This window comes from Gymnodraco acuticeps, unplaced genomic scaffold (assembly GCF_902827175.1).
Source record: "Gymnodraco acuticeps unplaced genomic scaffold, fGymAcu1.1, whole genome shotgun sequence".
Taxonomy (NCBI): domain Eukaryota; kingdom Metazoa; phylum Chordata; class Actinopteri; order Perciformes; family Bathydraconidae; genus Gymnodraco; species Gymnodraco acuticeps.
The window spans coordinates 17763-89851 of NW_022990772.1; the positions used below are offsets into that span (position 1 = coordinate 17763).

The 72089-nt window shown below is 42.0% G+C and overlaps 4 protein-coding genes across 4 annotated transcripts; 1 reads left to right on the forward strand and 3 right to left on the reverse strand.

The window, feature by feature from the left end:
* Nucleotides 1-1601: 1601 nt before the first annotated feature.
* On the reverse strand, nucleotides 1602-11006 carry si:ch211-153b23.4 (uncharacterized protein LOC335392 homolog). The gene is given in 17 exon segments (XM_034232635.1): nucleotides 1602-2461; nucleotides 2555-2677; nucleotides 2762-2851; nucleotides 2933-2962; nucleotides 2964-3031; nucleotides 3034-3045; nucleotides 3137-3285; nucleotides 3367-3466; nucleotides 3989-4255; nucleotides 4258-4419; nucleotides 4422-4451; nucleotides 4454-4760; nucleotides 4762-4815; nucleotides 4817-5032; nucleotides 5034-5662; nucleotides 5758-5871; nucleotides 10880-11006. Coding segments are annotated over 17 exon segments (2583 nt in total). The 5' UTR covers nucleotides 10935-11006; the 3' UTR covers nucleotides 1602-2284.
* A 523-nt stretch (nucleotides 11007-11529) lies between these two features.
* Nucleotides 11530-13271, forward strand: si:ch211-153b23.5 (glutamine amidotransferase-like class 1 domain-containing protein 3A, mitochondrial). Its single transcript, XM_034232634.1, is given in 6 exon segments — nucleotides 11530-11639; nucleotides 12072-12184; nucleotides 12371-12440; nucleotides 12443-12544; nucleotides 12638-12839; nucleotides 12931-13271. Coding segments are annotated over 5 exon segments (675 nt in total). The 5' UTR covers nucleotides 11530-11639; nucleotides 12072-12076; the 3' UTR covers nucleotides 13124-13271.
* Nucleotides 13272-14116: 845 nt separating this feature from the next.
* Nucleotides 14117-22764, reverse strand: zgc:174917 (uncharacterized protein LOC565650 homolog). Its single transcript, XM_034232526.1, has 6 exons — nucleotides 22635-22764; nucleotides 22036-22270; nucleotides 21860-21951; nucleotides 14648-14787; nucleotides 14466-14570; nucleotides 14117-14372 (listed from the first exon to the last, which is right to left on the reverse strand). Exons 1-6 carry the CDS (start codon nucleotides 22762-22764, stop codon nucleotides 14286-14288), a joined length of 789 nt encoding a protein of 262 aa, XP_034088417.1. The 3' UTR covers nucleotides 14117-14285.
* Nucleotides 22765-24994: 2230 nt separating this feature from the next.
* Nucleotides 24995-35628, reverse strand: si:ch211-153b23.7. Its single transcript, XM_034232547.1, has 7 exons — nucleotides 35359-35628; nucleotides 27566-27716; nucleotides 27031-27174; nucleotides 26809-26937; nucleotides 26500-26727; nucleotides 26133-26258; nucleotides 24995-25703 (listed from the first exon to the last, which is right to left on the reverse strand). Exons 1-7 carry the CDS (start codon nucleotides 35499-35501, stop codon nucleotides 25488-25490), a joined length of 1137 nt encoding a protein of 378 aa, XP_034088438.1. The 5' UTR covers nucleotides 35502-35628; the 3' UTR covers nucleotides 24995-25487.
* Nucleotides 35629-72089: the final 36461 nt, after the last annotated feature.

A 72089-nucleotide genomic window follows, 5' to 3' on the forward strand; every position in this document is an offset into this window, starting at 1 on the left:
ATGTTGTCTGTGGATGATCTTCCCTTAATGAATCCTACCTGGTCTGAGTGTATTAAGTGTGGCAGAATGCTTCCCAGCCTCCTAGCAAGAACCTTCGTCAGAATTTTGCAATCCACATTAACTCAGGACAATAAATGTTGGAAATGTAATATAGAGAAATGGGCACATTTCTTCATGCTCTAGTCTAGAGAGTCTATGGGATTGCCCAAGGGTACTGCCTTTTTGGAAGGTGGTATTAAAAAACATTGAAGGGTGGCTCAGAAGACCTCTACCAGTTCTCTTTGCTGGGGGACAAATCTCTTGTGCCACCAGGCCTTACTAAAGCAGAACTTAGACTGACTTTAACAGGTGTTATTGTAGCTGCCAGGCTTATCCTGCACAACTGGAAGAGCCCCACATCAGCCAGAGTTTACAGAATGGCTTAAAGTCATGACAGAGACTGCAGCCTTTGAAATTATGATCGCCAGGGTAAATAATGTCCCAAGCAAATCTAATGGAGCGTGGCACATCTTCTTGGTCCTATATCAAAGGGGCACTGTCCGAGGGAGGGACAGGAAGTATATTTGTATATGTGTACATGTGCGTGTATATGATGTATTTGTTGTAAATGTATATCTACATGCTTTACGTTGATGTATATATGAATGTGTGCGCAGGCGTATGTAGGCATGTGCGTGTGAGAGAATAATTGGAGTGCCACGGGGGGCGGGGTCTGCTGCCTGTATGTTTGTTCTGCATTTATGTATCAAATGTGAAAATGTAATAAAAATCTTAATGACAAAAAAGAAAGAAATAGACTGCTGCGGCTGCTTCATCCTACTTTGTCCTGATCAAGGAAGCACAATATTTTGGGGAAAAGCGTAATGCTTAGACTGAACTTTGGTCTTGTCAAACAAAGTAAATGTAAACCCCTGTGTGGGTTTACCTTGGGTCAGTGTTGGCTTTAAAGGTCCTGTTTCAAAAGTGCTGATTCTCTGTCTGCTACTTTAGATGAAAATAAGGAGCCCCTCCCCCACGCCCCTCTGAGAGATATTTGGTTAAAAAAAACACACTGGTGCTCTAGGAGGAGATTCAGGTGATAAGGTGGGGGGGGGGAGGGGAGTCAGCTCATTTTCAGACAGGTTTTTATATAATGGATCAGGACAAAAAGTGAGTTTTTTTTCCTGAAACTTTCAGAATCTCTGAATGTGAGGGGACACATGTTTATGTATAAAATACATGAAAAAGTGGTTTTGTGATTTTCAAATGATGGGTATTATAGATTGTATTGTATTGCATTGATCTATCCATACTAATCCCTTTTCAACTGAAGGCATGATCTGACTTTTTCAGATAAACATTCATCATTGAGTCGTCCAACATATTGCTACTATGAACAAATATGTGTTGTCTTTGGATTGGTTTAACCTAATTTTGGAACAAAGCTCATTTTAATTGACTGATTAGATAAATAATATGTTTGTATATTTATGTGATTTTGTTTATTATGTATTTATATTTCATATTGCCCATAATGAGCTGTTGTAATGCAGTCAGGAGACTTTAATATTCAACAGAGAAAACACAAATCAATATTCTATTAAAAATATGAAAAATAAAACTTCTTTGAAATAATTTAATGAAGCCTATAATTTATCATGAAAGTGAATATACAAACATTTGGACTACCTATGTTGTAAATGTATTATCTTTTCAATTTACACACGGCATCTATTGCACGTCTGTCCGTCCTGGGAGAGGGATCCCTCCTCTGTTGCTCTCCCTGAGGTTTCTCCCATGTTTCCCTTTTAAACTGTGGGTTTTCTCCGGAAGTGTTTCCTTGTACGATGTGAGGGTCTAAGGACAGAGGGTGTCGAATTGTCATACTGATATTCTGTACAAACTGTGAAGTCCACTGAGACAAATGTAACATTTGTGATATTGGGCTATATAAATAAACATTGATTGATTGATATACACAGTACATTCATCTTCAAATTTGTGAAAAAATGTAAAAAAAATTATAATACATACAAAACACAAATTTATGTTACCCAGCTAGATAAGTGACATTAGTGTCTGTGTGCATACCACTATAGAAATGACACACCAATATGCATCATTCAGATAAACAGACCAGCATAATACAGACATCAGAAGATCAATCAAACAACACCATAGCAACTATTGCATGTCCATCCCTGCATGGATTTTACATTTAAATACATCTGAATAAAAATGTCATTTGGCAACATTTGTTATAGTGCATTGGTGCTATGACTAATTTCTGAGGACTGGACTTTGTTCAGGTGCAACTGTGGATGGTTGTAGAGTTTCCGCTTCCTCTTCCTGACTCTGCTGCGTCTTCCATTACGAAACTTTTGTCCCTTTGTATATCAGACGGTTGTACGTCATCTTCGAAAGCAGGGTTTGTCTGCCCATGTCTGTGCCGCATCTGAACCTCCTCGAAGATTTGAAGAACCTTTGAAGCACAACCACAAGCCGCAGGTATTAGAATATGCATACACTAAATTGAAATTGTGTATTAGAACTAAATGCATAGAACCAACATTACCTTAGATTTAGGAATGAGACCCACTCTGAAGAAACCAATATGTCCTGTCTCGATCTTAGTGCAGTCGACCACAGTGGAGGCAATGTTCTCTGGGGAGGGTCCGTCACACAGCACTCCATCAACCTAACCATGCAAAAAGCACATGTAGTTTACTGGAAATAAAATAACGTACCCAGGCCTCTTATATTAATATAATATTGTCTTGACCTTTTTTCCCAACTTGGCGTAAACTTGGTTGTGGTGAGTCGTGTCTGCCTCGCCTGTAGGGTTGGCTGAGGTTACAGCGATGGGCCCCACCTGCCAAGAAAAAAGTTGTTATTTTAAACAAAAGGCCTGCTGACTAGTTTCACACACATTTTGAATGATTCATGCCCTTACCATATTAATGAGGTGTGTGGCCACAGAGCAAGTCTGGGTTTCTGATGGCAATGCTTTGTGGAGTCCCTATGTGTTTGGCAGCATCCCCTAAACCAAAGTGTCCATCCACGGGCCTGTGTGAGCCGAAAAAACCAACGTAAACCCCCGTCATGAGGCACCAACATAGGCACACACACTAATATGCATACATGAAGGCACACTTACCTCTGAGTATGACCATGCTGATCGAGGAGGGCCAGGCAGCCTCCATGAAGTCCAGCAGCAGAGGGCTCAGCAGGTGTCGCACCGGCTCCAGCTGCTTGATGGAGGAGATCCACAGAGACATGGGCCGGTCCTCCGCCTGCTTCTTCACCCTGGAGTCAAACACAGCAATTAAAGAGTAATGAAATCAAATCAATAAATGAATGTAGATCAAATCTAAAAGGGAAACTCACTTATAAGCTTTGATAACTGCGTCTGGCCTGTTGCAAGCTGCCACCAGCACATAGACGGTGTCAGTAGGCATTCCACATATGCCCCCATTTTTCATGATTTCTACAGATGGTAAAAGACGAAAAGTAACGGCAAGTATGTAAACACTTTTTTTTTAACTCAAAGAACGGCCATTTGTATATCAAATACGCTCACTGTGTTACCTTGTATTGTAGATTTTTTTTTAACTCATTTATCAAGTTTTTTGTTTACTACTTTTTTAACTAAAACCTTACTATTTCTGCATAAAGACTCTTGCACTGATGCAGTACTCGACTCATCATTCCAAACTGTTTTAACTATAGTACACAGTATTAATGCCTGTGTTTGAGAATCATAGGACTGGATACATGAGAGTTTAACTATACTGCACAAGTTGTGTTAAAGAACTTATGCTGTGATATCGTTTTCCTGAGGTTGAACCTCTATTTACTTGAATTCACGACAGTTTTTCTCCATTTATTGATTCTTCGTTCACCATGAAGGCATGCAAGAAAAGCAAAATCTTCAAGTTTCAAGGTTTAATAATAATTGATACACAAATGCTAATCTTTATGGAGAAGTATCACTTTTGAAGATTCTCACCAGCAATCTGCTGGACGGATGAGGCCTTGCGGGCCGGTACATGCGGACAGACATCTGCGCCTCCTCCAACCCCGCTCAGCTTCACTAAAGGTTTTCCTAAGGGCATCTGGGGGGACTGGAAGGTGCTGTTGAAAATGTGTGCCAGGAAACAATAAAAACTGACCAGACCAAAGATGATGGTGACTCCAATGTCATAACCATAAGGCAGTGAGCCTACGGCATCCAGCAAGAAGCTTATAAGGATGAGCTGGAAGGTGAGGGCATAACAAACCAGGCGACATTTAGAAACAACGCCGCAACCGTCACTAAACAGTTAAACAGCATGAAGCTTATGATCCCGACAGCCACATGGAAGCCTCTGGTTTCACCGTACAGGCCGCCGTATCGGGTCAACCCCCACACTGCCCACATCACCCCGTACAGAGTAAAACTGTGCTCTCAAAGGTTTTACCTCGAGCAAAGCTACTGAGCCGCAGAGCAGCTGGAGCCCGCCGCCAGCCACCACCACCCAGGGCAGAACCAGCACAGACAGAGGGTTTCTGTCCCCAACTGTGGCTGTGACAGCAAAAGCAGCCAGCACACTGCAGGCGTGGCCCAACACCTCTGCATCAGCATACTTGGAGTAGCCCAGGTGAGGAGCATGTAGCTCTTTATCATGGGCTCTGAGAGTGAGGCCCTGAATCCTGGCTACTAAGGCCTTGAAACAGCCCTGGCCTGTGGGAATCATTGTAGTCGAGACCATATTGAATGTGGTAATTAAAAGCATGCCGGCCAGAGAGTACAAATATAGCTCCCTGTACACCCTGTGTGCCTCCTTGGAAGAAGCCCTTGAGGCTGGGCTGCGATGGCGATACAATAAGCTGCAAAGAATAACTGGTAGAGCCCCTCCACCAGGCTCTTCTGACAGCTGAACACAGCCAGGATGGAGAAGAGCACGGAGAAGACAGCAGGGAAGGGAACAGGGGAGAAAGGCTGAATTGAGTAGAATGATAGAAGAGCACTGTAGCCCTCTGCAAATCTCAGAATAGCAGTGAAGCCGTTAAAAAGTGGCAGCAAGTGTGTCCATGGCTCTGTAGAAGAGGACACACATGCCAAGCTGAAAGACTCCAGCCGTCCACAGCCAGGGGACATGACCGACGGAGAGCCGGGGGACCACGCCCAACAGAGGACAGGCTAACACTGAGGCGGAGAGCAGGTTCATCACCAGACACACTGACACTGCATCACTACACTGATTCTGCTCAGTTTCCAGCTCAGATTTTTTCTTCAGGCCTGTTCCCGGAGGCTCCACCTTACCATGAGTGATGATGGACAGCAGACGTCCAAATCCAAAGTAAACACCAACCAGACAGACAAGAAGGTAGTTGGCAGCTGTAGCAGACTGACCAAAACCTACAGCTGACAAACCAGCGATTTGATGGGCACATGCTAAGCTAATGCAGAAAGCTATGAGGAAAAGCATTGCTTTCTTCACTGCTATTGCCACGACACCTATGACGAGCAGAGCTAAGGTGAATGCTGCCAGGCCCGGGACCAGAGAGGCTCTCAGCTCTGAGGGCTGCAGCACCCCCTGCCCCACCAGGATATGCACCAGACCGGACCCACACCACAGGGCAGAGACAGTCAGACACACAGAGGAAAACAGCTGGGCGTGGGACAGGCTGCGACAGATCCCTTAGAGAGGAAGAGTAAACAGAGGAGAGGAAGACCATGAGCTTACCCAATAACAAGTTAACCATTGATTCAGTTATGTAATAAACAAAACCAACCTGCATAGGCTAAGAGGACTGCAATGATGAGGAGCAGAATCCCCAGTGCAGTATGGGGGATGAAGTCTTTAACAGGCGAGCTGGCATAGTCGTTCACCAAAAGCAGGAGAGAACCTGTAAGTCATTAGATGAAAACATGATCCTTCTTACTCTGACATATTTTCAATTTTTTTATTAAAATACACTTGATGCACTGTGAAAAAAGTAATAAATTAGAGTCAGAGATACTATATGTGTGTACCATATGACTGTAAACGAAAGAATAACACAAATATTGCCATGTTTTAATTTGCAAACACGATTAAATAAAACAAATGCCAAACTTGTATATTCAATTCAAGTGTCTTTATATAGCCCAATATCACAAATCATATTTGTCTCAGAGGGCTTCACAAATCAACAAACACGATTAACATTGTAAAAGCAATGTAAAAACAGCAAATTAATCTTACAAGATAAATGTGAAAATACCAATTAAAAGAGGTACTTAACACAATGACACAAATACAGTTAGAGTACAATAATTTAAATTCCATAAAACGAAGGGTCCATGAGAATGTTTCTTTCTTTCTTTCAGTCTTTATTTCGAACAGATTACAAAATAACAAATAACAAATGTGAAAAACAGAATACCGTTTTGTTATAATACAGTATTTATCCATATTCATGGTAATATTTGTATATTCAACAAAAAACTAAAAATGTCTTCATATTAATAATAAATCATATGTGTCCGAAAGGGAGTAGGAGGAAGCAAATGCTTATTAATTCCCACCCCTTACTTGATCAATGATTGTCCTTTAAATCATTATGCAAGTTATTCCTACATACATTTACATTTATACATACATATACAATCATTTCTCATCTTCAATCACCTTCTTCATTCTCATAGTTTTCCCAAAAAGTGTTTCTGTACATCCTTTTAAACTGAATTATGCTTGTGCTTTGTTTGAACTCCAGCTCCAAACCATTCCATAAAATCACCACACAGATTGTTAAACTCATACTTCTCAGAGTTGTTCTGACCTTGAGTTGTTTAAAATGTAGATTTCCTCTCAAATTATACCCACCCTCTCTGTCTACGAACAATGTTTTTAATTTCCTAGGAAGTAGATTATGTCTTTAAAAGGGGGTTTAAAACCAGTCCGAACTGTAAACTGTAAGCTACCAAAGTTTCACTTTAAAGTTTTTGTTTTAGCAAAGATTACCGTTTAAAGTAATTGCATTTATGTATTAAAAACAACGGATTGGTTTCTGATATAAATATTTGGCTACTCGTTTTTCCCCCCTAACTTTTCAAAACTTAAAAATGTTTTACAAAAGGATTTCACTGAATTAAATCCAACAATTCATGATTAGTAATGATAAATAACAGTAGACAAGCAGCAAGTACAACTACCGCAATAAAAACATCGTTACTAACAGTGCTTGAATTGGAATGAAAAAGGTGCCAGTACTCTAAAATCAGCAACTTTTTCAAGTCAATTTTATATATACAGCCCACAAACAAGAATTTGGCTACTATAATGCTGGTGGGTTTGTCTCTTTACTACTGTATATTTTAGAAAGGTTCACTGTACTTAACATTTTTTATGATAGGCAGCGGATATGGCTAAAGCTCAGTAAGGTCAATATTAACTGAAAATATAGCAATCAAAGTCTAGATCTTCTGCTGAAGACACATGAAGCAGAGACCTTTCAGGTGAGAGCCCCTCTGGTGGTGTTCAACATTAATGACAAGGAAACAAAGCTCTGGTCAGAAAGCATTTTTTATAAAAAGCTTTAACAAAATTAAGTATTTCTGTACATTTTGAATGCAATCTAACTTTCCAACTCAGAAAACGAAAACGAAAAAGTGCCAAAAGTCTTCTCACATGGCTGAGCTGCTTTGCAATATACTTCACCACTGAAGAATACAAATATGTATAAAGTAAACTATGATGCAATCTAACTTTCCAACTCAGAAAAATGATAAAGAGCATGAACAAAGAACATGTAAAAACAAATGCAAAATTTGCACAATCTAAAATGAGAAAACTGTAACTGCAAGTAACAAAGTCTGAGCCATGGTAAAGAGTTACATTGAACACCAAGCTGATCAGATAAACTCCCTGGTTGGTCTGAAGTCCTTCTATCTCCAGGATCTGTACAAATCGGCACATTATGCCAAAAGTCTTCTCACTGGGTGAGCTGCTTTGCAATATACTTCACATTGTTAGAAAAGGCTCCAGAAGGCCTTGGGGACATCAGTATCAGGGGGCTGGAGCTGGACAGGCTCTTTCATCAGCACTTCTCCTTCCCTTTTCCAGCCAGGACCTCACATACTGTTCCGGATTGAACTGTCCTAGTGATGGTCCATTACATTTAATGAAAACCAGGCTGGACAGTCGGCTGACAGAGAGAGCATTCCTTTTTGCAGTAAGGATATCGTTCATGCAGCTGAATGCCCGCTCACACTCACTAGTGGAGACAGCGATGGTTCGGACTGCTTTCAGTAGAGGCTCCATGGCAGCAGGTGTACGGGATGCCCTGGTTTCCTTGTATTCGCGAAAGCCCTGAACAGTCTCTCTTCTGTCCACTTTCAGCACTTCGCACAAACGTAGCACCTCTACGTCCCCATACTGTACGTCTAACTCCTCTTCAGGCCAACTTCCAGGATGGATAACTTTCATGTCCTGGATTAGCTGATTGTCCCGGGCCTCCCAGCCATGTAATGGGATTTCTCTTGTGCTGACATGAGAGGAGGTTGTGGGAAGTCATTCTGTGTCTCAGATTCTCTACCATACTGCGGAAAAACTGACCTGCATGAATCTGTACAAGCCTGCCATTCTCACGCAGGGCAACACCCTTGAAGGACTTCTCAGCTAGAGCTGTATGAACTGTAGTCATGTGTGGGCCAGGCATGGTGACCATGGATTCAAAAAACTCGTATTTCTCGAGTTAAGAGCCTATCTGCTGTAGGCAGTGTCATCTCTCTTTTTTGGAGTTGCCGAGAGAGGTCGCTGAGCTCTGTGAGCGCATCGTACATCAGTCCCAGATTGCTGACAAACGTTGCAGATGTGAGCACATCATCCAGGCCCTTGTACTTTGCTCTGTCTCTGGAATCCCTGCTCGTGTCGTTTGCAGCATTTGTGAAGTGATCATGAAGCACTCGGTAGTTTTCCCAGACTGCTCTGACGCTCCTTTCACTTGAAGCCACCCAGCGGATGGACAAAACACGCCCTATCACCAGGAGACGCTGTCCGACTGCTTGCGCACACTGCGCTAACTGCCTCTGATTTTTGGGGGAGGCATGGAACAAGGAATAGAGTTTGTCAAAAAAGATCTGGAAATGATTGAGCCCTGAGACCTCCTTGACCACATCCCCAACTGCCAGCTCTAGACGATGATTGGAGCAGTGCCACACAAACAGGCTTGGGAATTTACTACACAACTGGGTAGCAACGCCTGTTCTCTTCCCTAGCATGACTGAAGCCCCATCACATGCAAAAGAAACGAAACACTGACCTAAAAGTCCTCGTTAAAATCTCTTCCAAGACACTCCATTAACGCCTTTGTGATGTCATCAGCCGTTGTTCCATCCAACTCGATCAGCTCCCAAAAAAACGTTTCGGGCTCAGCATCAGCTAATGCTGAGCGTAGACACAACAACAAGCACCGTTTTACCACTAATAGTGGTAGATTCATCGACCCAAAACACAGAGTTTTCTTTGGTTTTCTGTAATGTCTTTTGCCATTTTTTTCTTCAGCTCATGAGCTATGTGGTCGATGATTTCGCCACAGGTTTTATTGGAGTGCAAAACCCTGCCCACGTTCAGCCCATTCAGTTTCTGTACATTCAAATCAATTGGCATGTCTGTGAATGGGCTGGCTATGTTTGCCAATTTTATATGCCTTTCGAAAAACTCTGATAGTGGTGTCTAATTCAGATTTATGCATAGACTGCACTTGATGTTGAATAGTTTCACCGTGAAGCAGATGTAAGGATGTCAGCAGCTTTTACATGGGCTTGTGATTCTTTATGTTCTTTGATTTTTTTTTCTCAGGCTAGCTTGTTGTTTGCCCTTGTCAACACCGAAATGAGACACTGCACACTCACCCCCATTCAGTTGACAGTTTCAGTCCTTGTCCAGTGTGTATTCCCAAAGATTTGACATCTCTGCATATCCGACATCCTAGCTTCTTATCTTTAAGAAGGAGCCATGCAAAAATATTGCACCTTGTCCGTTGTCCAGCAGTCAGGTGCATCGCTTTGCCCGGTGTTGGTGGTGGCAGTTGCGCCAGCAGCAGCTAACGTTAGAGGCTCTGGAGGAGGCGGCGGAGCTAGTGCTAATGCTAATGCACTAGAACTTGGAGCAGGAGGATCAACCAAAGAAAGCTCCCCATCAGACACAATTTCCAACACAGGCACAGCATTCTCTGTATTTGAAGTTTCTTCCGGCGACAACCGCTGTCTTTTTGCACTTTTATTAATCCACGCTAACATTTTAGAAATGCTAATTTGTGACGTGACTTGCTTTCCTTCTCTCGCGGGCGTGCCTGCTCTGTTCTATCACGCTACATAGCCACCCACTGGGTGGGAGTTGCACTGCATAAACACAACACACGTGCATCTAGGTATGTAAATTGTAAAGCATTAAAACATGGTTTTACTAACAGTTTTCAGTATGTTGTTACTTCGGCATTATTATTATTATTATTTTGAAACGTGTATTACTATTAAATCACGGTCTAAATAGGTTAATTTTGACATAGTCGTTTCCACCACAGTATTTACATGGAGAAGATAAGCCCCCGCCCCCTCTCCAGCACGTTCTGTTTGAATGACAGGAGTAAACAGCTGACAGCCGCTGTGAAACTCCAGCGGTTAGAGCGATGAGAATGTCCGTTCGGCACCTCATGACGCATCTACTGAGTACCGGGCGGCTGTATATATATATATGGATGTATAATAAGAACGGCGGGAGAGTGTTGAGTACTGGCACGGTGCATGAGTACCGGAGTACCGCCAGCATGCCGGTACTGAGCAAGAAGTGCCTGGTACTCCATGGGTCAGAACCAGAAGTGCCGGTACTGCGTACCGGTGAGTACCGGCCCAATTCCAGCACTGGTTACTAACCTCCAGAGATGCCCAGTATGCCGACGGACTCATGCAGAGAGTGGGGGTGAGCCATAGCGGAGTACAGCTGAGCTCTGAGCACGTGAAGCTGCTTTATACAGCTGCGTGTGACGTCAGCACGCAAACTCCTGATCTTCCCCTCACCGGGAAATGCCGAGACAGGTGCGTCACAGACAGTCAAAGAAGAAAAATAGGCTACTCAAATGAATCATCCCGTTTGAAAATACGTCTTAAAAAACATCTTTATATTCTTCTATATATTCATTTCAAACTCATGTTAATATTAACAACAAATAGGTGATTTTTGTTTTGCTTAATATGTTTTAGGCTAATATATTTCTTCCAACTGTCACACAAAATGTCCAAACATTCATATTATACTAAAAGCACCTGTTATTTGCTCTGTATTTATTAAGCCTAGAAATACAGTAAATTACCTAATACATCTTTATCCATCAAATAATTATCACATTTGTATTGTAGTGTATGCAAACCAGTCAAAATCGTTTCATATAGTAATTTAAATGTTCCTACATTTTCCCCATTGTTGTGCATTGAAATCTGAGAGGGATGACTCAGCATGTTACCTTAAAAGGTAACTGAGTCAATCCATCAGGTTCCTGGTTACCTTAATCCCACCCTTTTGGACAGCAGTGTGGGAGGAGACAGGCACGATATAAAGACTCTGCTTCAGATTACAGCCTCACACCTCTCTGCTGAACTGCTCCATTACACACAGCCTAACCTGCACGTATACAAGGTGAGATATATCTACACTGTCTTCTCTTCTGCTATCTAAACTTAACCTTAAGCTTATTCCTTATATTTTTTAGGAACCAACACATGTTGATTTTAGACTATATTTGTATACATTAATGTAAAGTAGCACTGCAAAATGCATTGAGAGATGTTGAAATGCTTAAAAAGTGTCTTAGACATATTCATTTTACAGTGCTGCTCATTAATTCAGACTCTTCCTGTATCTCGTGCCCACTGGTGTCAACAACAGTGTAACCTGGCAGCAGTAGCAGCTCTCCTGGGTCCCTCTGTCCCCGTGCATTTTTTATGTCAACAAGTGTAACAGGTGGCACTGCAGCAGAGCTCTGCATGTGTGATAGGGAAACAAACAGCAATGTTTAAACAAGGGTAAGACCCATTTGATAAATGTATGTGCTTTATGTGTGTTTCACAGGAACCATGGCAAAGCGTGTTGCAGTTATTCTCTCAGGCTGCGGAGTCTATGACGGCACAGAGGTCCACGAGGCCTCTGCTGTCCTCGTACATCTGAGTCGAGCTGGGGCTAAAGTAAGGGCAAGAAAAGAAGAGAAGTAAATGTACTAAAGTGTATTCATCTGTTTTTGGTCCTATTAAGAAGGACTGCAGTTTTCAGTTTGACGTTTCTCTTCTTTTAGTAAGTGGTTAATGTATTATAACAACCCTAAAGAGATTCCACAGTCCTCAGAGTCTACATTTTGACATTCTTCATTTCAGGTGAAGATGTTTGCTCCAAACACAGAGCAGATGCATGTTGTCAACCACTGTGAGGGGGAAACCCACAGAGGAGGAAAAGAAACATCCTGCAGGAAAGTGCTCGCATTGCCAGAGGTGACGTGACTGATCTGGCCAAGTTGGAAGTTTCAGACTTCGATGCCGTCATCATCCCAGGTTAGGCTGCAATAAATAAATGCTGCAAAGAACAATATCTCATATTTCTCTCTGTTTTATTTAATTATTCGTTTTTGTTCTGTTGTCTTCCAGGGGGCTTTGGTGTGGCAAAGAACCTGAGTGACTGGGCAGTGAAGAACAAGGACTGCACCGTGCAGCCACATCTGGAGAAGCTCCTCAAGGCTTTCCACAAGGCTGGAAAGCCGATGGGCATGTGCTGCATCTCCCCCGTCCTCGCTGCCAAAATCCTGCCCGGCTGTGAGCTCACTGTGGGACAGGACAAGGAGTGTGAAAAGTGTGTGACACAGTTTGGCTTTATCAAATGTCTTTGCATATAAAGAGAAAATTATCTACATTTCTAACTTTTCTTTCTCAATTATCTCCAGGTGGCCGTACGCTCAGACCGCAGGCGCTATGAAGGAAATGGGCTGCAAACACGTCAACACAGATGTGGAGAAAGCTCACGTTGATGTTAAAAACAAGCTGGTCACCACCGCTGCATTCATGTGCAATGCTCCTATTCATAATGTTTTTGATGGAATAGGGGTCATGGTTAAAGAGACACTGAAGCTGGCCTAGGAGGTCACTGATTACACACTGCATGGTTGTGATTAAAAACCTATTGTGATTTTCTATACAAACACGGTGTTCAATATAAAGTTATAGCAGTGATGTCTATGTTGTGTTGTTTTGAGATTTTCAATAAAATACACTCTTGGAATTACAATTTTGAGTTTTTTCTTCTTTTAAAGCAATGAACATTTGGTACACTCCACAATATTTTCATATAGCACAATATACTGTGAATAGTGGTTGTACTTCACATTTTTCTTTTCATAGTCAGATGAATTTTAAGCCCACATATAGGCCAGAGATACCTGTGGTTTTTCCCTTTTTAACACGTTCAAAATCAGCATTGAGCTGCATGAAAAGGGGCAATAAAAAAATGTTACACACCAAAAATGTAAATAGTAAGTTAATCTATGAATGTAATTTTGGCACTGGTAAACCTTTATTTTAGTATGTAGTAGAACCAGAAAAAAAACACTAAAGATAAATGACTGTGCAATGCTATATTCTGAATATCAGTGTGTAACATTGTGTCTACTTTCGTGTTTTATAAAGAAAACCTTGAAGTGCATGGAACAGTTATTTGGGTGAGAGATAACACGTTCATTGAGTCCAGTCCGGTTTAAGGACAATCTCTAGGGAATCTAATTCACCTGAATCAAATGTAAAGTATTGAATCACTGAAGGTGCCTGATTTTATTTATAGATGTTTTACAGATTTCCCCCTAAAACAAGCTGAGTATATACTGTATAGAGGAAGTGCTGGATTAAAAAAAGAAAAAAGAAATACCTCCATTTTGGATAATATTTCAATACTCCATTGATGAGCCTTTACTAATGATGTCTTTCATATCTTTCATTGGGTTGAACTGAGATGTAATGAGTGACCAGTGAAAGTGTTTTCTAATGTTTCTTTTTAATCATTTAAAAACAGTACAAGTAAATGAATATCATTGCAAATTACACAGATTCTGAACATTTAAGCAATCAAGGCACACTATTCACAATCCAGACATAAATAAATACTTCTGAAATGTAGAATAAACTACCATAAAGACCTGTCCTTCTTCTGTTAAACTACATTATTAATCAACATAGGAGACACTTGGTTTGAGTTGAAAACATATTTCAGTAAAGTGACTGTAGCACGTAGGATGAATCTAGGAAGGATTCATGTGGTTTTGTCGGAGAAATGATTGAAGCGATCCGATCCACAGGCCAACATTGTTGCAGCAAATTTCCTGGGACGATCAGGATCCTATCAGCAACATAAAAAAACAAGATCAACACACAGAACAAGTCTGTGAAATTATGATGAAATATAACAATACATCTACCATGTTGATCTCACCTGGGTGGGATGTGCACAGGTGGGAACATAACGGATCACAAGCCCACAGCGCCTTCTCTGGGATGTGTTGGCATCACTGGCATGGACCAGGAGTCCATCATGAATCTGTGAAAACAAAGCCTAATTAATTCACCTTCTTTAATTCAAGCCTATTAAAAGCACTGCACAATAAATACACTCACAGACATCTGGCCAGCTAACAGAGGGCAGAACACAGCCTCATCAGTCTGCAGCAGCTCCTCTGGGATCTCCTGGTTGACTGACAGCATGTTTCCAGGACGGGTGGCCTGGCGGTGGGGTAACATGTCGGCGCAGTGGCTACCTGCAGGGCACCGAGAGAAAAAGTTACACCCTTTTTACAGAGGTGGGAAGTAATGGAGTACAAATACTTCGTTACTGTACTTAAGTAAATTTTTCTGGTATCAGTACTTTACTCCACTACTTATTTTTCTGACAACTTTTTACTTTGACATTTTAACACAGGCTCGTTAATTTAGATTTGATCTGTGTTTGGTGGCGTGATCATTATTATTTAGAGTCATTCCGTGCCTATTGAGTTTAACACGATCCATGTATCCATCATTTCCTTTTCTTCTCTAAAGAAGAGGGACCAATGAGAACTTTGTCATTTTTCCATTGTTCAGCATCGAAACATTCATTAGCTAAAAATTACATGATTGTTCCATTATTATAAAGGGAGGTCAGTTACTCTTTAAAACAGTTGGTAGTTATGGGTACTTTTTACTTAAGTCCATTTCGAAGCCCATACTTCTTTACTTTTACTTGAGTAAAGAAGTTTACTCAGTACTTCTACTTTTACCAGAGTATTTTTAAACCCGAGTTTCTGTATTTCTACTTGAGTATGGATGTGTGTACTTTTGGTATTTATTGTTTGTAATGGGAGTCAATAAAAACTTTATGTGGCTTTTGTCTAGCTAAGGTCCAACCAGCACAGCAGCTTAAGGAACTACAAAATGCGTGTGAATGCTGTAAAATGTGTATGTGTGTGTGTGTGTGTGCATGTGTTTGTATGTGTGTCCCTGTCTGACTGTGTGTGTGTGTGTGTGTGTGTGTGTGAACATATAGTATAAACATCCAGTGTTTGTGTGTGCATGTACCAGTCTGTCTGTGGGCGTGTCTGCTCTGATTAGATGATGTCACTCAGGTGTGTGGCCCCAATCTGCCCAGCAACACCATGGTTACCAACTGCAGCACTTAGTCCCATTAAGAATGCCAGAAAGTGAGCATCAGGGAACCCCAATGAACTGATTTTTTTTTTTTGGGGGGTTTTGTTTGTAAAATGTGAAGATGGGAGCAGTTTATCTAAAGTTTACTTCTCTCTGTTCTGAAGAAAGTTCCGGACACATTTAAAAGACACCTATCATGCTATATTTAAATGATATATTGTAGAGCCATACCTATATAAGGTATATTTATACGTTTCTGTTTTCAAAATACCAAACAGATCATGCATTTTAGCCATGCCTCATTTCACTCTATTTGCTGTTCTCCAGCCCTGTTTTTGCAGGGGGCTGATTCTGTGAGCTGCAGCTGACCACGCCCCCTGCAGGAGAGGGGGAGAAAAATAGATCTCCGTCCTCCGTGTTTTATTATATTATTATATAGAGTCGTTATTCATTTGTTTTAAAGGTCAATAAATAACAAAGAAGACCTTTGACCGGCACTTTTCTAATTTTGTCCGGAAGATTTAAACTTTAACGGACATCTGAAAACTGAAAACTCTGCCGCACGGTCCCCTCGTTCCTTGGAAGAGGCGGAGAGGTGGGTGTTTGTCATCTGCTGGTGGACTAACCGGAGAGATGTACAGTGCTTGCCTCGACGGGGAGGGATTGCATTGAATTACAGCAGCGGGAGCAAACGCTTGCCTCGGGGAGGGAGAAAAAGAGCCACAGCGGAGAATAAACCGAAGGGCAACCATGGCAACCATGCTCGGGAAGTCTTCTTCGCTGCTTTTGTGGCAGACATCAGCGCCACTTACAGGCCTGGCATATGTACTACAGCGTCTCCAGCGCTTTCGAGCGGCAATGGAACGGTGGGTCCGTTTGATATGATGAAGGCAATTGAGCAGGCCAGACTAATTATGCTCCTGAAATCTTTTGAAATTATTAGAGTGTATATTTTGGCTCTGAGAGCAGTTTTAAAATATGTTTTCCGAAGATTTTTAAGACCCTCTACACCAGGGATGGGCAACTTTGATGGTGGTGGGGGCCACATCATTGATGTACTGGCCACCAGGGGGCCGCAGATTCACTTGGAACACACACACACAAAAATTCCATGTGTTGTATGTAATTATTAACAAATATACTAAGTCTGACATCTTCATTGACATTTTACAATCAAAGGGAACATCCCCCAAAAATGGGAACATCCTCTAATAAGCTCACTAAACAAATATCAGTTCACAGAAATATTATTTCATTTTTACAAGTGGCATGTTTGTATTGAACAGGTTATTAAACAGTGGAATAAAACTATTTTAAACTATTGGAAAGCACGGAAAATATGTGTGTATTGAGATTAACCATTAGATGACATACACATGAAGTCATGAAGACTAACCCAGACATTAGTTGTCTAACTTGAACCTAAAACCAGTGCTGGAATTGGGCCGGTACTCACCGGTACGCAGTACCGGCACTTCTGGTTCTGACCCATGGAGTACCGGCACTTCTTGCTCAGTACCGGCATGCTGGCGGTACTCCGGTACTCATGCACCGTGCCAGTACTCAACACTCTCCCGCCGTTCTTATTATACATCCATATATATATATATATACAGCCGCCCGGTACTCAGTAGATGCGTCATGAGGTGCCGAACGGACATTCTCATCGCTCTAACCGCTGGAGTTTCACAGCGGCTGTCAGCTGTTTACTCCTGTCATTCAAACAGAACGTGCTGGAGAGGGGGCGGGGCTTATCTTCTCCATGTAAATACTGTGGTGGAAACGACTATGTCAAAATTAACCTATTTGACCGTGATTTAATAGTAATACACGTTTCAAAATAATAATAATAATAATGCCGAAGTAACAACATACTGAAAACTGTTAGTAAAACCATGTTTTAATGCTTTACAATTTACATAGCTAGATGCACGTGTGTTGTGTTTATGCAGTGCAACTCCCACCCAGTGGGTGGCTATGTAGAGTGATAGAACAGAGCAGGCACGCCCCCGAGAGAAGGAAAGCAAGTCACGTCACAAATTAGCATTTCTAAAATGTTAGCGTGGATTAATAAAAGTGCAAAAAGACAGCGGTTGTCGCCGGAAGAAACTTCAAATACAGAGAATGCTGTGCCTGTGTTGGAAATTGTGTCTGATGGGGAGCTTTCTTTGGTTGATCCTCCTGCTCCAAGTTCTAGTGCATTAGCATTAGCACTAGCTCCGCCGCCTCCTCCAGAGCCTCTAACGTTAGCTGCTGCTGGCGCAACTGCCACCACCAACACCGGGCAAAGCGATGCACCTGACTGCTGGACAACGGACCAGGTGCAATATTTTTGCAAGACCAATGCATGGCTCCTTCTTAAAGATAAGAAGCTAGGATGTCGGATATGCAGAGATGTCAAATCTTTGGGAATATACACTGGACAAGGACTGAAACTGTCAACTGAATGGGGTGAGTGTGCAGTGTCTCATTTCGGTGTTGACAAGGGCAAACAACAAGCTAGCCTGAGAAAAAAAAATCAAAGAACATAAAGAATCACAAGCCCATGTAAAAGCTGCTGACATCCTTACATCTGCTTCACGTGAAACTATTCAACATCAAGTGCAGTCTATGCATAAATCTGAATTAGACACCACTATCAGAGTTTTTCGAACGGCATATAAAATTGGCAAACATAGCCGGCCATTCACAGACATGCCAATTGATTTGAATGTACAGAAACTGATACGGGCTGAACGTGGGCAGGGTTTTGCACTCCAATAAAACCTGTGGCGAAATCATCGACCACATAGCTCATGAGCTGAAGAAAAAAATGGCAAAAGACATTACAGAAAACAAAGAAAACTCTGTGTTTTGGTCGATGAATCTACCACTATTAGTGGTAAAACGGTGCTTGTTGTGTGTCTACGCTCAGCATTAGCTGATGCTGAGCCCGAAACGTTTTTTTGGGAGCTGATCGAGTTGGATGGAACAACGGCTGATGACATCACAAAGGCGTTAATGGAGTGTCTTGGAAGAGATTTTAACGAGGACTTTTTAGGTCAGTGTTTCGTTTCTTTTGCATGTGATGGGGCTTCAGTCATGCTAGGGAAGAGAACAGGCGTTGCTACCCAGTTGTGTAGTAAATTCCGAAGCCTGTTTGTGTGGCACTGCTCCAATCATCGTCTAGAGCTGGCAGTTGGGGATGTGGTCAAGGAGGTCTCAGGGCTCAATCATTTCCAGATCTTTTTTGACAAACTCTATTCCTTGTTCCATGCCTCCCCCAAAAATCAGAGGCAGTTAGCGCAGTGTGCGCAAGCAGTCGGACAGCGTCTCCTGGTGATAGGGCGTGTTTTGTCCATCCGCTGGGTGGCTTCAAGTGAAAGGAGCGTCAGAGCAGTCTGGGAAAACTACCGAGTGCTTCATGATCACTTCACAAATGCTGCAAACGACACGAGCAGGGATTCCAGAGACAGAGCAAAGTACAAGGGCCTGGATGATGTGCTCACATCTGCAACGTTTGTCAGCAATCTGGGACTGATGTACGATGCGCTCACAGAGCTCAGCGACCTCTCTCGGCAACTCCAAAAAAGAGAGATGACACTGCCTACAGCAGATAGGCTCTTAACTCGAGAAATACGAGTTTTTTAATCCATGGTCACCATGCCTGGCCCACACATGACTACAGTTCATACAGCTCTAGCTGAGAAGTCCTTCAAGGGTGTTGCCCTGCGTGAGAATGGCAGGCTTGTACAGATTCATGCAGGTCAGTTTTTCCGCAGTATGGTAGATAATCTGAGACACAGAATGACTTCCACAACCTCCTCTCATGTCAGCACAAGAGAAATCCCATTACATGGCCGGGAGGCCCGGGACAATCAGCTAATCCAGGACATGAAAGTTATCCATCCTGGAAGTTGGCCTGAAGAGGAGTTAGACGTACAGTATGGGGACGTAGAGGTGCTACGTTTGTGCGAAGTGCTGAAAGTGGACAGAAGAGAGACTGTTCAGGGCTTTCGCGAATACAAGGAAACCAGGGCATCCCGTACACCTGCTGCCATGGAGCCTCTACTGAAAGCAGTCCGAACCATCGCTGTCTCCACTAGTGAGTGTGAGCGGGCATTCAGCTGCATGAACGATATCCTTACTGCAAAAAGGAATGCTCTCTCTGTCAGCCGACTGTCCAGCCTGGTTTTCATTAAATGTAATGGACCATCACTAGGACAGTTCAATCCGGAACAGTATGTGAGGTCCTGGCTGGCAAAGGGAAGGAGAAGTGCTGATGAAAGAGCCTGTCCAGCTTCAGCCCCTGATACTGATGTCCCCAAGGCCTTCTGGAGCCTTTTCTAACAATGTGAAGTATATTGCAAAGCAGCTCACCCAGTGAGAAGACTTTTGGCATAATGTGCCGATTTGTACAGATCCTGGAGATAGAAGGACTTCAGACCAACCAGGGAGTTATCTGATCAGCTTGGTGTTCAATGTAACTCTTTACCATGGCTCAGACTTTGTTACTTGCAGTTACAGTTTCTCATTTTAGATTGTGCAAATTTTGCATTTGTTTTTACATGTTCTTTGTTCATGCTCTTTATCATTTTTCTGAGTTGGAAAGTTAGATTGCATCATAGTTTACTTTATACATATTTGTATTCTTCAGTGGTGAAGTATATTGCAAAGCAGCTCAGCCATGTGAGAAGACTTTTGGCACTTTTTCGTTTTTCGTTTTCTGAGTTGGAAAGTTAGATTGCATTCAAAATGTACAGAAATACTTAATTTTGTTAAAGCTTTTTATAAAAAATGCTTCTGACCAGAGCTTTGTTTCCTTGTCATTAATGTTGAACACCACCAGAGGGGCTCTCACCTGAAAGGTCTCTGCTTCATGTGTCTTCAGCAGAAGATCTAGACTTTGATTGCTATATTTTCAGTTAATATTGACCTTACTGAGCTTTAGCCATATCCGCTGCCTATCATAAAAAATGTTAAGTACAGTGAACCTTTCTAAAATATACAGTAGTAAAGAGACAAACCCACCAGCATTATAGTAGCCAAATTCTTGTTTGTGGGCTGTATATATAAAATTGACTTGAAAAAGTTGCTGATTTTAGAGTACTGGCACCTTTTTCATTCCAATTCAAGCACTGCCTAAAACACTTGTAGCCAGTCACTGCATTCCCCTTATTCCACAATAAGGGGAATGTCAACACAGACACCTGTCAGCCCGCACTCTGCTGTTCCTCAGCACCACTCCCCCTCCCTCCCGCTGAAATTATGAATGAAAAGCGTAGTAATCATAGATAACACGGCAGGGTCCGTGACAGTTTGTTTTCATCTGATTTCAAATAAACAAAGTCTTGGTTTTAAGAATATTAAACTTGTTTCGCCAAATTTAGATGATAAAAACAACTTTTAAGCTTGTAAAGGCATAATTACAAGAGGTAACTTAACGTCACAGCAGGCATAACAACAGCCGGTGTTTCTTGTGAGTGTTTCCCCGGGAAACAAACACAATACACACAAATGCGTCACAGATTATTTCGCGGTATTTGAAATCATCTACGCAGCTCGCGACGTAACTAGGAGTCTAGTGGACGGTATCAGTACTACAAGTAAAAATGTTTTATTTTTTATTTATTTTTTTATTAATTACGTTGTTTATAAATTAATCTGAGGGCCGCAAAAAGAGGAGGTGGGGGCCGCCATTTGCCCATCCCTGCTCTACACTCTAAGTGATGATGTCACACACGCCCTGAAGAGTCCCTCCCATAGACAACCATTATAAAATCTAAAACAGCCTGAAAATGTACCAAAACTTAAACGTTGATAAGTCAAAAACCTTAAAAGATATCAAAAATCAGACAAATAAGTTTTATAGCTGAAGGTCTTGTGATCAGTTGGAATGAAGTCTCTAGCTGAAAGTATGTGGAAGAGTAGCATTTGGCGCAAGGTGTAGGTAAAAGAGGATTTGAAGGTTCCTCCCATGTTAAAAAAAGAGTTTAAAAAGCTGAATATTTCAAAAAGTATAAAATATTTTGAAAAAGTTGAAAGTTTCCCATCATGTGCTGAAAAGGCTGAACAGTTTGATATTTGAATGGCTTCTGTAGCTGAAAGTATGCTGAAGTTATTGAGAGCCAAACTATTTGGTGAAATAATAATAATAATAAGAAGATGATTAAAGAATCGAAGAACTATAGTGGAATGCTGTAAACACACTAATAACAGCTGAGGTACCTGGGATGAGCTGGAGGGCGCCGTTCTCCTGCAGTGAGTCATCTAAAGCCAGCCACACAGAGAGGACCGGGCCGCCAGCAATACCCCAATACCTGAAGATAACACATCAACTGTGAGACGAAACGAAGCAGAACAAAACCTCTCAGTGTTTTTTTCTGTAGTTTGTGAATATCCACCTCATGTCCTGATGCCAGGCCACATATGGAAGTTCATCGTTTCTTCCTCCTTCATTCTCCTGGGCGTCAGGTTTGAGTGTCGGGTATTTGCAGATGAAGCGGGAGTCCAGCAGGATAACGTCAGGGCCCAGGATGGCTTTGACCACTTGTATGATTTGAGGGTGTTGGGTCAGGTCCCTCACCCAGGGATATTGAAGGTGAACATTGTGGAGGCTGTACTGAGTGTACTCTTCACCTGGAAACACAAACATATACTCAATCACTGATAACAAGTGCAAAACTACCTATAATCCTATTTCATACATTTTGGGGATTTCTTTACTGTGAATATTTGAACGTCCCCCTGAGTATATTCTGAATTCTCCGAGCCTAACTTCACTTTACTAACACTACTTTTCCAATTTTATATTTATGTTTATTGAAAACCTACTTGCAATAAACAAGATTCTGATTCATAAAAAAACTACAGACAAATCAGACCCACTTATAATACTAGCCTACATTTCAACATTTGGTTCATTACTAGATTTTTACTTATTTCTGTATTACTTTTAATGCTTTTTCTTCCCTTCCCTCCTTCACCTTCCAGTGCTACTTACCAAATTCCTCCTCCAGCTCAGAAAAGGCGCGCTTGGCCTCCCTCAGCTGAGTCTCATTCAGCACAGGCAGCGCGGAGAGGAAGCCCAGCTGGTTGTAGACCTCCTGCAGTTTATTCGTGCATGAAGTCATCTCTAGTGGACAGTTTTCCTGCTGATGCCTCCTGCTTGCAATATTTAAAAGGCAGGGATTGTTTGTGGTGGAGTAGCTGAAGATAGAAAAGTGTAAATACTGTTAGTACTCTGTCAAACATTGTGTTTTCCATCTAGTTTGAATTTAAGCTACTGTAATGCAGACATAAATAGAAAGATGACCCTGCCCAGCAAAGGAAAAACATTTAACTACATTTAATTTGGTCACACTGAGCACCACCTTGTTCTGTAACCAAAATTACCTCGCTGACTGCACAGTCCAAAGGCAGTGCTGAATTAAATTATTTTGCCTCTCTGCAAAGGTACTCTATCTCTCAAAACAATTGAACTTTTGCTCTAAGTGTTGTACTGTACTGTCTGCTGTTCAGTCTCCTCTCTCTGACTCTGAGTACTGTGGCATTAAATACTGCACAGTACCCCTATCTGGAAACTCCTCTTCACATGTCAACATCACAACATTTATAAAATATCATCACATGTGATTTGACACCGGAAGGAAAACTTAATTAAAGGGAAACTCGAACCTTGAACACACCCCTTGTTAATGTTGACTAAAGTAACATAAAACCTTTTCTTACCAGGAACTACAGGGCTTGTGACGTCCTTTGAATGGAAGAAAACACATTTCATCAGGAAATAATTTCTCAGTAATTTTTAGAACCAAAGGCAATTTTTTGGAGCTGTATTTTACTTTGATGTTGTTCCAGACTTTAATGACTGATATCAGGAACTCATTACATTTCCAGTCATCGCCCCCTTATTTTCAACTTTTCTCTTCCTTGTCAGAAGTTAGAGAATGGTTACTGCTCACAGTACAAAGGCACATTGCATTTTCAGTGTATTATTTAATGAGTGTGTGGGAAGGGGAAATCCTTTCTTTTCACATTAGTGAACAACATTTTAGCCAGCATCGTTTTTGTATTTGTGATAATTATTATTCTTACAATTGTTATGGATACACTTAATTCATAGTTTTATTTCAGTTTTTCCCTTATTTCATATTTTTTATTTACCATTTATATGTATTGCTTCATATCAGTAGACTTAGGTGTGTCTCATTCTGCATCAAACTGATTTTGTTCAAAAAAAGGAGGAGAAGGGGGGAATTTAACATTTAATTTGGTGAAAAAGTGAGGCCCTCCACTGCATTTTTAACTGTTTTCTTCTTCATAACCTATCCCTAAAAAATTGCAACAACCTCAAAATCAAATTATAGAAAGCACAAGAAAATAAAGAAAAACACACCCACTCTCTAAATTAAGTGAGGCGAGCTCCAGGCCTAAACGCTATTGAAGAGTTAAGAAAATAAATGACTGTTACCTGTCTGTCTTTCCCTCTTATTGCTTTAATACAGTCCCTTATTTGTTCACGAGGCAATCATATTTGGATATTTCAAATAGGGAAGGAGGAAGAAAGAGGAAATCAATGTCTTTCGTTTCTTAAAAACTGTGGGAGATCAATGTTTAAGAACACATATTGTTGTCTGTGTGGTCAAGAAACAGCAGCATCATCACATCCCTCACAGTGAGTAGAGAGTCATAATTTGTCCTTGTGGGGTTTTTTCAGTCTCCAAGCAGATGACGCATGATGTCATTGACCTTTTAAAGTGATAAAATGCTCACACACAAACATACACAATGTTTGTGTGTGAGCATTTTATCACTCCTTACTTCAATGTCTAAATAACCCCTTGATAGATTACTTGTTATAAACTGTTCCGCAAAACTAACTTCATGTTTAGGGCCGTGATACAGAAAACATGTTGAGGAATGTTTCAGTCTCTCAGAGGAAAATGACAAGGCTGCTGAGTAAATAATACACAGAGGAAAACCCCCAGTGTGACGATATGTGTCAGTATTTTCAGTTCAGTAGAGGACCGGTGACCATGCAGCAGTAAAGCGCTCAGCTTCCTTCAGAGTCAGGAGAAACATTAACTCAGCAGCACACTCCAGGGGCAGGGATCCTCAGCATCTGTTCGGGGAGCGTCCCAACACTGAGCAGTTTACTGTTCTGACATTCCAGTGTCATTGACTTTTATTGTGTCTTTGTGGCTGCATTCATGAGCATAGACACTTCAGGGGAAACAATTTTACAGACTCAAAAGTGATGCAGCATATAAAGAAGAGACAATATAACCTTTAGACGTAAGCTGGGTAACTATTATTACGCTGAGACGTTTAAATAAGTAACAAACTACCAGCACCCTTATATCAAGTATATCTTTTTTATTATTTTGGGAAATTATATATATATTATATTTACTTTAAAATGTGTCAAATTCTGAGTAAACAAAAACATTACCTTTAGAGAAACAGCTAGGGAATATTGAGATGTATCAACAAATATTTGTATTAGATATATTAATTAAATATACGTAACAAACTGAGAACCTGTTCTGATATGGTCAGTAATATACAGGAAGTCCCTGTTGAAAATAAACTTCAATTTAACTATAACCTTCTTTATTATGAGGGGTAGCAGAACAAACCCTAAAGAACAGAAATGTATCTAACCAATGATATGCTCATATTCGACTATTTTCCATAAACAACAACATTCATTTGTCTTCATTAATCAGATTGAAGTGCTGTGAGGAAGGTGAAGGATAAGTGAAGATTGAGTGCTAACATTTAGCAGGGTCATTAATTTAAAACTTAATTTGACTGTGTTGTATGATGATGTTCCTCCCCCCCACCCTGACTCCTAGTCCCTGTCGGGGTGTTTGGGGCAGAGTGGGTGGTGCTGTTTTCTCTTCTCTCCACTCTGTGTCCTCGTGTCGCCTCCTGCTGGCTGCTGCTCATTATTGCAGCGGTGGACGAGCACGGAGTCCTTGTTCGGAGGCGTTTTCTTCAGCAACAGCCGCTGCAGCATCTGTTTGTCAGACCGCTCCCGTCGGAAGTCATCCTCATAGACCTTGAGCTGGATCAATGTCAGAACCACAGACAGTGAAGTCAGGAAAACATTCTGAGATGACAGTGAGAAACCCATCTTTTAGAGCATCAGCTAAAAGTGGATTAATCAGAATATATAACAGGTTATCTTAAACCATTAGGGGAGATGTGGAGCTGTGAAAATACGAGCTGTGAGTTAGTTATATATCGTATGGTTATTAGAGTATGTTAAAACTGTTGTTGCACGACTACCCTACCCTTCATATGTAACTATACCTTTTACCTTACATTTTTTCCCAATCCAACATTTGATGCGATAGACAAAAACACCAAATAATTGTTTTTGTTTTGGACCAAGATTATGCAACAGATAATTGTTTGTTCTTTAATCATTTAAGTGTGGATCCACATGTGGGAGTGTGCGTATGTGTATATAAGCAGACAATCACAACAATACCTGCTCCTGCAGCAGTGCCACCTGTTGGCGCGTCTCCTCCCTCTTCCTCCTCAGCCTGCGGTTCTCTTGCAGTGTGTGTTTGTGGTCATTATGCTCTGTCTGATATTCTTCTTCATAAATCTGGGTCTGTTGACACAGGACATCAATAGGGCTGTGAGCCAATATCAAAGCTTGTGATGTGCAGACGCTTCATCATACTCTGTGAGAAACAGCACACAGCCACCACTTGGTGGAGCAGTTCACCGTCTAATTCAGGTTCAAACATTAAGCAAATCTTTCCCCGGCAACAGTGGGTTGACATCAGGTTCTTCTCAACACATCAAAAAAGGGAACACATATTGAAGCTGTGCTGAAGAGAACATCCCACCTGACATTGCAGTGCCTCCAGCTGCTCTTTTAGAGCCTTCACTTCTCCCAGTGGGGTAGCACTTTCCTGGCTTTTTCCTTGCTGCCCTGCCTCTGGGCTGGAAGAAGGGTGTGAAAAGGTGGATGAGGGGCTGTACCCAGAGACGTGACTGGGCGACAGTTCGGGACATCCAGGAGGATCAGTGATGGGGCCCGACACGGGACCGCGTATCACAGCACTGAAGCTGCCCTTAAATAGACACATAAGACAAATTGATTAACTTATACTTAAGTCATGGAGCAGAGAATATCCCACTGACAGGTGTAATACCTGTTGGGCAGGAGGTCTGTCTCTGTCCGGCTGGTGCATTCTGTTTTCCAACAATGTGATGTATTCATGCAGCTCCTGGTTCTTTCTCAGCTCCTGCATCAACGCCTGCTCATAGTACTCCTTTGCACTCTGCAATCCCAAGCAGCTGTACAGCTCACACATATATCCACCATGTATACATCTATACCTGCATCTACATTGGGAGTGTTGATGTGTATTTACCTGCTGGTGGTCGACTTTGAGCAGCAGTCTGCCGTTGAAATGTTTGATGGCAGTGTTATCAAGCTCCAACGCCTCCAGTCTGCTCTGTAGACCCAGCGTGGCACTGCGGTACACCTGGTCCCAGTCCTCATTGAGCTTCATCAGCTGTAACACAGCACCATCACATAATCACTGGTGTTATGGCCTCCACTGCAGCCATGGAGAGCACGGTTCATTACAACACTACTGCAGTGTTTCTCAGTCTGTCCTCGCACCAACTCGGGCCACAGGAAATGAATTTAGGTCAGTGAGGTGAGACGCTATACTTTTAGAAAATACATGTCCCTTGTTACTTTTTATCGAACAGCCTTTAATTAAATTCATAAGCAAAAGTTGTATGGTTTTAATGGTGATACTTCACAGCCTAGCAGCAGTTTTCACACAACGCCCACAGTCCTCCTCTGGTTTTCAGAGAGAACTAAATGTATTTGCCAACATCAGCAGTACAAAATGTGAACATGCAGAGACGCAGCACTGGTTTCAGGTGAAGTTGTACCTCTTTGTTGACTCTGCGGAGCTCAGTGTTCTTGTTGAGCAGCTGCAGTTTCTCCTGGTCAGTGGAGGTGACGATCATGCTCTCAGTGATCAGACTGACCTGCTCCTTAGTGGACAGCAGCCGGCCTCCCACTGGACCCACATCCCCCGTCCTGCACACATATACAGATGAAATGTTCCATAAATAAAGTCATGATGAAGAACATTAGCAGAGGATTTCCATTAATAAGCAAACACGTGTGCACACAAAAGAACGTCAGAGTACTTTTGAACACCCACTCGCATAGAGTGCACTTACAGAAAATCGAATCGGAGCTATTATGCACACCCACGTACACACATGCATGCAGTCACATTAGCAACTGAAGAGACTCACACACACACACACACACACACACACACACACACACACACACACACACACACACACACACACACACACACACACACACACACACACACACAGCTGTTCAGATGCACAGCCCAGGGCAGACGCATGGCACAGACAGAAGCATGAGAAACAAGCTATGTTATCCTCTGCATCCAGGGTCCAAGCCAATCGTAATCTTTGTTCACAATCAGTAGCGTTTGCATATGTAAAGACTGTGGAAGCAAAATGTGTGACTGTTTGCAAACATTAACTAGTTTTCTTTCCACCAGCTGTAATGTGAGGTCTTGTCTGAAAGTAATAGCTGACAGGGAGGAGGTTGAGATCTGAAGCCCGGGGGAAATCTGCTCATGGAAGAACACACAACTCTGCATGTTGCCTCCGGGGCTTCTTCACACGATCGTACTGTACAACTGCTCTGACCTCAGAGAGCTAAGTACTACAAAGAATCACAAACTGCGATCACCTCTCATCCCCCTTAAGGCTAAAACTCCCTCGCAAACATGCACTTTCATCCACTTATGTACAGTGTCCCGCTTTGTGAAAATATTGTTACACATTTTTAGAGAGTTGGCAGTTCACATGGAAAGATACAGGTCTATTTATAAACAAATGAAAAATAATAAGGCAAAAAAATGGTCCTTACAAGATATTGAGATTGTATAAAAATGTTGTATTGTCAGGTTTTACTGTATAATACACGTATGCCATTGATGACATCAAACTGTGAGAACTGAGCAATCAGGCGTCCATTTTGGGTAGCTCTTTCCTGGAGCGTCAGCTTCAGCGTCAGACAGCCGAAGACTGACAAAGACATTGGAGTCCTGCGGGAGTAAGACTGACAAAGACATTGGAGTCCTGCGGGAGTCACGAGGGAGGCAAAGAGGAGGCAAATCCTACTCTGATTGAGCTGGTGTCTTATTTATCTTTTCTTTAGTTTTCTAGCCCCTCATGCTATAATCATGTGTATTTTCTCCATTCCTGTTCATATGTCTTCTCGCAGTTATCACTGGCCCCCAGTGTCGGCTCTAGAACAAATCGAATGGGGGGGAAATCATTTACCAAGGGGGGGCACACACTGCCGTCAACAACCAACACACAAACACCAACGCAACTTCAATTTCAAAAAACATGCTGTAAAGTCTATTGTCTTTCACACACATTGCAGGGGTGTAGTGCTATTGTATAGCGCACCTATGACTTGTGCATACATGCACGGTTGTGGCTGGCACGACCACCAAAACAGAAACATATAAGGACAGAGGGTGTCGTTTTCTCATACTGATATTCTGCACAAACTGTGCTGTTGTATTTGCTGTAAAGTGTCTTTACTGTAGGTTATTTTTTATTATATGTACAGCACTTTGGCTCGACCAAAAATCGTTGAAAAATGTGCTTTATAAATAAAACTTGATTTGATTTGATATGGACATAGGCCACCATAGAAAAGTGTGCAAATGTATTTAGTATCCTATCCATGTGAACATGTTTTAGGTGGGGGTGGACCTAACCTCCTCTAGGAGGGTCTGGGGGCATGCTCCCCCGGGAAGATTATTTTTTTAAATATTGAAGTTAAATGCATCTGGTGCACTTTGAGAGCAAAATGAAGAGATCTATGGATAGCCTACATCTCTCAGCATCCATATGAAACAGAACTGTACACAGATTTACTTTTTCTTTATGGATATTTTACTAATCACTCCCCTTTTAAACTGTATTCTTGTGTTACTGTCCTATAGTATTTCATACCCGTTTTTCATTTATTCTCTCTTTAATAACTATAGGCTAATGATCATATAAAGGTATTCCTCGAAAATACTTACATAAATGGTGACCAAACCGTTTGAGACCCACTAAGATAACTTACACTAAAGTGAACTATCTAAACACTGAGAGAGTCCTTACCTCACTGAGCTGACGTTATAAGATCCTCTCAGTCTGACAGGAGAGGACTCTCCTCCACCTTGGTGTAGAAACAGCCCTTTATATCCGTTAGCATAGCTAGCTAACCAGATGCTAACAACATTCCACGTTACCGCTCGCAAACTCACAAAATGCGCTCGTGCCACACACACACAGAGCCGAGCTTGAATGAAACACAGAGACCCATGTACTTGTACTGTACTGTATATCATATTATTTTCGGTGGCTTTACTGTATAATCAGTATAACAGATGAACAGATCGCCACTGGGCTTTCATCTAAACACACAGCCACGTAATGATAACCAAAAAAAGGTCGGGGGTCATTGGTCAAACAACACACCAATCAGAGAGCAGCAGTGAGCACACCTCAGGGTGTGTTTTATATTTGTATTCTTTATTTCTGATGTATTTCACACAAAAAAACCTTTAGTGGAAACGTTTTCACTTATATGATTAGAAAAAGAAAAAAACGGCAAAGTGGCAAGGCTTGCCAACCCTGCGTTGGGGGGGCAGTGACTCATTTGGGGGGGCATGGCCCGCGAATGACCCCCCATGACGCCGACCCTGCTGGCCCCGTGTATCTCCTAATCGATATAACCGGCCTGCTCTCGTCTATCCCACGTGCTCCACTGAGATCCAACATCTAGTTTCTGGTGGCCTGTGGAATTGCCAGTCAGCTGTTCCTAAGGCTGACTTCATCTCTGGCTACGCCTCCCTGCAGTCTCTGGATTTCCTTGCTCTCACTGAGACCTGGATTACTCCATCCAACACATACACCCCAGCAGCTCTCTCCACTGCATATTCCTTCTCCCATACACCCAGACCCACTGGCAGAGGAGGTGGCACTGGTCTCCTGCTCTCTCCCAAATGGAGCTTTTCCCTCTTCAAGCTACCTAACTTCACTCCTTCCACCTTTGAATTCCATGCCGTCACAGTAACCCATCCTATACAGTTAACCATTGTTGTTCTCTACCGTCCACCAGGCACCTTGGGGGACTTATTGGAGGAATTAGATAATCTCCTCTCACTCATCCCTGAAACTGGCCCTCCCGCTGTACTTCTCGGAGACTTCAACCTCCAGACGGGGAAGATAGACGAACTAACATCTCTGTTAACCGCCTTTGCTTTCTCACTGTCTCCGTCCCCACCGACTCATAAAGCTGGCAATGTCCTTGATCTCATATTCTCAAGGAACTGCGCTACTTCTAACCTCTCTGTAAACCCGCTCCACACATCCGATCACTTCTTCTTTTAATTCTCTCTATCCCTTTCCAAACATAACAAACTAATCTCTTCCCATCCTGCACTTGTCCGCCGTAACCTTCGCTCCCTCTCCCCCCTCTACCTTTGCCTCGTCGGTGCTCTCAGCCCTCCCTTCCTCTGATTCGTTCCAACTCCTGCCTCCAAACTCTGCTGCAGAAACTCTCCTCTCTACTCTCTCATCCACTCTGGACTCGCTCTGTCCTTTCACATCTCGGCAGGCTCGTCAGTCCCCTCCTGCTCCCTGGCTAAATGATGCGCTGCGTGCTAATAGAACCGTCCTTAGGGCAGCAGAGCGGAAATGGTGGAAATCCAAACACCGTGACGTCCTCCTAACCTATCAAGCTCTCCTCTCCTCTTTCTCTGCTTCTCTCAGGCAAAAAGCACTTTCTTTCAAGATAAGATCCAATCTTGCTATTCCAATCCTAAAAAACTATTTTCCATCTTCTCCACCCTCTTGGACCCTCCCAAAGCCCCTTCCCCCTCCTCACTTCTGTCAAGCGACTTTGTTACCCACTTTGAAAAAAAGGTTGATGATATTCGCTCTTCTTTTTCTGACTCACCTTTACTCACCGCTGGGTCACCAGACCCTCCTTCCACCAACACACTTACCTCCTTTTCCCCTCTCTCTCCAAGTGAGGTTCTTACCCTCATTAGCTCTGCCCGCCCTACCACCTGTCCTCTGGACCCTATCCCTTCAAACCTCCTTCAGACTATTACTCCTGATATTCTACCGTTTCTCACCCATTTCATCAACACTTCTCTAACTTCTGGTCACTTTCCAAACAGTCTCAAGGAGGCAAGAGTAAACCCTCTCCTAAAGAAACCCACTCTCAACCCGTCTGATGTTATAAACTACAGGCCTGTCTCTCTCCTCCCGTTCCTGTCTAAATCACTTGAACGCGCTGTCTTTAAACAACTCTCCTGTTATCTCAATCAGAACAACCTTCTGGATCCGCACCAGTCTGGTTTCAAGGCAGGTCACTCCACAGAAACTGCTCTCATTGCTGGCACGGAGGAACTGCACACTGCCAAAACTGCATCCCTCTCCTCTGTCATCATCCTGTTGGACCTGCCTGCTGCATTCGACACGGTGAATCATCAGATCCTCCTTCGCACTCTCCAAAAACTTGGAGTTTCAGGCTCTGCACTTTCCCTCCTCACCTCATACCTGAAAGACCGTACCTACAGGGTGACTTGGAGAGGGTCTGAGTCCGACCCTTGTCAATTAACTACGGGGGTCCCTCAGGGCTCTGTTCTTGGTCCCCTCCTCTTCTCCCTGTACACAAACTCGCTCGGATCAGTCATTAGTCCGCATGGTTTTTCTTACCACTGCTACGCTGATGACACCCAATTAATTCTGTCCTTTCCCCGCTCAGAGACCCAGGTCGTTGCACGCATCTCTGCTTGTCTAGCTGACATCTCTCAGTGGATGTCTGCTCACCACCTCAAGCTCAACCTTGACAAGACTGAGCTGCTCTTCCTCCCGGGAAAAGATTGTCCCACTCTTGACCTAACAATCAACATCGGCACCTCAGTTGTTTCCCCCGACTCAGACTGCAAGGAATCTGGGTGTGACCCTAGATAACAACCTGTCCTTCACTGCAAACATCGCTGCTACAACCCGTTGCTGCAGATACACGCTTTACAACATCAGGAAGATACGTCCCCAGCTGACTCAGAAAGCGACTCAGGTTCTGGTCCAGGCTCTCGTCATCTCACGCCTAGACTACTGCAACTCCCTCCTGGCTGGTCTACCTGCATGTGCCATCCGACCTCTGCAGCTCATCCAGAATGCAGCGGCTCGTCTGGTCTTCAACCTTCCTAAATTCTCCCACACCACTCCGCTCCTCCGCTCCCTTCACTGGCTTCCGGTAACTGCTAGAATCCACTTCAAGACATTGGTACTTGCTTACCATGCTGCGAATGGATCTGGCCCTTCCTACATCCAGGACATGGTTAAACCGTACACCCCAGCGCGTGCACTACGCTCTGCATCAGCCAAACGACTCGTTGCGCCCTCGCTGCGAGGGGGACCCAAGTTCCCATCGGCGAAAACACGTGGGTTTGCTGTCCTGGCTCCAAGATGGTGGAATGAGCTCCCCATTGACATCAGGACGGCAGATAGCTTGCACATCTTCCGGCGCAAACTGAAAACTCATCTCTTTCGACTCCACTTCGAGCGTTAGAACTATTAACGAAGCACTTTTATACTAATAAAGGACTGGCTTACCTAAAGCCAGTTGAGTAGCACTTGAAATGTTTGGCTCTATGAAACCTGATATACTTATATGATTCTGTTTTCTTCAAGGTTGTGTCTTCCTGGTCGAATGTACTTATTGTAAGTCGCTTTGGATAAAAGCGTCAGCTAAATGCAATGTAATGTAATGTAATGTAATGTAATGACAATATGAGATAAGAATAATTATTTGGCTTCTCAAGTTTACAGGCATGGTTTTAGGAAAGATTTTACTCTCTAGTTAAATGAGGGGATTATGTGCGGGACTATTTCTTAGCCTGGAGCAGCGAGTTTTCCCTTGCCTGCTGGCAACAAACCATACAATTGCGTTTGGATAATTTCACATAATTTCACAAACATGCTAAAAAGTGGTGATTAGATAGTTTTAAAAGTGCGGGTGTTTATAGATTGTTACCTTTGACCTTTGGACAGAGCTAGGCTGTTTCCCCCAGATTCCAGTCTTTATGCTAAGCTAACCAGCTGATAGCTTTAGCTTCATATTTTTATAATTATGTACACTCAATAGTGTTATCAATCTTCTACTATAACTCTTGACAAGAGGAATATGAGTATTTCCCAAAATGTGGAACTATTTCTTTAAGAAAAAGTTTGAAAAACCTGGATCACGTTAACAATGAGCTGTTATCAAGAACAAGGGGGATTTTTCTTATTTTCTAAAAAGATGACCTTTTCAGATTTAAAAAATAGTTTTCTGCAAAAAAAATGTGTTTGTCTAAAACCTGTATAGTCGGATCATTAGATAAAAGTAAAGTTTATCGAGAGTCCAATATTTGTACAATCGGCACTCGGTATCATCTGGGATCATGTTCAACGAAGCAGGAGACTGGAGGGGGTTACTGGTCGCTAATGAGTGAAAGAGCCAACAATTCTGCAGATTGGAAAGAAGATGAAGGCATAAAAGCAGAAATGAAACAAATGACATATAGGGCCGCTATGAGCACAAACTGCAAACACAGTCATGCCCAATACCCCGTCATGGTAACTCAGCACTGTGTACTCAGCCATCCCATTGGGACCGCATCATGCTCCCTGTCTCTCTGATGCAGAGCCTTTCTCTTTCAGCCTCTCTGACAGCCCTTACACGCTGTCTGACCCAGTTTCACAAAGTTTTCAATCGTATGCCGTCTTGGAAGGACACCAAGATGCCACTGTTTCCAGCAGCAATATGGTAATTCACTGTCATGGCATATGATAAAGAGATAGATAATATATTTCCTTCTTGCTAGTGGCAACCCAGACAAATATCATTTTAAATACACAGAACATCTCTGTGTAAACGGTCGATGGCCACAGTCGGATCCCTTTGCAGAGGAGAAGTGTGAAGTTTCACTATTTCAACATGGTTATTTGAAGGCAGACTTTTCGTTTGTGCGTAGGTAGTGTGGTCACGGCATTTACCAAGTGTTCCCACATTAAGAACACTGAGTGTCAGTAGCTTGAATATAAAACATTGAAAAGTGATCGTAATATACAAAAGCTATTTCAGGTTTATGGCATTATAATATATAATGCTTATCATTTTATTAGCTTTTTTTTACGACATGATGGAGTACCAGTGTTGTGAAATAATGAACTGAAGCCTTATTTATGACCTCATAGGAAACTCCAATCACTCTGAACGTCATTTAACTCTCAGAGCTTCGCTGAAAATGTGATGAGAAATATAACTGATCCATGCTGTAGTTTTCAAACAGCCTCTAGATTTGAGTCAAAGACAAGGGTCAGATCATCTCTATACAATTTATTAAATTGCCTTTATTAGTATAAAACTATAAATGAAGGAAAGCCTGTTTGTTTGTATGTTTAACATGTGTTTACAGGCAGAGACTGATTATCAAACACTATGGTAACACTTTAGGCTATAGTTTTCGAGTTATATATATATTATTCAATAAATAATACGAATATATGTTCCGGTTTCTGTGTCGGTCCCTGTATGTAGAAACGTTCAACATACATACCATAATTCTTCAGTTGATTTGTGATCCTGTTGGCTCTGAGGGAGGCTGCTGTAGCTCTTTGGTGAAGTTTCTTTCTGTGTCCCGGAAGCTGCTGAGGAAGATAATGACGAGAAAGAAGACAACGACAGCACATCTCCATCCATGATCAAATGTTTTCAAATCTTCATAAAGTCTGGGAGATAATTCAAACACTCTCTTTGAACGCTAAAGTTTGTCTGCTGAGTATGTGGTGGAAAGTAAATAGTGCCGTCAGTGTTGATACGTAGCGAAAGGGGAAGTAGCCGAGACAGTGAGCCACATGATGCAAAGTTAAGAGAATAGGAAGTGACACTAACAACTGTTTCAGTCCACTCCCACTGTGTCTACATTTTTTTATTTAGTGCACCACACAGTGTGATCGTACATTATTCCAAATGATTACAAAGTTGTTTTGTTTTGACATGATTTGGAGAGGAAACTCCACTCAGTGTAGGAAGTGTTGTGTGTTTACGCTTGTTCCTGGGAGACTGTTGTCTGTTAGCCGAGCTGTTGTCTTAGGATTTTAAATGAGCATGAGGTAATAGCAGGGGAGCTGAATAGATATGCATAATTGCAGAACGTGTAATTGATAATGACGGAAGCATACATTTATTCATGACAAATAATGATAGGGTCAGGCTGATTGCATTCACCAGTCTGCTCATTACTGGGATTGAGGGGAAGTGGGCTGCGGCAGGTTAATTAGGAAACCACATGTTCATCCAAGGGACAATCAAGAAAAATTCAAGGATTTTTTTTGTAATTATGTTCCTCTTAGTCAAGTTAAGCTGTCTTTTATTAACACTAACTAAATGAATTTGCCAACCTCGTTTGCGATACATTCTATTCCGACGACTGGCAAAGATATTCAAGGCCAGCAGTGGAATGGATATAGTGACTGCGTAGCATAAAGAAGAGCTCCAGATCAGTGGCTTGGAGGTTAATATCCTGATCAATTAATGAATGAAGATATCTCATTGTTCATGTTGAGGGAACTCACTCCTGAACCTGTATCAGCATCACTATAGTGTGCCTTTTTCACAGGTAACCAAACAATATCCTGGGCTATATATGTAAAAAAATAGGCTAGTGACTTTATGAAAAAATACTTTATCAAGATACATTGTAGGTTATAATATAAATGTATAATTATGCTACTGGAAGGATTGCTAGCGGTCCTTTAAAGAGGTACTTACTGAATACACAGCAGTTGTTTACATTACATTACATTACATTGCATTTAGCTGACGCTTTTATCGAAAGCGACTTGCAATAAGTGCGTTCGACCAACAAAATACAAACTTAAAGAAAACAGAATCATATAAGTACATCAGGTTTCATAGAGCTAAAACATTTCAAGTGCTACTCAACTGGCTTTAGATAAGCCAGTCCTTTATTAGTATATAAGTGCTTTGTTAATAGTTCTATCGCTCGAAGTGGAGTCGAAAGAGATGAGTTCTCAGTCTCCCCCGGAAGATGTGTAGGCTTTCTGCTGTCCTGATTTAAATGGGGAGCTCATTCCACCATTTTGGAGCCAGGATAGCAAACCCACGTGTTTTTGCTGATGGGAACTTGGGTCCCCCTCGCAGTGAGGGTGCAGCGAGCCGTTTGGCTGATGCAGAGCGGAGTGCACGTGCTGGGGTGTACAGTTTAACCATGTCCTGGATGTAGGAAGGGCCAGATCCATTCGCAGCATGGTACGCAAGTACCATTGTCTTGAAGTGGATTCTAGCAGTTACCGGAAGCCAGTGAAGGGAGTGGAGGAGCGGCGTGGTGTGGGAGAATTTAGGAAGGTTGAAGACCAGACGAGCTGCTGCATTCTGGATGAGCTACAGAGGTCGGATGGCACATGCAGGTAGACCAGCCAGGAGGGAGTTGCAGTAGTCTAGGTGTGAAATGACGAGAGCCTGGACCAGAACCTGCGTCGCTTTCTGGGTCAGCTGGGGACGTATCCTCCTGATGTTGTAAAGCAGCGGGTTGTAGCAGCGATGTTTGCAGTGAAGGACAGGTTGTTATCTAGGGTCACACCCAGATTCCTTGCAGTCTGAGTCGGGGAAACAATAGAGGTGCCGATGTTGATTGTTAGGTCAAGAGTGGGACAATCTTTTCCCGGAAGGAAAAGCAGTTCAGTCTTGTCAAGGTTGAGCTTGAGGTGGTGAGCAGACATCCACTGAGAGATGTCAGCTAGACAAGCAGAGATGCGTGCGATGACCTGGGTCTCTGAGCGGGGAAAGGACAGAATTAATTGGGTGTCGTCAGCATAGCATTGGTATAAAAAGCCATGCGGGCTAATGACTAATCCGAGCAAGTTTACAAGGAGAAGAGGAGGGGACCAAGAACAGAGCCCTGAGGGACCCCTGTAGTTAATTGACAAGGGTCGGACTCCGACCCTCTCCAAGTAACCCTGTAGGTGCGGTCTTTGAGGTGTGAGGTGAGGAGGGAAAGTGCAGAGCCTGAAACTCCAAGTTCTAGGAGAGTGCGAAGGAGGATCTGATGATTCACCGTGTCGAATGCAACAGACAGGTCCAAAAGGATGATGACAGAGGAGAGGGAGGCTGCTTTAGCCGTGTGCAGTTCCTCAGTGACAGCAAGGAGGGCAGTTTCTGTGGAGTGACCTGCCTTGAAACCAGACTGGTGCGGATCCAGAAGGTTGTTCTGATGGAGATAACAGGAGAGTTGTTTAAAGACAGCGCGTTCAAGTGTTTTAGACAGGAACGGGAGGAGAGAGACAGGCCTGTAGTTTATAACATCAGACGGGTAGAGAGTGGGTTTCTTTAGGAGAGGGTTTACTCTTGCCTCCTTGAGACTTGGAAAGTGACCAGAAGTTAGAGAAGTGTTGATGAAATGGATGAGAAACGGTAGAATATCAGGAGCGATAGTCTGAAGGAGGTTTGAAGGGATAGGGTCCAGAGGACAGGTGGTAGGGCGGGCAGAGGTAATGAGGGTAAGAACCTCACTTGGAGAGAGAGGGGAAAAGGAGGTCAGTGTGTGGGTGAAAGGAGGGTCTGGTGACCCAGCGGTGAATAAAGGTGAATCAGAAAAAGAAGAGCGAATATCATCAACCTTTTTTTCAAAGTGGTTAACAAAGTTGCTTGACAGAAGGGAGGAGGGGGAAGGGGCTTTGGGAGGGTCCAAGAGGGTGGAGATGATGGAAAATAGTTTTTTGGGATTGGAATAGGAAGATTGGATCTTATCTTGAAAGAAAGTGCTTTTTGCCTGAGAGATCGAAGCAGAGAAAGAGGAGAGGAGAGCCTGATAGGTTAGGAGGTCGTCATGGTGTTTGGATTTCCACCATTTCCGCTCTGCTGCCCGAAGGACGGTTCTATTAGCACGCAGTGCATCATTTAGCCAGGGAGCAGGAGGGGACTGACGAGCCTGCCGAGATGTGAGAGGACAGAGAGAGTCCAGAGAGGATGAGAGAGTAGAGAGGAGAGTTTCTGCAGCAGAGTTTGGAGGTAGGAGTTGGAACGAGTCAGAGGAAGGGAGGGCTGAGAGAACCGATGAGGCAAGGGTAGAGGGGGAGAGAGAACGAAGGTTACGGCGGACAGGTGCAGGATGAGAAGAGATTAGTTTGTTATGTTTGGAAAGGGGTAGCGAGAATGAAATGAAGAAGTGATCGGATGTGTGAAGTGGGTTTACAGAGAGGTTAGAAGTAGCGCAGTTCCTTGAGAATATGAGATCAAGGACATTGCCAGCTTTATGAGTTGGTGGGGAAGGAGACAGTGAGAAAGCAAAGGTGGTTAACAGAGATGTTAGTTTGTCTATCTTCCCTGTCTGGAGGTTGAAGTCTCCGAGAAGTACAGCGGGAGGACCAGTTTCAGGGATGTGTGAGAGGAGATTATCTAATTCCTCCAAGAAGTCCCCCAAGGCGCCGGTAGAGAACAACAATGGTTAATTGTATAGGATGGGTTACTGTGACGGCATGGAATTCAAAGGTGGAAGGAGTGAAGTTAGGTAGCTTGAAGAGGGAAAAGCTCCATTTGGGAGAAAGCAGGAGACCAGTGCCACCTCCTCTGCCAGTAGTTTAAGCTACTATATGCTTAAGTCATCCTGCTAACATGGTCTGAGTGACAATGTAAACCACATGAACCTCATTTAGCATTTTTTATGTATGTTCACCATCTTAGTTTTCCTTTTTAGCACAAACAGTGTAAAAGTAAAACTGGGCCTGATGTGAATGTGAATTTGCTTGGCAGACAAAAAGAGTATAGTAACAGCCTATCTACTGTGATATCCAGAGGGCAGAGTTGCTTTCATTTTACCATCTGATGCACCACCACGAGATAAAAGCGGGAGAGGCGACGACATATGTCAGTGCTGCCCAGTAGCTCAGCCTCGCTCCAGTTACTCCATTCACATGCCTATGCCATCTATCATGAACAGCAGTCAGAGTATTGCTATGCCAAGCAGAGGCTTTTCTGGGAGGCCCAGATGCAGTGCCTTTATTGACCCAAGCCTCTGTCAAAGCGAAGGACAAATGGGCTCCACTAAAGGATTGATTTTTAGTCTAACAGGAGATCGTGGAGAGGAATAGAGAGTGTCCCACGGAGTGAGGATGACTGAGAGGTGGATAGTTCTCCTGGGTTCCTCCTGAATTCTTCATCACGCTCTTGGATTTTGAACTAGATTGGGCTCTTTAGCACTCTGCAGAGGCATGCTAACAATAACAGGGGCTAGGATTAGTTTTGTTTCATAAAGATAAATAAACACTTTCTCAGAATCAAGCAAAACTAAGAGTTTAAGAGAAAAAAAAACTCAGTCAAGCAAAATAAATTGAATTTCAAAAATAAAACTATAAGTTGCAAACAAATCATTTGTGTAATCATGTAAACTATAAGTCTTTTTTCTTTGTTTTAACATATATTTGTGTTTGCAGTTCTGTCTGTCTGTCTCTCTCTCACTCTCTCACTCTCACTAAATGCGCTATTGCCACACACACACGGACACGCACACACACACACATACCATGTATACATCACTTCAGGGGACATTACATTGACTTACATTCATTTCCTGGAGACTTATCCTAACCTTAACCATAACCAACACATGCCTAACCCTAACACTTAACCTTACCCTAACCCTAATCCTAACCAAGTCTTCACCCTAAAATTAATGATTCCCCTCATGGGGACCTCCAATGTGTCCCCATAAGGGAGGCGAGTCCCCACACGTGACTGTGTAACAGATGTAGGTCTCCACAAGTATAGTAATGCTAGGCCACACACACACACACACACACACACACACACACACACACACACACACACACACACACACAACCACACACACACACACACACACACACACACACACACACACACACACACACCACACACACCACACACCACACACACACACCACACACAATGTATTATATTATTGAGGGAGAATTGTCCGGGGCTACAGAAAAAAACATTCGGGGCTAAAGCCCCGAAGGCCCAGACCCAGGCAACGCCACTGGTGGGTGGATCATTGAGACAGCGTGGTCTCCAGAAGTCTTCTCCCATTTTCCCACTTCCTCTGAGGGGACAGCACGGAGGGGGGGGGGGGGGGCATGAAGAAAGACCTGCACCAGCTTCATCCACGCTGGGCGTTACTGTTATCACTTGCTCAGTGTCATTTCATTTGACCAAATGTCTTTACATATACATTTAATAGATTTTATTATTATCCACCTTTTGTTTTATGTCCTTTTATTTAAAACATTCTTTGAGACTTCATCTTCTGGTTCAAATTTCAATAAATGTAATTTGTATAATCACTCTTTTGTCTTTATTCTACATGAAAATGTTAGAGATTCCATTCAAATATGTTGATTATTCAGATCTTCCTCAGGCTAGGAATAGTATGTTGAGTTTTTAATGCTAAATGTATATAATTTTCTCACAGGATATAGAATGAGACAACACCGTTTTCATCCATTGTGAATACATGCTTCAGCTCTTCAGACCAACATAGTAAGATGTGAGCATGTTCCTAATGGTGTTGGTATGCAGCCTAGGTCTGGTCTGTTTAATAAAGCAAATCTGCCACTTTTATATTGTAGAATTTGTTAAATTAAAGCAGTCTTTAATTGTTTGTCCTAAACATAGCAATATATGCTTTTGAAATGTATCTGTCTTTGAAAAAAGAACAGTATTTATATTGTCATTGTGTATCACCTTTAGCTTGAAAATACATAGATGTGTTTTTTTTATCTATAAAATAAATAAATAGACAGACAGACACTTTATCAATCCCAAATTGGGAAATTATTTTTACAGCAGCTGTGTGTTCAGGTATTAAAATATTTAAAGTTGGAATAAAGTATAAACTACACAACACAAGTATAATGCACAGCAATCCATAAAATGAGTCCGATATTGTCATGAAAACTCCCCAGAAGACACCAACACTAACGTGGCCGAGTGGACTCCGGAGTTTGCTGCATGAGTTGCACTGTATAGAGAGGTGAAGTCCCGCCCTTCTACTTCCGCCCCATGGGACCTTATTTCGGAAAAATTATGTATTGAAGTCAATGGAGAGAGAAAGATTATCTTTCGATCCCGTTTGAATTGTGCCACGAATTACACATATGATGTTTGTCAATCTTAAATAATAATTTCCATGTAAAAAAAATCACAGTTTGTCGTAAAAGTTTTACGACAAACTGTGACTTTTTTACGGTAAAACTGTTGAAATATAAGACTATCAAAAATAGAAAGACTACAAATCCCAGAGTGTAAGAGTAAGTGATGTCATTAACGTTACACATTACACTCGTGTTACTCACCGAAACCTTGTAAAGCCGGTCCCGCATGCTGGCTCTTACGGAACCGACTAACTCCCCTTTTGTGTATGTACAGTTCTCAACATGGCCAGACTTGTAGTGATTTTCACCTCTTTTAATACTTTTCGCCTCATTCTGAAAGAAAGAGGCGAAATGTGCTAACGTGACGGCCATCTTGGTGTTGGTGACGTGTGCGAGACCAGAGTTGTAGTTCATTGAGCGTTTCACACAACAAAAGTGTTACTTCACAGTTTTACGACACATTTAATTTGTTTTGACTTGCAAAATTATCTTTTAAATTGACAAACATCATATGTGTAATTCGTGGCACAATTCAAACGGGATCGAAAGATAATCTTTCTTTCTCCATTGACTTCAATACATGATTTTTCCGAAATAAGGTCCCATAGGTCCACCAGAAGCGGAGGGACTTCACCTCTCTATGATCTTTGGTATAGTGGGCTGTCACTCAAAAACTGAATAGCCAATGGAGACGCACCCTTGAAAGTCCCGCCCACCTGGGACGTTTGTGTCAGAATCGAAAACAAAAGATGAGGGAGCGCAAACGAGAAGAGCTGCAGCGAGAGCAAAAGTCTGATCATTGAGAAAGAAGAACCAAGAACTGCAAACAAAAAGATATGTTAAAACAAAGAAAAAATACTTATAGTTTACATGATTACACAAATGATTTGTTTGCAACTTCTAGTTTTATTTTTGAAATTACATTTATTTTTGCTTGACTCAGTTTTTTTTTCTCTTAAACTCTTAGTTTTGCTTGATTCTGAGAAAGTGTTGCTTTATCTTTATGAAACAAAACTAATCCCATACTTTACCTGTTTGGTCTCCAGCTGCAATCATTTGACTGAGGGTCTTCAATTGAATTGGACCGACTGTTACAGGTTTAGAGACTGCGTGTATACCTGGATGTATCAACGAAGATCCACCAAAAACAAAAGAGCACTGTCACCGTGTGTGTGTCTAAGTTGCATGACTGTGGCTGAGTGGGAGAGTGGAAGTGCGGGCTCTGGAGAATTTCTGTCAAAATGTAACAATGCATTAAGCTTTCCTGGTGGTTAACCACAAACGCACGTGACTCATAGGGCAGCATGCAGTATGCAAGCTTGCGTACACATACAGGCTGGCGGTGGATTGCATTTTGCTCCACAAACAGTAATTCTATATACAGTAACGAGGTCATTTCCCATACATGGCACACTGTCACATTAATTATATTCTGAACATTTAATATTGAATGGCTCATTTGCGAGCATCGCATAAGAATGCAAGAAGCAATGAGAGAGAAAGAGAGAGCATGAGATGAGACATAACACTTTGTCCTTCAAAGAAGATGAATGTGCTAGCACGCAGACCGCAGCAACTGAAGGCCATTTCAAATACACAAGCTGACAATAATATAAAAGGCTCTTTAATTAAATGTTTGATGGAACGCTTGGCCTTCCCTTGCTGGTAATATTAGCATGAAAAGAAAAGCCTAGATATGGAAAAGAGCTGTTGTTTAAAAGCACGAAGCAAATTCGTGCTGTGTCATGCTTTCACGTTTTCAGAAGAAAGGTCAGAGTATTTTAGCTGCTTGCAGCGTTTCATGAGAAATCAATCAATCAATGTTTATTTATATAGCCCAATATCACAAATGTTACATTTGTCTCAGTGGACTTCACAGTTTGTACAAAATATCAGTATGACAATACGACACCCTCTGTCCTTAGACCCTCACATCGTACAAGGAAAAACTTCCGGAGAAAACCCACAGTTTAAAGGGAAAAATGGGAGAAACCTCAGGGAGAGCAACAGAGGAGGGATCCCTCTCCCAGGACGGACAGACGTGCAATTAGGGTTGCCAACCGTCCCGTATTAGCCGGGTCGTCCCGTATTTGAGCCAAAAGGGGCGTGTCCCGTACGGGACTTTGTTTGTCCCGGATTCCCGTGTAAAGGGAAAAATAAAATATATTTGTCTGTTTGCGCGCAATGCCGTGTGTCTGGCTGCGTGCCTGTGTGTTTGTGTGCTGTATCCGAAGGGCACTAGGACCGCTCAGTTGACAGGGCAGGCACAATGCTCGCATGTGTGTGTGTGAGATTTTCTCCGGTGGGCCGCGGCATCACTGTTTGTGTGGCATGTCAGCCTGTTCAGTCGTGTGGGGAAATGAGCGCTGCCGGTGGAGGAGGTGATGATGAAAGAGGAGAAGAGAGAGAGGATGTGGTTCTGGGCCCTGGCCCTTCTAAAAAGAAAATACTTGTGTCCAGGGCATAGACTGTATTTATAAATGGACGTAGGGTCCGTGACGTCACCCATAGGGTTCTGCAGAGTTGCCGTGAAGCCCTTAGTAGGCGGAGTCGGCCACTAACGGCTCGACAGTGACGCCAGAGTTCAACTCCCGCCTTCTCCAGCCTGCTCCAAATAAGGGCGGAGCCTCCTGCCACCGAGCTGGAAGTGCCAGAGCTAGCTGAAACTACCAAGCTAAGCTAACATGCTCCACATCTGCACGCTGCCGTCGCATTTTACGTTTCTAAGGTAAGCGGACATGAAACTATTCAGCAAAACTATAAATAATAATCTAAGTTATTGAGCTTTTAGCATAATACTTCATAATCTTAAAACCCCTTAACGTTTGTATGCAATTGTGCTAAATTCAACACTGGAATCAAGCAAATATTAATATGTTTGCATGACATTAGTTATTTATATTTTGATATCACTTAACTATACGTTTAATACATTTAAGTCAAGCTAAGGCACATGTGATGGTAGCTAGTTAGCGCTCTTACCTGTGAGGCCTCCTCCAAACAGCATAATAACCAGACTATCATTAAAACTAAGTACCAGTTATAGATCCTTGACTTTAGACAAACAATTCAAAAGACAAAATGTATTTAAAGACCAATCTTTATTTGAATGTGCCTCTTAACCTGAGATATTAGTTATACAGTAATAGTATTGACAATCAAAAAAAAACTGAGCAACTCAACAGTCAACTTTATGTTTCTTATTGTCTAAAGCATTTATTATTTTCATTTTCCCCCTCTCATATTCAGTGTGGACGGATTGAGACAGCATGGTCTCCAGAGAGCTGCAGAGACTTCAGGGAGAAACCTCCGTGTGATGGACGTCCTGTCTGTTGGTTTGGAGAGGACTGAGGGTCTTTCTTCTGCGAGGAGGACCAGGGCTGATGAAGGAGCCCATGCTGGGCAAAGCTGATACCAACCGCACAGGCCTAGTCGGTCACTTTATTTGACTAAATGTGTTTAATACATTTAATAGGTTCTGTCCATATGTGCTTTTTATTTAAAACATTTGATTAACTTTTGGTTCACATTTCAATAAATTGTATTTGTATTTGCACTCCTTTTGTCCATTATTCTTACTGAAAATGTTAGATTACACATTCACATCTGACTGACGATTGGCCCCATTTATTTGTGAGTTGCAAAACAAGGTACATGTTGTGAAGCTCATAAAGTGAGGCAAATAGAAATAATCAGCTGATGGAGTGTAGATGTGGAAATAGCTGCATTCGATCAGCTGACTGTTTTTACAATAAAAGTAGTTTCTTAGTGAATGTCCTGTACTGGTCTTAAAATCTCATAACATCAGCTTTTAATGTTCCTCTTCGATGTTCTTCTTGACCCTCAGAGAAGGAGAAAATGTCCTGTCTTTCAGGCATGTCCTTTCCTAACAAAAATGACAGGAAACATAAAACATATTATTGCAGAACAAGTGTGTTATTTATGAAAGCGGTGTGTTTGTGTGTTTAGGGGCTGTAGATATAATTATTTTGTAATTGTAATGTTTTTTTTTTATTTCAACAATGAGCTACAAAGACAATCAGATTATGAATGAACAGTATGAAGTTCATCAACATTGAAATATATGTTATTATCAAAATAATATTTAACTGTTATCAAAACGTAGTGCAACTGTAGAAGCTTGCTCTGTTGTCTCACTGAAATAATAATTTTTACCACGTTTTTTACAGACAATATTGAGAGATAAATAGTAGCAGTTCTCACTGTGTTAAATATCTTTGCCTTCAATACATTAAATTAGAACGCTGACAAAGTCATATTGCTTGTTATCATCTAAATGTAACTTTTTGCATGGAAAAAACCCTCAACTTAACTGATGTGTAGGTGATCTAGTATTTAGTATTGTTTAATGGAATGTATATCAGTGTATTCAAGTCAATACTTCATTCATTTAAACCAATATCTTTCTTGATTCTTTGTACAGTATGAAAAAAGAGTCTTTGTACCTGTGCTGAAGTTCACTGCTGTGAGGAGTCCAGTTCTGTCTCTCACTCTCTGGTCCAGCCTGTCTGCATCACCTGGACACCTTAAACAAACAGATATATATATATATATATATATGTAAAGTACCATGTGTACAAACAATATAACTGATTCTCTTCTGTTGAACATGTTGGATTGTGTATTGTCCGAGTCAGGGGCCTTTTTATTTTACTGTAACTTTGGAAGTTGTGTTACCAATGCTTACTGTTTATTTGATACCCATTTGGTAATGCAATTAATAAAAACAACAAGGTTTGGGTTCGTTCTTCAGATGACTGTGACGTTAACGTGTAAGCTCAATAATGAACTCCAGCTCAACCAACCAGTAAAGTAATCATCTTGAAATATGACATTAATAATTGTAATATACACACATCTTATTGTGAGGTTGATTTCACATACACTACTTCGACATTAGCTTGTCTACATACTTGAGCGTAGCCAATTTAAATTAACCTTAGATGCATACAGTTCTACCTACATAATAAAATATCTCTAAGTTACAAGGATGTAACCTTATTTTATCAACCTCAAACAGAAGCCGTTTGTTCAACAGTATTATCCCACTTAACACTTGTCTATTTCGTTTTAACCTTTATATACAGTCTATGATTTTAACTTGGAGGCTACGATTACAATCGTTAGCACCGATGTAGCTACCACTAGCTTACATGCTAACCCAAGCCTTACCATTCATTACGTAGCTGATTAAAATCATTAACACATAAATAAAGCACTAGAATTTCACTTACCGCAAAACCGCATTCATGCACCGTCTGTTTTAACCGCAGAGCGAGTCACAATAGTCCAATATATAAGCATGAAGAACAAACAACCACGGCCGGCTACAAGTTACAAGTTTCCTGGATGAGCTGAGCAGGCAGAGTCGCTGTAGCTAGCTTCACGGAGCAGCTAGCAGAGAGACAAGAAGCTAACAGCGGCAGGCACTTGACAGAGCCGTCACTCAATGTGACCACGCCCTAATTTATGCACAAACTTTAAGACCTAATATAAATAAAAGGGTCGCGTTAGAAAACAATTCACTCACAGATCCATAATCATGAAGGTGGAATCTAACTATATCGATAATAAAATGTATGGAGCCAGGGGTAGAAACATGTTTTTTTCTGCTGTAAAGTTGGGCATTTTAACATGGGGGTCTATGGAAATTGCTCCTTCTGAAGCCATCGCCTATCGGCCAATATATGAACTGCAGTGTGTGGCACTTCCGTATTGGCTTCCCGGCTCTACCCCACAGTTTGCCGCTTGGTCCAGGGCCGCCCCTCCCTACAGGCCAATCACGCAGGCTGCATGGGGCCCCGTCTTGCGCAGGGGGCCCCGCCCAGAGGGCCTCAGCTGCTGTGCGCAGTTCTCCGCACACCCCCCGCGAGAGTGAGAGTGAGAGGTGACAAGGGGAGCACGTCTGTAACCCGACACCGTTGCAATGAATCGACATCTGACCAATCACGGCTTTGATACGGCCACTAGTGCAGGTGAAGAGATGTCGGTGAAAAGACAGTTTCAGTCCGGTGCAAAAAACAAAACATGAAGAAACTAGAGCATCACTCGAAGGTGGGTTATTGTATGAGTCAAATGTACAACTTGCGAATGTTGTATAAGTCAAATTGCCAATTGCCATATTAAAACATCAGCTGCAATTCATGACATGAAGAAGGTCAAATGGCATCCAATGTAATAAAAAAAGTCAATCAAAGAACTAGATTCCTATACCGGATCTCCTCTCTGGTAAACAAAAACACCCTGAAAACTCTGGCAGGAGCACTCATTCAAGGGTACTATGACTATGCTTGCACGTCATGGTACCATAGCACCTCCAAGGCGCTACAAATAAAACTTCAAACATCGCAAAATAAACTGGTCAGACTACTGCTTGACCTTTCATCTAGAACCCACCTCACCTCTGCCCACTTTGACAACCTAGGATGGCTTAGAGTAGACGACAGAGTACAGCTACTTGCAATGGGCCTGGTCTACAAGATCCACTACACCTCGATGGTACCCATGTACATGTCAAAATTCTTCCCAAAGGTCAAGGAATACCATGATCATAACACCAGAGGGAGCTCCACAAATCGTGTGAAACTCAGATTTGGCACAAAAAAGGGGGAATACACGTTTCGCAATTATGCCACATCAAGGTGGAACGCTCTTCCCACAACTGTAAAGGAAAGTAAAACTATACTTACCTTCAAAACCTCTCTTAAAGAGCACCTTCGGGGGAGAGCATTGCAAACTGGCCCCGGTAATGGTACAAATCTCAACCTGTCGTTCAATGGACAGCTTCCCCCCCCATCTATGTATATACTCGCATTTTAGACTCTGTTACTAACTGTATATCTGTAGACTTGGTATGTCTTAAATGTCCGGTTAGGATGTATTAGAACGAAATCTAAAATGAAAATTGTAAATAAGCAATCTGTATGTAAAAAACCACCTGTATGTAAATTGTAAATAAGCCATCTGTATGTCAAATATGTCTTATATGTCTTAAATGATATGATGAATTGGAAATGGGGGACCCTGATGTAAACAAGACGAAAGTCTTTCTCTGGTCTGCATCCCCTTAACAATTGTATGTTTTGAGCTGTACTGTACTGTACCCAATATACAAGCTGTTAATAAACTTTTCAATCAATCAATCAATCAATCAATCAATCAATCAATCAATCAATCAATCAATCAATCAATCAATCAATCAATCAATCAGTCTCTGCAGAGCATATAGGCTAATGGAGATGCAGTTATTTCCAGCATTCTTTATTTACCATTCATTCAAGTATGTGATGCCTTTGATCTGCTAATGAATACAGGAGGAAGAGTGATAAACTGTCTGTTTAGTTGGCTTACATAACAGTTCAAGTTTACAGCCTAAAAAACATGGAGCATTTTTTCCCCTTTTATTCATTTTTTAATGAATAACTCCTGCAGTCATCATCATGTCAACCACAACACAGATACATACTGATAGGAATGTGTTTGTAGTTGTTGATACATTGCTGACAGAGGGAACTAGAATACAGATTTAAGAAATGAATACAGTTTTTGAGCATGTCATAAGCATGTTTTGTCTTGACTATATTACAACTATATTATAATAAAACAATATATTATTTTTATTATTAAATTGATTATGATTATGATTATTAGTAGAAGTAGTTTATTTGCATTAATTATATTTTAATCTTTTTGAGGCTAGTATTTGGCAGGAAATGCAGATGTATTCACCTGTAAACTGAACGACATACATGCACATTTACCATTTACCTCACTGTATAAAAAAGTAACTGTGTTGATAATAATAATAAACAGGAATTATATTTGCAAAACATTTTTTCACTAAAGTAACTAAATCCGCCAGAAACCCGAAAATATTCGCGCGTGGAAGTTGGCAACCCTACGTGCAATAGATGCCGTGTGTAAATTGAAAAGATAATACATTTGCAACATGAGAAATGCTCTGCGTTGGGCGGCAACAGTAAACAAACAGGGAATCTATTAGAGTGGGCATAGAGAACCGCAGTGACGCGTCCTAAAACCCGGAAGTAAGTTAGCATTTTTACCACGTCCGGTTCCTTCGATAAAAAGCAATGCAATTTCTCCATAGGATTTTGGAAAATAGCTACAAATAAGGTCTGTGTTTGACACAAATTGAAGAGACGGATCACGTTTTGTTCTATGACATTAAATACATCAGCAGTGACCCCGCTGGTGAATTTTGAAGAGTTTACGTGTCGGAAAAACGATGGTTGTTAACAAGTGGCTGATAGGACTACAGAAGTTGTCCAGGCCGTTTTACGTCATTACACCGAACACGTAAACACTCCCGCTAAGTTTGTTTGCCCTGTTCTGCATGAAAGCAAGTACCTGCCTCCTGCAAACTGTTCAAACAAACACTTCAACTTGTACCATTTACAATCTGTATGTTTGAATATGGATCTTAAGTTGGCGTGACGTTAAAGCAGCGACCCTGCTGGAGTTCCTTTATAGCATAACGTTAGCATTTTGCTTCTTGCGACTAGATTTATGCTTCGAAAATGATAAAAGTAGGATAGACATGTGGATATTATCCGGCTGAACAAAACGTGATCCGTCTCTTAAATGTGTTTCAACCACAGACCTTATATCGAGCTATTTTCCAAAATCCTATGGAGAAATTGCATTGCGTTTTTGACGAAGGAACCGGAAGGAGTTTACATCCGGGTTTTAGGATGCGTCACTGCGGTTCTCTATTGTCAATGCAAAATAGAAGATAGTTGTTCGTGTAAGAAAAACAGCACTTCTTAATTGATATTGATCACATGCTCACAGATGTTACCCTACAACAACAACGTCAACACGGACCTATGGGTTTACAAAAACAAAAAAAGATTTCTGCAAAGTCAGAGATAAAGAGACCAAAAGATGATGTTGTTGGAGATAAAGATTGACGTGTCTACAGGCAGGCATGCAGCTGCAACGGCTGATCGGAGGGGAACTCCATTGTCTTCACACATCACACACTTCTACAGGTCTTAGGGAGGACTCAGGCATATGTAAAAAAGTGATTTGTGGCTCCTGCAGGAAATCTGATAAAGTGCCTTCATTGATGTCACTGATGTCCCCATTTGGGGACTAAAACTATATGTTAAAAAAAGAACAATCTGGAGGGGTTATTTGAGAAGGAAGTGCTACTAGCACAATACACCTGAACCTCTGACTGAACTGCTGTTGGTTGCAGTGCGGCAATGAGTAATACAAAAATCTCTGATGCTGGTGCATTTATTTCGATCACTGTCTGACTCTGTTAAAGGAGTGCAGTACTAAATCCGTGGAGAATTATTGCAAATTATCAATTTGGTAATATTTAATATTTGTCTTAATGTTGAATGATCCCTTTAGAAAGAACAAAACCGGCAACAAATTGATGCTATAAACAAATATTCTTTTCGCCCTAGGCCTGACAGATATATTGTATTCCTATGTGCCACAGAGCTCCACTGTTAGCATCCATCCTAATGCTCTGTATAAATGTTCAACTTAAAATAGTTCCCAACCAATAAAGTAGAGTTAAACCAACATTTTCTTAAAACCACAGTGCCCAGTTTGTTAGAAAATAACTTAAAGTGGACCTATTATGCTATATTGGAAAAATATATTGTAGGGCCATACAGTACCTATACAAAACATGTCTGTGAAGTTTTTTGCTTAAAATACCAAACAGTTCACCCATTGTAGCCATGCCTCATACTGCTCAAACCCCTCTTTTGCAGCCCTGTTAGAGAAACGCGGATCTTGGGTCCTTAGCTTGAAAAAAAAGAAAGAAGAGGAGGCGGAGCTAATGCCTGATCAGAATTCTACCGGAGATAAAGTTACATTCTGCTGTGATAAAACGTCATCCTGTTCTAAACCACATCAAAGATTATTTCTGAAACAGTATGGAGCTCAACTGCTTTTTCTCTTGCGGGTTTATCACAAGGTGAGTTCCTTTTTTTATTTCCTGCTTTTTAAACACATGTGCTCTTCAGGTTAGCTCTGAGTGTTAGCGAGGCTTGCTAATGTAAACAAAGACGAGATTACGTCCAAAACACGTCAGGCATTGTTTCCGAAAGCAACTTTCTGTGGATCCGATTTGACGTCAGTTCGGATGGAATCTGTATCCGCTCGTTAAACCCCCGTTTTTAAAAGATGTGGGTATGGAGGAAAAGAGAAAGGGTCTTATTTTCTGACGCTGCGTGAGTTCTCCGACGCACCGGGGACACATATTTATGTATAAAAGACATCAAAAAGTGCATTTTGCATGATAGGTCCCCTTTAACGTGATACATATTGATAAGAGGACACATTCATTGCTGCTCTTAGTCTTTTCACAACATAACAATTATATAATGTCTTTGTTTTCCTTTGAGTCTGAAACAGAGGGATTCCTAACTCTACATTCAGAGGCTCTTCTGATAGCATCTGAAAATGCCCTGTGTTGAGGGAAGGAGGGCAGAAATAGTTCAGCAAAGTTTTTAATGCGACACTTGCTATTCATTTGGCCAGTTAATCACAAATGCTCCCTATTCTCCATTAACTAAGCTTTCAATGCTCACATTAAGAATTAATGTCACCCTACTTTGCACTTCCAACATGGGTGAGCTCATTAGGGGAAATCTCTGAACATGGCTCTTCTCTGCCCGGCCATGACACAATTCATTAAAATCCTTCACCGTCTGGATTATATTGTTGTGAAATAAATGTAATCTGCTCCCTTTAAATCAGTAGCCCAGCCAGGTCTGTCATTATCTCCTTGTGTAATCTTGATCTCGTTCATTTCATGTTCCATCTCCTTGCTCCTGCTTTCCCTCTATCTCTCCTTTCCTTGCCTCCTCTTGTCCTTTACTGTGTCGGTCAATTCTTTCATCCTTTATTACCTTAGCAGGACAAAAAGGACAGCTGCCAAACACTTTGCATATCTGGCCTAGACTTTAGCAAGATAGTCATGACTCATATATATTTGTTGCATGAATGATAACAGGTGACAAAAAGATGGAGCAGCGCTGTGTTCTTCTGCTACTTAAACTGTGAATTACAATCACAGAGCAATGAGAGAACTAAAGTGAAAGGCTGCCTGGATGTTTTTAATTTAATTACAAATGGAGCTCGAATAGCTCTGCCTATCACACAGGGGGAAAGGAAGTGGGCCCCCACTCACATATTCACCAACGTACGGATATGTGAATTATGTATGTGAGTGTAGAATAAATATTGTACAGGTAAGAAATGTGTGAGGGCTGCAGGAGCTTTCAATATCAAAGCAGGCTGAATTCGAAAGATTTCATTTTCCACATCTCCCTGCACCCTTATCTGAGAGGCAGCCTAGAGCTGGTGAGTCGAATCGAGGGAGAGTATGGAACATGCAAAGCTTCAGAGTACCTGGAAAGACTTCAGAGCAACAAATCATACACAAATAGACTCTTGGCAACCAAGAATTTTAGCACCACCGGGCAAATTCTACCCCTTTCACCCTTCACCTACTGCAACATTATACTGGAATGACTGCACACAAATGTGATTTCACCATATTTATGACAAATTCACAAAATCTGACATTCCCACACAATCTGATGAATCTATAGGACTCAAAGCAAGTCTTTCATCCTGGGCTCAGAGAACCTAACACTATGTGATAATCAGCCACGAGACATTCAATCAGTGTCAGCCATGTGCTGATCACTAGAGCACGCTGTGACCTTATGAACAACCGAGCCAAGTATCGATCTCACCTGCAGACTTCACACTGGCCATGACAATAAGCACTCTCATAAGTCTATCCGGCTTCTGCAGAGCTAATCTGTGCAGCACTGGTGTGAATTTGCTATATGTGTGTGTGACATATCATATTTTCTGGCCAACACCTTATTGCATTACAATCTGCTCAGCCATATGAATGAACACATAAGGCTGCACATATTTGCTGAGACAACAGAAATTCCAGTGTGCGGCCATTATGGTGCAGGAGTAAAATAAATAGGCTAAGTTCTTGGCTTGTGAAATATGTATTTGTACGGCGCATATTGAAATGCAGTGTGTGTTGGCCAAAGGAGTTTGAACTAAGGTCTGTGGGTATGTGCGCTGAAGGGGCGGGGGAGCTCTGAGCCGGCAGGCTTTGGATCAGCCTGACATAATCAATGAGATCAATTCAAATAGGGCCTGACCGAAAGCAAACACTATATCAAAGCCATTTGTAATCCACTATGTGTTTTTTGAGCGTGTGTACGGGCACATGTGAATACTTCCAAGATTAGCATACGATATGCAGTGAAAGAGAAAAGTGAAAAATATGGTAATTTCCGCTCACTGGCAGAAAACCAGTCTGAGCCGAGATAACAAAGAAATGAAAATTGAATGAAAGCTGAATGAGGTAAGGTTGGTCTTATTGTTCTACCTTTTACATAACAGAAGACATACATCCTTTGTGTTCAATTTAAATCTAGTTGGCAGAGAAAAAAACAAACAAGCCAACAACCACTCTCCCTGTCAGACAACCATGATAAACGATGCAGAGGGCAAAGAGGGAATCTACTCCTTTGCTCGGGTTAGTATTAAAGAGGTTCTCCATCCATTCAATATGGTACTTACATCATATGTTTGTCAATCAGTCCAAAGACACCAACACAGACTAAAGGGTAAACACATTTTCAGTGTCGCAGCTGCAGCTGTTAATAAACTGAATGTAAGGTGCAATGACAGAAATATGGATTTATACATGACAGTAGAGATTAACTGCAGTCCATGCAGGACGTAGGTGTTGATTTATAGGTCAGTATTATTACCCAGTGATAGTACCAGATGGATGGATTTTACATGATCATGCCATATCATCCTTTAAGATCGCCATTTCTTCTTACTTTAAAGGACATTACGTTTCATGTATGGTGACAGAGCAATGACCATCCAGGTTTGCAGTGGAGATGTATTTGCTAGAGGGATGAAACTGAAAGGGAGAAACTTACCGTGCCTTTTCTTACCTTAATAATGCTATTTATTTAAAGACTTACTATCAACAATTTTTGGAAACTTGTAGGCTATCACCAGCAGCCAAAGTCAAGTTATCACACTGTTTGTGGTCTCCATTTATAGCATCCCCCAGAGGAGCATGTTAGCTCTGGTGTAGCTTAGGGGGCTATCTTGCGCCATAACCTGATAATGTGTAACTATAAATTCCCCCAAAGCTCTGATATCATTGAATCCCACACTTCCTTTAATGCAACTGAACAGCAACTTTTGGAGGAGCACTCTTTTTGTTGAATGACCTCATCTTTCAACGTTTGTAACCTGCAGTTCCCAAAACCAATCCGCAATAACCCTGACAAAATGATCTGAGGTTATTTTCTCAGACATGACAAAGCTCTTACAGAAGACATTATACAACTGTTTTGACATACCAAGCAGTGCGCCCTGAAACAATTACATTAACTTTGTCTTTGTAAAGTGCCCCTGCGGAGTTCCACTTTAAATTAAACCTTAACGTATGCCTGCATTTAACCTGTCCGAAGATCTGATAACACAACACCTTCCAGACAGTCATTTGTGCAAGAAAAACATGAAAACAGCCATCTAGAATATATTTACTGTCTGTCTAATTGCAAGGGCAGTTTTGTGGAGAATCGTATAATGATTCTGTGAGACAAATACCTGTTTTGTACCGGTTATACCCAGGAAAAAAAATAGTATACTTTAGTGTATTAGAAATATAATGTAAGTATACAAAAATGTATACAAGTATACTTCTACTTTGTGTGCTTAATTGAAAGTATGTTTAAAATGTACTTTTAAAAAGTATAATTCAAAATAGATGTAATTTAGTTCAATTTTAATGTACTAAATATAAATATACTATTTCTGAAATACTTAAAGTGGTATTTCAGTGTGCTTATTAAAAGTGTACTTGAAACTAAGTGTATTGTGAATTGCAAGTAAGTACACTTTCGCTATACGTACTACATTGCAAATACTTATAGTAGTCATTAAGTATACTTATCGAAAGTACAATTCTTTTTTTACTATTTTGTAATACCCTATTAGCATGGTTTAATAACAAATACTTAAATACACTTCATTAGAAATGTATTTAAGTACTCTTGTAAAAAGTGCACTTTAATATACGTTTTTCTTAATTTGTACTTCATTGATGATGCCTCCTTATAGTATAGTATAAGGAGGCATCATCAATACAGGTTCCAGACAGTATAGGTTCATGCCCCTGCCTGCTTCTCATTTACTGAAAGCCAATATGACTATTTATGTCAGGCGCTGGGAAATGATAAATGATGCTGCGCTGCCTAATAAATATGAAATCCCTGGATCATTAGCTGGATTAGATTGGAGGGGGAAAGTGCATAATCAGCCCATGTATGCGCTGAAGTCAGGAAGCCATCGATATCATTGCATCAGCTCACCCTCAGAGACAGAGGTAGTTAGAGAGACAGATGGGGAGACAATGAGGGACAAGGGGAATGAGAGAGAGCAAGAGAGAAATTATTAATTCAGTAAAGGACAGTTAGCAGGCTGAAGCAATTACAGGATATGACTGTCTATTTAGTATTCAGATGGGACTGCTACTGCCATGGATAGTGAGCTTGTTGTTTAGTCATGGAGCTCTGAGTGGGCGGCAGGATGAGAAGAGGAGAGAAACATGGGAGATGAAGACGCCCTTTTCTGTGTTGTCAAATGTTTTTGTGCTGACATCACCTTACACCCAGTTTTGCCTTTATCTTTTAGCCTCCAGCTAGAAATGGTGGAGAAGCGTTGCCGCGGCGTTCTGCAGCGGGCCATCCCTCCAGCCTGCTGACAGGTCCGTCGATGTGTTTAATCAACCAAAGACACGCTGTAGGGAAACAGGCCCTGCATCAAAGAAGTGCTGATACGTTGATTCACCTCACCTCAAGCCATAACAGCCAATCTGCTTTGTCTGATCCAGGGCAGCCACCAGTGCACCTACAGTGGTGAGGGAGAGAGAGAAACCTGAAAGTGAGGACGTTTCCCAAGAAAGGGAGGATGAGTGCTGCGAGGAAATCAATACGGTGCTGCTGTGTTCTAACATCTGAACAGCTTTAAATGGATCCGGACTTCATGTTCGATCGGAGGGGCATCCTAATTTCACAAACCAATTTAGCTCTGACAGTGTCATTTTCATGAAATACACATTAATATAAAATGTGACATTAAAAAGTTTCATAGCCGGCACCGCTGACAGTAAAGCTCCACTCATCTGCTAATGCCCAGATTTCAAAGATGTTCGCCACATCATAAAGATGAGGTATTATCTCCTCAAAAGTAAGGCTCTGTCTCACTTTGTCCTTGTGGGACCTTAAAAATGAGCAATAGAAGATGTCATTGTCTTTCATGGGACAGTAACTTTTCCCAAGCAGCTTTCTTGGAGCAATACAACTATTGAAATCTCAGAAGTATGAGGATACACACGGGCTTACAGGATGAGATGAAACAATCCACAGCTACACTCAGAGACTGCCCCACACACACATTCACATGTCCATCATATCAACATGCCACTGAGCTCTTGTCTCTGAAGAGGTTTATTTCTGGTGCAGATTTAGTGTCAGTGTGGGATACAGGTTTTCTCTAATTTATTCTCCTCATCCACAGACATGAGCTTTATGAGTACTCCATGGAAGATGAACCATACTAATGTTTTCTCTCATAAACTCCTCAAAGAAGGATTTCTTTGAGGATATGGCTTGTAAGATTACATTTCCTTTTACATCATCCTTTTTTCCTTCGTCTACTAAAGGGGCTGATGGGGGCACTGCTGCAGCCCTCTAGGTATCCTTATCCGTCCCCCTGCCCCTCGCCCGGCCAGGCATCGTTAGCTCACTGCAGGCCTAATTGGGCTGTGTCTAATAACTGCTGTCCCCAGGGTGTGCTCTAATGAATAGAGAATATAATTAATGCCACAGTGACGGATATTGGCTCACAGCCCTTAGGCAGAATCTGCTCAGCGTTCGACTTCTTCACCAACTTATCTCCCTCTGACTCTATATCCCCTGCACTGAGGGACCACAGCGTTATTAGCATTATCTATTCACCCAATCAGGCGCTGATCAATAGCGATAGCTGTTCTCAATAAGCTACAGATGTGTAAACATGTATTTAAAATATTTGATCGAGTAAAGCCCTGAAATTGCCTGGCATTATATTGATATGAATCCTATTATAAACAATGATGTGGCTGTCTGCCCCTCTGCTGTGCCCGTTTTCTATTTTTAGTACCAACTGTGAATTTTAAGTGTTTGTGTGTGCAGTGGGTTGATGTGTAGCGGTGCTGTGTCAGCATATGTGTCAATATGGCATCCAGGTGAGTCCAGCAAAAGACAGAGGAGTGAAGAGCAAGCTGCTCTGCCCCTCAGTAAGCAGGCATCCATCTATCTGTCCGGCGCTCTGTCACGCCTCACAGCAAGATGCTGATGGATTCACCCTCGATCCTGCCCTTTCTCCTCTCTCTCTTCGTCTCTCCTTGCTGGCCTCGTGCCTCCATCTGTCTGCCATCTGCTACATCCTTCTAGCTTCGTCCCATATTACCTCAAGTACAGTTTGATTTCACCCCTCTCCCTCTGCCTACTTACTCTGTCACTCATGTTTGGGTTGCTTGGTACAGGAGTTTGACTGGAATAATCTGCAAGAAAGCAAAGGAAAATATAATTTTCAGAAAAGGTGACCTTCACTTGTTAATTCAGTCAGTCTATATGCCTCTGAGATGAGAACTAACTATTATTTTGAGGGTATTTTAAGCTTAATAATAACACATGACAGGTTTTGAAAAAGGCAAATACTTTGTGGCACACTACCGACCCCCGGTGGTAGCTCACAGCCACTGCACCACACAAATATGATTATTTCCTGTTTGATTGGGGGTCTCTGTCCAGGCATGAGTTCTGGGTGAGCTGTTAATGAGCATCCAGTAGGGAACAACATGAGAGAGGAGAGGAGGATAAGAAGAATTGGAGAGGAGAAGGCAAAACAAGTAGGCAGGAAAGACCGGTGGTAAGTGGGGCTAAAAATAAAAATCTGGAGATAATGCCCGGTTTCTTCAGTTGGCTAAATGTTAAACTAGGCTGGTGTGTAAAGTTTTGGAAGGATTACAAAGTGAAAAAAACATCTGCACACCGTGAGGCGCCTAATGACCATGCTGGTGATGGATGGACAAGTGACTGCACAGGTGCACCTTTCATGACAGTATACCTGCATGTTTAGTGTCTCCGAAGGTGTTTGCATGTCCTTGTATGTTTAGGTCATGTTCATGCATAAATATAAGCACGTGTGTGTTTTGTGGTTGCTGCCGTGCCGCTTTAATTTGACTGACAGGTTATTAATGAACATGGAAGCCTACATATTTATCAGGCTGGCAGGGGAAAGCCAAACAATTATGATAAAACCATTAGCAGGAGGCTGTGACATGCATGGCTTTCATGCCAGTTAAGCAAAATGGCTGTAAATGGATTAAATATGGGTAACATAGGAGAAATGCTGCATTACATTTGTAATTTCACACACGGTTTTGGCTCCTGCAATGTCTGTCTATGGGATTAAAATAATGTCTTTGTTTGAATAAATGAATTTCCTTCCTTTCCTTTTTGTGTGCATACAAATGTGTGAGTGTTTGTGTATGTGTGTTGTGTGTCTGTGTCTGTGCAGGACAGAGTAGCTTCTATTCAACATCTTAACATCACAGCACAGTACACTCCACTGCACTGACCTTGGCTGTAAATGCAGTAGGACCTTTTCTTTTATGCATTGGTCACTGGGATAAAGAAATTAAAAGTCAGCCGAGCCAGGGGGAAGACGCAAGGTATTGCCCTGTATCGGATTGGAAGCTATCCAAAATGTCCGACATTCAGTCCCACTGTTCCCTGCCTCTGCACCTCCTGAGAGAGCCTCAGTCTCCCCCCACACACATGCACACACACACACACACACACACACACACACACACACACACACACACACACACACACACACACACACACACACACACACACACACACCACACACACACACACACACACACACACACACACACACACACACACACACACACACACACACACACACGCACACACACACACATACACACACACACACACACACACACACACACACACACACACACAAGCATACTTGGAACGAGTTCAGAAACAGTAAAAGCCTCCACTGAAATGGGTACTAATGGAATTATGTGGGAGTCTATTTAATTGCGGAGGAAAATAGAGAAAATGCTGACTACACACGCACACAATCATTCATTCATGCAGCCAGTATAGAACTCATGCACAAGTATGCACATACTGTACGTACACACACACAGCCACTTGTCAGTAAGCAGTACAGAAGACAGAGGGATGAGAGTATTCACATTTGGAGGGGAAATAGAGCATGTGGTGACAGCAGAGTGGTCGTCGAGGGAGTCGTCGATGTGCAGCAGAGAGGAACAGCTTTGAGTCAAGGTTTCTCTCAGTCACAGGGGGAGGAACAGAGCATCAGGCTTTCTAAAAGGGTTTTCTGATTCAAAATGTGAAATGTTTTGGCTGTGCAATGCGATCACTTCACTACAGTCAAGTTTAAAATGTTAAGGCACTTAATTGATTCTAGTATAAAATATGGCAGTTTATATGGAGCAAGTACTTTTATTACACTGCCAGAACTTTGATATAAAAAATCAAATGAAACATTAGATTTCTATTGAAGTTTTCATACTGGCTGATCAGAAGAGGTCAAAACTCCAGCAGCATGGGCAACAACTTTATAGTAAGATCAATACCTTTCGGCTTGTGGCTTTCATCATGGTTATCATTTAAGAAGGGAAGAATGGAGCAGAGATAAATCATAGCTATAAAATAAAACATGAAAGACAACAAATTATATGCATCCACAGACATATTAGCCAAGGGCACACCTACAAAGGCAGGTCAGGTACTGTATATGAGGCTGAGGCCAATACAGGAGTGTCCAATGAGGGACATGCAGGACAATATTCAGGTCAATAAACTGGAGAAGTGCAACTAAATGTGCCTGTTTGATGTGGCATGACTAAAAACAGATACATTTAAAACATTGTAATGAATTGCTGTATATATATATATATATATATATATATATATATATATATCAAAGGAGTAGATAGAAAACCTTACATCATCAAATATTACTCCATGAGGAATCCTTTATAATGTGATGTCCATCATATAGATAAGCATTTACAAATCAGTAATTGAGTAGTCCTCACTCTTTCCCCTGGAAATAAACATTCAGCTTCTTTCTGTTTCCTGAGATAATTGACATGTGCATCAATTGAATTACTCATATGGCTATAAACATACAGATGTCATTTGGTGTTGCTTTTCATTGAAATCAGTGCAGAAGTAGAGGTTATCATGTCCTGCCATTGGTTAGGTGTTTCGTTCTCCATGCAGTTTGGAAGTAGACACATGTTGTGCCACACACCCCCACTCATCTTCCATAGCACTGGCTGATGAGGAAAGACTTTTACATTACCAGTTGTCAAGTTGAAAGCACAAAACAGACTATTTTATTATATATTACCATCCTGTCTGCTGCTATTGGCCATGCCACACAGGAACAGTGTTGCTCTTTCATGTTGTGAAAGGTGGGGTAGGTAAGTTTGAGAAACCGGCTCGAGATACACTTTTTGTTATATTCCATGGAATGCTCTTAACATCCCGATAGCAATGAATACATTAAATGCTTTGACAATAAATATATAAAAAAACGTCATCTGTGGAAGCCGTGGCGCTGTAAAAAGCATGACCAATCATTTTAGCCGGCCCGGCTAAAATAACTGGATGGCGAATGGACGCTTCACCCAGAGGTGGTGAAGCAGATCTGGGCCCAGTTCGGGAGAGCGGAAGTGGATCTGTTCGCCAGCCGGCGCAACAGCCACTGTGCCTTGTGGTTCTCAATAGCCCTGAGCGACGACCCGCCTTTAGGGGTGGACGCGTTTGCACACGAGCCATGGCCAAGGAAGCGGCTCTACGCCTTTCCACCGCTGCGTCTCATTCTCCCTCTCCTGGGGAGAGTGAGGCGAGAACGTCTGGCAGTCATTCTGGTAGCGCCGGATCGCTTCGGTGCTCCGTGGTACTCAGAGATGACACAGATGAAGGTGGGCCAGCCCTGGGCAATTCCCCAGTTCTGGGGGGCGATGTCTCAAGAGGCAGGTGCAATCGGGGCGTTACCCACTCTGGGCCGTCCTCTCCAGGCTTGGCTCCTGAGAGGGACAGGCTGAGACAGGGTGGATTGTCTGATAGCGTTATTCAGTCTATCCAGGCAGCTAGAGCAGGATCCACCACAGCCTGTTACAGGCCGAAGTGGCTGGGATTCCAGCGATGGTGTGAGGAGCGGAAAATAGAGCCCCTATATTGTGAGTTGGGCTCTATTTTGTCCTTTTCACAGTTATTGGTGGACAGAGGACTTGCTCATTCTACTGTAAAGTGTATGCAGCAGCCATCTCGTCCGGTCATGAGGGATTCAACGGCAGGTCAGCCTTTTCTCATCCACTGATGTTGCGGTTTTTACAGGGGGTCAGGAGGCTGAGCCCAGTAGTGCGCGCCTCCACCCCGCAGTGGGACCTGCCGCTGGTGCTCGAGGCTCTGGTCACAGAGCCATTTGAGCCTCTGGAGCTCTCCTCCCTGAAAGCACTGTCGTGGAAGACAGCGTTGCTACTTGCCTTAACGTCAGCCAAAAGAGTGTCCGAGTTAACCGCTCTGTCGGTGCACCCAAGCTGTTTACTGATTCGGGCCCGGGGTGACCGGAGCGGGGCGACACTCAGACCCCTCCTTTGTGCCCAAGAGCCTAAGGAGTGCGTTCAGGTCGAGGGCTATTCAGTTGGGGGGATTTAGTCTTCCACCCCATGGTGGGGCCAGGGAAGCTAAATTACACCTCCTCTGCCCGGTGCGCGCGTTAGCATGTTATGTAGAGCGCACAGCTACCCTGAGATGCACTGAACAGCTGTTTGTGTGCTTCGGGGGTGGGGTGACTGGAAAAGCTCTGTCCAAGAAACGCCTGGCAGGCTGGCTTTGCGGAGGCATTGCACACGCCTACGAGCAGGCAGGGAGAGCCTGTCCCACGGGGGTCCGTGTGCACTCCACACGAGCTGTGGCTGCGTCGACAGCTTTATTCAACGGTGTGAGTGTGGAGGACATATGCACGGCGGCGTCTTGGTCGACGCCAGGTCCCTTCATAAAGTTTTATCTCTTGGATATGTCTGGCTTTTTCTCAGCGTCTGTGTTTGCTGGGGCAACACAGGACTGGTGAGGAGGGGGGGTCTGTGGGTCAGTGGGCATCTGACCCCCTCCCCGGGCGTAAATGCGCTTACGTTTCTCCGGACTCCTGGAGGGTCGCGGGGTGACGTAATGCGCTTTGGGCCCTTACAGGGCTAAAGGGCTCCCCTCGCCTGCCTGGGGGCAGGAGGGGGAGAGCCCTCCATACTATAGTCCATACACACTCTGCACAGGGTCAGTGTCTGAGTGTGGGGACATAGGGGGCACTTGCGCTCTCCCCGTGCTCTTTAGGGACTCAGGAGAGAGGGTGCATAGTGAACCCATACAGCTGCAGACTTTCCCTGTCTGCCTATAAGCGGACGCAGGGGAGACCTCAGCACTGTTTTCGAGCACACTTTTTTGCGAGGCAAGCATGTGAGGGTGTGCTCTATCGGCCGCAGCCTGGACTTCTCCACGGTTACAACCGAGGGAGAGGTGAGTGAGGCGCAGCGGCTGCTAAAGCCGGTCAGGGACAGTGAGGTGGAACGGTGTGCTGGACGACAGTGCGTGCATACATCGGGGCTCCGCTCACTGTACCCATAGAGTCCAGTAGAGGGCGGAGCCTGTGAGAGATATAACGCTGGGTTACGTATTGTAACCCTTGTTATATTAGCACAGGCGGAGCCCTCTACCCTGGGGCACTGTCTGTCCTATACCACTCGAGTAGTGAAGAATGATGGTCAGGAGGCGGGGCCTCCTTTTATACGGAAGTGAGATGCGCACGCATTCAGGTAGGCCCGCCCCGGGGCTGGCTACGTCTATAGAAATCTCAGTAGGTGAATGCTTGCATGATAAGGTAGTACCCATAGAGTCCAGTAGAGGGCGGAGCCTGTGCTAATATAACAAGGGTTACAATACGTAACCCGGCGTTTAACCATAAGCTAGTAGAAACTAAAGAGGACTTTAAACTAAGTAGTTTTTCTCATTCTTGTAGTGTATTTTCTGCAGGTCTCACCTCTTACTTATCTTGTCTTGAGGGCATTGAGTGGATTCATTGCCAGTATTTTCTTCCTCAGCAGGAGTTTTTCCTTTCGAAGTGGTTTTAACCTCCGGCTAAGTTTCTCTTTCTTTCCGGGCCTTGTTTAGTATCCTATTGATACAAATGAATGCAGCTGTATTTTAGAAATCATTTGTTTCTTAAAGCTTTTCCCAGGAGGTCTGAGATGAATGTGCTTCTTATCATGAGTGCCGGTTGAGACCATTTTTGTCATATAACTCACAGAGGTGGGAAGAAAAATGCATAGTTGTTGGAGCACATTTTTTCTTCAATCTTGTGGAGTGCTCTCCTAATACTTTTATACATCAAGGCAGTCAACGGCACACATTAGAAGAATGTTTCCTGTACACACTTTTCCCAAATACTTTTCAAGGAGTTGGTCAAAGTACAGAGCTGGATATAACGAGATGCTGCCCGGCAACCGGACGCACATCTGAGAAAATAACGTTTTATTTTTGTTCAGCAAGTGATGATTTAGAAATGTGACTCTTTGGTTAGGTTTGCCCCTTAAAACATTATATGATCCCCCTGAATCTGGATTTAAGAGACTTAATCTGAAACTGAAATAACTTTTTAACTGAAAGTGGATCACATCACTCCTGTTCTGAAGTCTTTACACTGGCTTCCTGTGTGTCAAAGAATAGATTTCAAAATACTGCTGCTGGTTTATAAAGCACTGAATGGTTTAGGCCCAAAATACATTTCTGACCTCCTGCTAAATTATGAACCATCCTGATCTCTCAGGTCTTCAGGGACTGGTCAGCTTTCTGTCCCCAGAGTCAGAACTAAACATGGAGAAGCAGCGTTCAGTTATTATGCTCCAAATATCTGGAACAAACTCCCAGAAACCTGCAGGTCCGCTGCAACTCTGACTACCTTTAAATCCAGGCTGAAGACTTTTCTTTTTGTCGCTGCTTTTAATTGAACTATTCATATCTTAGACTGCACTGTAACTTTTATCCATGTACTTTTTCTTTTCATGTTTAATTGAACTATTCATATCTTAGACTGCACTGTAACTTTTATCCATGTATTTTTTCTTTTAATGTTTATTTTATTAGCTTTTCTTTTTAATGACTGATTTTAAATGCCATTTTCTTAATGTCTTTCATTTTTTGTAAAGCACTTTGAATTGCCTTGTGTTGAAACGTGCTATATAAATAAACTTGCCTTGCCTTGAAATTAATTCAGCTGAAATCAGATATTGGGCACACTATTCATGTTTCCGCCTTGCAAAAGGTTTAAGAAGAGAGATATGAAAGATATCAGATAAGACATTGTGCAAACTTTTAATGACATTTGTCAGAGCTTTAAAAAACTCCTTTCAAGCTGCTTTTGTTCTCATCAATCACCATCTCAGCCCTCGGACTCCTTGAAATTATACAAATAAAAAGGATAAAGAAGCTAGCAGTCACCCACTGAACAAACTGCACTTATCACACTTTGACTGTTTGACTGTTGGTAAGCCAGTTCCACTTTTTTGTTAGCTTCCATTACTGGTCTGTGTGAACATCCTTGGGGACAGGATTTCAGCAGTTTGTGTGTGTGTGTGTGTGTGTGTGTGTGTGTGTGTTCTTCTTTCACACTTGAACATTCTGAAGGAAATCCAATCGCACATTGATAGCCAGCTCAGTTGTCACTTTTTGATAACCGCTTCCGGTAATTACATCACATTCTGGAAATGGTTCAAAAGTCAGAATGTGTCTAAAGGCAGGAAATAGTTTCCACCAGAAACAGCTCCCTCCTTGTTGACACTTCAGCAGAAGAAATTCTGTGCTTTTTCCTACTTTGGAATAGATACGTTTTTGCACAGTGACTTGCATATGGCTAAGCTGTGAATGCTTTGCATTATATTTTAGAAAAACGTTTTGTGCAGCTGTTACCCATTTATTTCATATGACTGAGTAAATGTTTCCAAAAAATATCATATCTGGTTCCCAATGGTAGTCTCTAAAGTGACGAGCAAAAGCTTTATAGCTAATTTAACAACAATTTAATTTCAGAGACAATTTTGCCTTCGGTTTGAAGTCTTTTGTCTTTGAAAACAGATGCAGAGTGTCTCTGGGAGTGTTGTGCTCCCAGAGTCTGTTTACACACCCTGTTGTGGATTGATCCATCTACAATGAGGAAAGCTATGTTTAATCTTCTGAAGAAAGAATGTTAATATTTCTAAATTGTTGCCAGACCTTTGAATAAACATATAGTTGTATAACATACAGACTAAATACCACATACTGTATCTTGACTGCCTTACCCCTGTATGAAGCGCGCATATTTGTATATCAAAAGTATTATCAGATGATTAACTTGTGACAAGGTCAATGTCATAACACAAGTGCAGATGGTCTTACATTATCTGTGAGTGTTGCAGTTTTCAGTCTGTAATGTCTGTTAACATCAAAACAGTTCAACTTGACCCCAGCTCAAGATAAGTAAATGAGGACATGTCGTACCACTCATCAATACAAATATTTGAATACTACATATATATAATTAATATCCATGTGCATCAATATTCTTGCTTTCACAGATGGTTATTAGTACTGTCCATCTCAAATATGTTTTGGTTGTTTTAACTCATTCTATTGATATGGTTCCCCAAGGCCACAGATCGAAACCACAGGTTGCATTTAGATTGGCGTAAAGTTGTAAACATGAAACACTTACAGTGCAAAAGATGTATGTGGCTTCGAAGAAATTAGACAAATCTTTACTTATATGAAACTGTGTTAGTGTCAGATACAGGATTTAATATTTAAAACTATTACTTCAGCTTAAGGGAAACACAAAAATAGTCTCCGGTGCACACCTAAGGTAAATCCATTTGTGATAAGGTTTTTAGAAAAAGTATAATAAACTGAACTATTTGATATCAGTGTGTCACCTATATCAAACCTGATATGCAACAGCCATCGACAAATTTCAAATGGAACTTAAAATAGTGTAATAAACACATAGTTTTCTATTGATCATCAAAGCACTGATCATAAAGCCTGACAAACTGTTGCACTTCACATTACAGCAGCTATAAACATGCTGTGTTTATCGCTGCTTTAATGTTATCAAGCCAGTTTGGGAGCTTAATGACACAGCAGTTTACTTAAGAGACATGCGTCCCACGGCTCCTATACTCTCAGCTGAAAGGCAGGTTACTATTTTTGGATTTTTAACATTTTTAACCATAACCACTTTTTGTAGTTCTGGTTTACCATTTCAAAATCATATCCACAACTATATCGTTAAATGTATGTGAAATGCAATCTTATAGATTAGACCCTCCAGAAAAACGCGATTCTGCGATCGCAGAATTTACCGCATAATCAGCAAAATGGCGCAGATTTTTAAAAGGCCGCATATTTATCAAAAGGCCGCATAATCCCCGCATTTTTCCCCACAAAATTGAGGGGAAAAAAAGTTAACTCGTTTTGACGTGAAGTGATGATGATGACGCGACGTCATCAGCTCGCGCATCACAGAAGGTAAACAACACCGTAGAGCGAACGTGTGGAACTCACACGAGAGAGAAAACACCAAGATGAAAAAATCTAATCCATCTCATTAACTGACGAACATTTCTGCTAAAGACCGGGCAAAGCAGTACCCCGATGTGTTGGAGCATAAGAGAACATCGACGGTGACGACCCACTTTGATTCATTCAAACATTCGAACATGCTTTCTGCTGCTGCGGACAAGAAAGCCAAACAACTCACGTTCACCGAGACATCAACCTCCAAAACCCTTTCGAGGGCTACAAGAAACGAGGTGAGTAGCCTACAAGATTGAAGCTGGTCAGATAACGAACGAGTAAATGAAAACAGAATGAGGCGGAGAAGTGTGTGTGTGTGTGTGTGTGTGTGAGAGAGTGTGATGAAAATAGCCCTATTACTTTAACAATAAATAAACATTGAATGTGTTTAATTGAATAGTAAAGGGGTTTAACGTTAATGGCAGGTTGTGTGTGAAAGAGAATAAATAAGACAGCCCAATATTGTAAAAAAAATATTTCGCAACTTTCCGCATATTTCGCAACTAACCGCAATTTCACCGCATAAAATCACATAAAACCCCGCATGTTTAATCGCATAATCAAGGATTTTTGCCCGCGTTTTTCTGGAGGGTCTAATAGATACATCTAAAACACTGGCATAGTCTTAGGCTGCGATTGATGACTCGTGTTTTGTCAGGCGAAAAATAGCAAGAACACACTTATTGAGCAAATTATGATATTCATTTGCATACTGCTTGAAATGATTTAGTCTCCAGCAGAGTAATAATTGTGTTTAACTAAGGGGGAGTAGGGCCAGCGACACAGCATGTAAGTAACGGCCAATTGCAGATCATAAATACTGATGTGCGGCTCCTTTATAGATGTGCACAGAGCTAATTGGAACCATACACGTCCAACAACGTTTGATGAAAATGAGCAGGAAAATAAGTGCTGCTTTTACGTAAACAAAATTAGTATTCCCCGCACATATGAATCTGCCAATGTGCATACTGAGATTGCTGGTATAATGATATCATCGGACTGAAGTGTTTACTCTGCTACACTTCAATTCTTTACCTCTATTGCATCACAACATTTGATGAAAACATAGATTTTGGGGGGAAGGTCGATCAACTAAATATATATTCATATCAACATAGAGGTTAGCATCACAGCTCTATCCCTATACCTTGTTGAGTTTGTATTTCACACGAGGCCCTGCAGCACCAGAGGAAGTGACAGACAGGTGAGAGGAGACCCAGATGAAAGAGGGGGGAGACAGGGTGAGGAGATACGGCCTAGGGAGGTAAAGCTTCACAAATCCTCTCTGAGTAGCTGCTGTGACACTGGAGAACTACAGTCCTCAGAACGAGAATTAACACAAAATTAGCACAAATTATCATAATCCTTTACTTTCTTCCATTTTGTATGATGTCTGTCTGTCTGAGTCTGTCTGGTTCCTCATTTAGTTTTCTTATTACTCATATCCAGTGTGTCATTGGGAGTCTTTGGCTTCTCAGTGAACTATAGGGGAAAAGACAACAAACTCCAAATCCGCTGAATTGCTATTGCTGCAGAGGCCGATAACAGCGTACAGCATTAGTGATATCAGAGATAAAATAACTGTATGCACAAAAAGAGAATAATCCAGTGAGGATTAGAAGAGCGACTCAGGCTGTTACTCTGAGGAGTCACAGACACTTCTTTTGTAACTGACACTCCAAAGACATTTATAAACTCCACTGATAAATATTGAATACCTGAAACAAGATCTGATTACTGATGAAGATCTGGGGATCAAGTGAGGCCACGTGTATCCTGCCATGTGTCTGTTTAACTAGGCAGGATGTGTATCCTTATACAACAATACTAGTGCGAACACAATATCAACACTACAGAAAAACGTTTATGTGATGCCTGTGTTGTGCCCTTAGGATGTTCGTGACGGTCATTCACTTCACTACATTCCATGACATGTTGTTTAAAGGAATGATGGCCCAAAGAGGATGACTCCTGAAGAGTTTGATGATCACCTGCTGAATACCAATTCTCCAAGAATAATAAGGCTATAAATAAAACATCTGTTCTTTTTCAACATGGTCTAATTAGCTTTTTAAAGGTAAACATGTTAAACAAATATAAGAAAAAACACTCATGTTTTAGAAACATAGACCATCCCAGAAACGGTGAAATAAAACAAAATCCTGCTTTGGTCTGATAACATGACATTCAAAGAAGCCATTTACTGCAGAAGAAGATACACAGCCTGCAATTTATAAGGCTTGCAAATTCAATGTAGGCCGCGGAGGAAACAGTTTAAAACATTTAGATTACAATATCAATCAACGATGTATTGTTGTTCTATCCAATGCTCCTCAAAGTAATCTGAGAAACCGACAGTGAGTGGAGGGTGTGGGGCAGGCACCACTTGCCACAGTTAATTTAACATATACATGATTTTAAATAGATGCTCATTCATGAACCAATTAAAAATTTTTAAAAAAAGTTAACAAATGCATGTTTAGATGTGTAATGAATAGTTGAATCTCTGTAACAGGACTTCATACATTATACTGATTATTTTGGATATGTATGCAATTAAATATTCCATTAAAGAAATGTTACAAACATGTGTGTAATGCTGTCAAATATAGCTGTTAGGAAAGAAAACGGCAGGTCAGACTTTTAAATATTTGAAGCGATGCATCTCTAGTGACCCCCGTGTCATAGGAGCTACCTCGCTTCAATACATCTCCATACCTAGACCTACAGTTTATTTAAAAACAAGACCTAACTTATTCTATATTTAACATGCCCTTAAATAAGAGTTGTACATTACTTTCTGTATCTTTTCACTACTCTCTCACTTTCTCTCTCTGCGCTGAAATCGATATCCATTTCTAGAAATGAAATGCAGGGGGGATTGAAGTGCTCATTAAAAGCAATGATGCCAGACGCTGGGGCAGGGTTTGCAGAACGGTCGTTCTTCTTAGCCTTAACATTAAGAAATAAAAACACACACTCACACATGCAGTACGGTAAATGTGTTTCCAGGTCCTGCATTAGGTCCTGCAGTCCTCCGACAAAGACCCAGAGACCTACTGTACATTTTTTACCAAAGACACACACACACACCTTCCCTCTCCCTCCCATCTTACTGGTAACAACGTCATGCTCCTGCTGCCTGGCAACGCCTCTTAACTGGAGGATGAGAAGTGCTTCATTGTTTTCCTGCCATTCAGAGCAGCTGCCTCAAGGTCCCTGCATCTCAGGGAGAAGAGGACACTCTTTTTTCTTTTTGTTTGAGTGCATTTGAGACACGGCTGTATGTACAGACTGAAATAAACATGGTGGCCCGGGGTCAAAGGAGGGATGCAGCAAACCTAAAGTCTTAATTTAAACGCCTAATGGTTCCCCAGCTAACTTTCAGGTCTGGGGGACATTTTGAGCATGTGTTCACTGTGACAGAGTGGAGAAGGGAACATATAAAATCACAGGGAGGTATATTGAGGAGGAGAAGAGGAGTCAGTGGGAAAAAGTCAAGCACAATTTAAGCATCCAATCATGTAATGCTGCCTCAATCGTGTCCTGCTTAGCTCCAATTTGGCTGCAGATCAATACAACGTCACCACTCAAAGGAGCATGGTCACTCATACTAAAGCTGAGTGTGTTTTTTAGCTCAAACACGAGGCTTGTTTATCACACCGCTGTCTTTATCTTTCTCTCCCTCAGAGGTATTACCAGTTTCAGAGCAATGTTCCCAACCTCCTTTGACTGTTTACACCTCAGTGACTTTGCAAAGGAAGGTTTCCCATTAGCCCCTGTACTCCAACAGTAATGAGAGTCCTATCAAATCAAAGATAATGCTATTCCACCCTTTAAACAAACACACAAACAGCTTCGTGACATATATGCTATTTGTGTGCCCCACACACACACACACACACACACACACACACACACACACACACACACACACACACACACACACACACACACACACCGAAAAAAGAGTATAGATGCATAGAGGCATGTGCACACACATGATCTGACCAAAGGAAGGCAGTGGAGTGAGGGCAGATACACTTTTGTACTTGAAAGCAATTGCACTGCTGGGATCAGAGCAGATAAAACGAGGTCTGGGGAAAAGAAATAAAAACGCCACTCCATTTTTAAACCTTTAATAGCAGAGCCACAGCCTTCCTTTGATTTCTCAAGGCCTGTAAATTGGAGAGATGGTGAGAATGCACCTTATCTTCTCTCGGCACCCCGTCAGTCTTTTGTGCCCGTTCTCTCTGGTCACAATAAGAAACGGGTGT

Coding starts and splice junctions, on each gene's coding strand:
- si:ch211-153b23.7 (XM_034232547.1), bottom strand. CDS start 35,501: ATGGATGGAGATGTGCTGTCGTTGTCTTCTTTCTCGTCATTATCTTCC. Junction 26,938..27,030: donor TCAAAGTCGACCACCAGCAG/GTAAATACACAT, acceptor TTGGGATTGCAG/AGTGCAAAGGAGTACTATGA. Junction 26,728..26,808: donor ACAGACCTCCTGCCCAACAG/GTATTACACCTG, acceptor TGTCTATTTAAG/GGCAGCTTCAGTGCTGTGAT.
- zgc:174917 (XM_034232526.1), bottom strand. CDS start 22,764: ATGACTTCATGCACGAATAAACTGCAGGAGGTCTACAACCAGCTGGGC. Junction 21,952..22,035: donor GCCTGGCATCAGGACATGAG/GTGGATATTCAC, acceptor TGTTATCTTCAG/GTATTGGGGTATTGCTGGCG. Junction 14,373..14,465: donor CCTGTGCACATCCCACCCAG/GTGAGATCAACA, acceptor TGTTGCTGATAG/GATCCTGATCGTCCCAGGAA.